The 62,818-nt window shown below is 44.8% G+C and overlaps 7 protein-coding genes, 1 long non-coding RNA gene and 2 pseudogenes across 30 annotated transcripts; all 10 read right to left on the bottom strand.

Annotated features, from left to right (window-relative positions):
* Positions 1-3,997: 3,997 nt before the first annotated feature.
* On the bottom strand, positions 3,998-9,095 carry LOC100843858. The gene is made up of 8 exons (XM_014898008.2): positions 8,884-9,095; positions 8,695-8,782; positions 8,524-8,595; positions 8,306-8,339; positions 6,651-8,109; positions 6,486-6,558; positions 6,318-6,407; positions 3,998-4,717 (listed from the first exon to the last, which is right to left on the bottom strand). Exons 2-7 carry the CDS (start codon positions 8,775-8,777, stop codon positions 6,362-6,364), a joined length of 1,767 nt encoding a protein of 588 aa, XP_014753494.1. The 5' UTR covers positions 8,778-8,782; positions 8,884-9,095; the 3' UTR covers positions 3,998-4,717; positions 6,318-6,361.
* Positions 9,096-10,392: 1,297 nt separating this feature from the next.
* Positions 10,393-13,466, bottom strand: LOC100833072 (50S ribosomal protein HLP, mitochondrial). Of its 9 annotated transcripts, none has more exons than XM_014898132.2 (5): positions 13,122-13,466; positions 12,637-12,740; positions 11,902-12,178; positions 11,338-11,392; positions 11,183-11,267 (listed from the first exon to the last, which is right to left on the bottom strand). In XM_014898132.2, exons 1-4 carry the CDS (start codon positions 13,153-13,155, stop codon positions 11,370-11,372), a joined length of 438 nt encoding a protein of 145 aa, XP_014753618.1. In that variant the 5' UTR covers positions 13,156-13,466; the 3' UTR covers positions 11,183-11,267; positions 11,338-11,369. The 9 variants fall into 9 exon arrangements, with proteins under 9 accessions (XP_024314470.1, XP_024314473.1, XP_024314472.1 ...); XM_014898133.2 differs by having other exon boundaries at positions 11,247-11,262; XM_010232150.3 differs by lacking the exon at positions 11,183-11,267 and having other exon boundaries at positions 11,334-11,392.
* Positions 13,467-13,884: 418 nt separating this feature from the next.
* LOC100830511 (probable ribosome biogenesis protein RLP24) lies at positions 13,885-15,863 on the bottom strand. The gene is made up of 4 exons (XM_003568560.4): positions 15,503-15,863; positions 14,642-14,755; positions 14,412-14,548; positions 13,885-14,334 (listed from the first exon to the last, which is right to left on the bottom strand). The coding sequence occupies exons 1-4, from the start codon at positions 15,581-15,583 to the stop codon at positions 14,187-14,189; spliced, it is 480 nt and encodes a 159-aa protein (XP_003568608.1). The 5' UTR covers positions 15,584-15,863; the 3' UTR covers positions 13,885-14,186.
* A 475-nt stretch (positions 15,864-16,338) lies between these two features.
* Positions 16,339-21,168, bottom strand: LOC104582492 (disease resistance protein RGA2). Of its 8 annotated transcripts, none has more exons than XM_014899459.2 (6): positions 21,009-21,168; positions 20,798-20,910; positions 20,655-20,681; positions 20,444-20,563; positions 16,776-19,944; positions 16,339-16,678 (listed from the first exon to the last, which is right to left on the bottom strand). In XM_014899459.2, the coding sequence occupies exon 5, from the start codon at positions 19,862-19,864 to the stop codon at positions 16,802-16,804; it is 3,063 nt and encodes a 1,020-aa protein (XP_014754945.1). In that variant the 5' UTR covers positions 19,865-19,944; positions 20,444-20,563; positions 20,655-20,681; positions 20,798-20,910; positions 21,009-21,168; the 3' UTR covers positions 16,339-16,678; positions 16,776-16,801. The 8 variants fall into 8 exon arrangements, with proteins under 8 accessions (XP_014754945.1, XP_024314462.1, XP_014754943.1 ...); XM_024458694.1 differs by having other exon boundaries at positions 20,798-20,866; positions 21,009-21,102; XM_014899457.2 differs by having other exon boundaries at positions 20,444-20,681.
* Positions 21,169-22,377: 1,209 nt separating this feature from the next.
* LOC100826345 lies at positions 22,378-23,680 on the bottom strand. Its single transcript, XR_730222.3, has 2 exons — positions 23,431-23,680; positions 22,378-22,782 (listed from the first exon to the last, which is right to left on the bottom strand). It is a non-coding gene; the product is annotated as an uncharacterized LOC100826345 (long non-coding RNA).
* A 2,419-nt stretch (positions 23,681-26,099) lies between these two features.
* LOC100827272 (putative disease resistance protein RGA3) lies at positions 26,100-29,972 on the bottom strand. 4 transcript variants are annotated; one of them, XM_014898332.2, is made up of 5 exons: positions 29,629-29,963; positions 29,057-29,538; positions 28,821-28,975; positions 26,911-28,079; positions 26,100-26,400 (listed from the first exon to the last, which is right to left on the bottom strand). In XM_014898332.2, the coding sequence occupies exons 3-5, from the start codon at positions 28,906-28,908 to the stop codon at positions 26,230-26,232; spliced, it is 1,428 nt and encodes a 475-aa protein (XP_014753818.2). In that variant the 5' UTR covers positions 28,909-28,975; positions 29,057-29,538; positions 29,629-29,963; the 3' UTR covers positions 26,100-26,229. The 4 variants fall into 4 exon arrangements, with proteins under 4 accessions (XP_014753818.2, XP_014753819.2, XP_024315505.1 ...); XM_024459738.1 differs by having other exon boundaries at positions 26,257-26,400; positions 27,210-28,079; positions 29,629-29,972; XM_014898333.2 differs by lacking the exons at positions 29,057-29,538; positions 29,629-29,963 and adding an exon at positions 28,559-28,729 and having other exon boundaries at positions 28,821-28,961.
* A 1,534-nt stretch (positions 29,973-31,506) lies between these two features.
* On the bottom strand, positions 31,507-36,173 carry LOC112268548 (annotated as a pseudogene).
* Positions 36,174-44,816: 8,643 nt separating this feature from the next.
* LOC100842748 lies at positions 44,817-49,574 on the bottom strand (annotated as a pseudogene). Its single transcript, XR_002963091.1, has 5 exons — positions 49,417-49,574; positions 49,176-49,313; positions 48,977-49,060; positions 45,429-48,597; positions 44,817-45,306 (listed from the first exon to the last, which is right to left on the bottom strand). The product of XR_002963091.1 is annotated as a disease resistance protein RGA2-like (transcript).
* Positions 49,575-50,492: 918 nt separating this feature from the next.
* On the bottom strand, positions 50,493-52,999 carry LOC100840728. Its single transcript, XM_003568507.2, has 2 exons — positions 52,718-52,999; positions 50,493-50,824 (listed from the first exon to the last, which is right to left on the bottom strand). Exons 1-2 carry the CDS (start codon positions 52,852-52,854, stop codon positions 50,686-50,688), a joined length of 276 nt encoding a protein of 91 aa, XP_003568555.1. The 5' UTR covers positions 52,855-52,999; the 3' UTR covers positions 50,493-50,685.
* A 373-nt stretch (positions 53,000-53,372) lies between these two features.
* On the bottom strand, positions 53,373-57,368 carry LOC112270630. 4 transcript variants are annotated; one of them, XR_002962954.1, is made up of 4 exons: positions 57,197-57,368; positions 56,874-57,026; positions 55,372-55,537; positions 54,947-55,252 (listed from the first exon to the last, which is right to left on the bottom strand). XR_002962954.1 is itself a non-coding variant. In XM_024458466.1 (4 exons), the coding sequence occupies exons 2-4, from the start codon at positions 56,682-56,684 to the stop codon at positions 55,052-55,054; spliced, it is 591 nt and encodes a 196-aa protein (XP_024314234.1). In that variant the 5' UTR covers positions 56,685-57,026; positions 57,197-57,368; the 3' UTR covers positions 54,947-55,051. The 4 variants fall into 4 exon arrangements, 2 of the variants coding, with proteins under 2 accessions (XP_024314235.1, XP_024314234.1); XM_024458466.1 differs by having other exon boundaries at positions 56,461-57,026; XM_024458467.1 differs by lacking the exons at positions 54,947-55,252; positions 56,874-57,026; positions 57,197-57,368 and adding exons at positions 53,373-53,680; positions 56,461-56,863.
* Between the last annotated feature and the right edge of the window lie 5,450 nt (positions 57,369-62,818).

The following is a 62,818-nucleotide window of genomic DNA, read 5'->3' as shown; positions in this document are numbered from 1 at the left end:
CTAAAGTGTCTAGATACATGTAAGTATTTGAATATATATATATAGGAATATGACGACTTTTTCGTACTACCGGGTGTAGTTACTCCCACGTACGTTTCACACAAATTTGGTAGAATATAGCGCAATCGGGAGAATGTAGAATGTAGAATGTAGAATGTAGTATATGGGTAGTATGTAGTATATAGAACATAGAATATATTCTACTTTTTAGGTAGAATATGCAGTTTTTTAACATACTCTATTGTATATACAAATATGAAAACATTTCTAAAACATAGTAAAAACTACGTGCCAACTTGCAATTTTTTCATGTAGTTCGCTTTGAAGTATCTTATAAATAGTATCTGAATTTATTAAAAGCGATAAAGTATAATATATTCTATCATATGGTAGAATATTCAACATGGGAGTAACTACACCTGGGAGTACTTTGTAATTTTTCCAGTTTGGTAAATTAGTACTGTATGAGTCATATATATTGTAGACACCAGACGAAGCAATGGTTTGTCCAAACTTAAAAAAAAATCTATTCTTTAATGTGTTTGTGAGAAAGCGTGAAAAGAGCCAAGAGACTTAAATTTTGGACTTCAGCAATCATAATTATACGAATTTAGAATTCGCCAATAAATTGGTTACCGTCTTTTCAATATAAATTATTGCAATATTCAAATTGCAATATCAATGAATTAGAAAAATTCATTTAAGTAAAAAAGAATACTATGCAATAACCTACTAAAAAAGGATATTCTGAAATAATAATAAGAAATTTGTATTCGATTTCTATTCATCTTACATATTAGAGATTATTATTGTATGTACTCCTTTGTTTAGAGTATTCTATGTCTAATTATTCAAGAAATTAGATTGATTGATACGAGTTGATTTCCCATTACGATGGATGGAAGAAAGAATGGATAGTCCAATAGCGGCTTCAGCAGCCGCAAGGGCTATAACAAAAATTGCGAAAATGTCTCCTTTTAATTGGCGACTATCAAATAGATCAGAAAATGTTACGAGATTTAGATTAATTGAATTCAGTATAAGTTCAAGACATATTAAAGCTCTAACCATGTTTCGGCTTGTGATCAATCCATAGATACCAATCGAAAATAAATAGACACTAAAAAAAAGTACATGCTCAAACATCATTAACGAACTCCTTATCAATCTCGATTCATTTCAATATGAGGACAAGAATTGAATCGATTCAATTAATTACAATAAAACAATTACACAACAAAAGAGAAAAGAAGGTATTTGTTGGCAGTAGATGGGTTTTACTAAATCAAAATTGTGATTCTTTAGTTATTTTTTTTAGATTTGTAATTCTTATAATTTTTACTCTTTCTAAGTTTTCTTATTGCCGAGCCATAGTAATAGCACCTATTAATAGTAATAGCACCTATTAAAGAAACTAGAAGAATTATGGAAATGAGTTCAAACGGAAGATAAAAATCGGTTGCTAAATGAATCCCAATTTGTTGAACATTATTTATAATTAAGCAATTGTTTCCTTTTAACAGCCTTTTCAAATCTCCAATCCACAATGGGGAGATCTATCGGACATACGCGAACACAAACTTCACAAGCAATACATTTATCAAATTCAAAGTGGATTCATCCCCGAAAACGCTCTGGTGTAATTGATTTTTCGTAAGGGTAGTGAATCGTTATAGGTAAACGATTTGTGTGGGATAAGGTAGTTATGAAACTTTGACCAATGTACCTTGTAGCACGTATTGTTTGTTGGCCATAACTCATGAACCCAGTTACCATAGGAAACATATTCTAAATATCTATGAAAAAGGTATGTTTCTTTCTCTTGTTTGAGAGAGCTTTTGTGTTGAAAATATTCTTACTGTTATTATATTATCTTATTTAGAGTGAAACAAGTTGGGAAGAGCTTGTTAATAAGAGATTACCCAGGGAAATAGGTAAAAGAAATTTCCATCCAGGATTTAATAACTGATCGATTTTCATCCTGGGTAAAGTCCATCTTATTGTGATAGAAATGAAGAGAAATAAATAAGCTTTAGTTAATGTAATAAAGATACCTATTGTCATTTCTAAAATCCCAACTGCTTTATTCATTTGGAAAAAATCAAAAAAGGATATATAGGGAATAGATAAATCCCACCTGCCTAAGTAGAGAACTGTTAAAAATAAAGAGGAAACTAATAAATTTAGGTAAGAAACAAGATAAAATAAACCATATTTTATACCGGAATATTCGGTTTGATAACCTGCTACTAATTCTTCTTTTGCTTCTGGTAAATCAAAAGGTAATCTTTCACATTCTGCCAAAGAAGAAATTAGAAAAACCAGAAAACCTATAGGCTGGCGCCAAATATTCCACCCAAAAAAACCATATATATACACCCGGTACGAAAAAGTCTACCAATAGTACTTGTGGAACTTAAATTAGGAGTAAAAATTGACTCCATTGGTCTTCTTATACACTAGTACCTCTGTTCCTAAATATAAAATGCTTTATTTTGATTCTAAGTGAAGTTATTTAAGTCTGATTTTGCCGGCTTCCGGTAGAGGAGCAGAATCAGCTTCCACTTTTGACATGCACGGTCGGTCATCGCATATTTGAAACGGGAGTACACTACGGAAGACATGCACGGTCGGTCATCGCATATTCGGATCGGGAGTGCCTTTGCATGAGTAGGTAATTTACTATCAGTGGCCCAGCGACTGGAGCATATATTCCACATTCAACCGTCCATTTTGTTGCACTTTTCCATCTTCCTTGGGCAAGTCCTGCTCTTTCAAGGCACTTGGAGTATTCCCTAAAAAAATGAGGCACTTGAAGTATATTCCAGATAATGTAGGTGGCCAATGTTACCTTTTTTTCGTCAAAAAGTAACCTCTCAGTGCTCCCTTGTGACTTTCAACCACCACTTGTTGATTGTTGTCGCCTCTGTAGCCCCAGCCCTCATTCGTTTTCCTTGGGAGAATAAAAACCAACGGGAAGGGTATAATCGATTTTTCTATTTCAATTGAAAAACAAAATAGTAAAATTCTGCTTTTTTCCGCCATCCCACCGCACGGGCACACGTCTGCTCCAGCACGCAGCCTACCTCCTCATCACAGCATCCGGCGCGGCTCTCCTCTGGAGCCTCCGCCGTGCTCCTGTTGGGTCTACAAAAGATGCGACGTTTGGCCGGAGCACCACCACTAGACCCAACAGAAGCCTGAGAGTAGTAATGCCGTGGGGGCTGGAATAAATGGACGGAATAAAGGGACGGAGGGAATACTTCCCCTTCTCGTTCTTCCACTCAATTATTATATCCAAACTATTGGTCAGCACCAAGGAATGCACCTTATCCCAGATTTTAATGAAGGAAACAAGCTGATCTTCAGAGTGAATTCGCTGCAGTTCAACCATCCACTTTCCTCCACGTATTTGCAAGGATACCATGCATCCAGATTCTCACACCTCACTGAGCAAGCCACACATTCCCAGGAACAAGACGCGCCCTGATATATCAATTTACAGATCCACTGACTATGTCTCCAAAATTTCACATTCTTCTTCAAATCCGGCCATTCCCCTGTGCGGCTGGACAAGCCTTTGGCGCCAGCTGTCCGCCGTCGTGTAGCTGGATTTCCGTTGGCTTCGTTTTTGTGTTTACCCACCGCCGGCGACTACTCCAGATATATAGCATGCAACACAACGTCCTTTTGTTTCTTCGCTGATACAACTACGGCGAAAAAACATTTTTTTATCGGTTTTTTTTATCGAAAAAAAACATTTTGTTACCATACAAAGGGCATTCAACATTCAGGAAGCACAGATCTCAGGAACTCCGGATCGAACGTCCCCTGATCGTACACGCATGGTGTGTTACTGCTACCTCCGTAACGGGCCGGATCAGCGGCTCTCTTTTAGTTAAACCCAGCCCAAAGAATTCTTTCAGGCCCACACCAACATGCACAAAAACAACAAAGTCTGAATTCCAGTATGTTTACTGTACTACATGCACATTAATTCCACCAGACCACGACCGTATATACGCATAAAAATTAATTGTGCTGCACTCCCAGTCCAGTGACAAGTATATACACATACATATATTACATTCGGCTCTAAACAACGTCAACAACTTGTATATTCTAGCCCTCAACGAACGCAAAACCTCCACCGGCGACGAACTGATGTTGTTGTTAGCGGCGGCGGAGGAGAAAGAGAGGCTTCTTCCTTCGATTCCTATTACTCAATAGAAACCAACATCCCGCAGTTCCAAACGCTGATGAACCCTCTTTCAAAAAAAAAACAAACGCTGATGAACAGCACAGAAGCAAAAGAAAAACAACTAACTGCAGCAAACGGAAAGACTCCATTTTCGGGGGTGTGATACTCTGATAGCATTGAGATAAATAAAAGCTTCCGTTTTCGAAAAAAAAAGAAAACGGAAAGACTCGACTGCTGCACCCGTTGCCGAACTCCGACAGAACACTAAAGTCGGAGTGTTCAAGAGTAATATACCCTGCTGAACAACTTCCCAGCCTGTTTCAACTCCCAGCAGCGAGCACCGAGCAGACTAGGAGCAGAAAGAAAGCAACACGAAACCAGTCCAGCCACTCTTTTGCAACTCTTATACGCCAATTCTCTATCTCAATTGTTCCATCCTCTAGCTGCTTCAAACTTGTGACTTGTTCCACCAGCTTTAGTTCCCCGCTATAGCAGGCTTCGACTTCTCTCGTTTGTCTGCAAAAGTGACCACACATATTCAGCCAATAACTAAGGAGTTTCATGACACCAAATGAATCAGTCAAACGAACACGTCTAAAGGAAGCATTGTTGCGGGTATTCCAAATCGCCAACAACACACCAGCAACACCTACAGACTACAGTAACCGGTTCTTTTGTTTCTCCCTCAAAGTTTAGCAACCAAGTAACCCAAATCTCAGCTACAGTTCCTGGCAGAGCAGGAATACTCGAGGCACAAGGTAACACATTCCATGCATCAAATCTAGCTAAGGAACAATGCAAAAATAAATGGTCGGTTGTTTCCTTCTGTCCACAAAACTGACAACTAGTATTTCCTTTTCTTTTCCATCCCCTGTGAGCCAGCACATCCATAGTAAGAATGCTTTTATGGACTATCAACCACATAAAAATACTGATTTTTAAGAGGGATTTTAATTTTCCACAAGAATTTTTGTGAGGAATCAATATTTTGCCACATCAACTTCTTATAAAAGGAGCTGAGATTAAATCGCCATTTGCATAGAATCCCCTACTGTATGTTTAATGCCCCTCAATCATTTATTACCAATATATTTGGAATATAACAGTTGCTGCCATAGGCCTGAACGTACTATTTTCCAGCTTCCAGATCCATTTCCCCAAAAGGGCTTGATTCATCACATCCAAATCTGAAATTCCCAAACCCTTCAGTAGCTCTTTAAATTGACAGATGGTTTTCCAAGCTACTAAATGATACTGTACGCTTTAATTCCCTCCTCTTGCAAAAGCATTCCAGCTCTGTAAAAATCTATTCTTTTCCTAACCCCCACTGGAAGCTCACAAAAGGACGTCATATACAATGCTGCTCAGACTAGAATTAATCAACACAGATATGCCCCCAATAGACTACAATAGATGACTAGATATAGCCTCAACAAATTCATATCTCGTGAGCCCATCAATGACTATCACAACTACAAGTAGCACATGATTGATATGCTCAAAGGTCTACTAATTTGTCAGTGAGTACCATTTACTATTGTACACATGAGTGAACTAAAATTCTATTATTAATGAAGTAATATCAGGATAAGTATCCCTGCAGGGTAGACAAAACAAATTGCACAAAAAGAAAATGGAATTGACGTATGAATATTACTATAACTAGCATGTTTTAGGAAGATCATTTGGGTTTTTGGAAAACAAGATTGTACTCCAGAATGCACACGCAAAACAAACCAAGGAGAAAAACCATGGACAGATCATCAGAATTCAAACTGGGAATCTGGTCCTGCCATATTGTTGCAGTTTATTCATCGTCACATGACCGAATGGAAGCCGACAAGGCAAAAGCAAGATCGATTGGGACTACATACGGCATCAGAGTTAAATAGTTTGGAAGCTCACCAAACCTTAACAAATTGAAGTGGTAAAGAAATTCTTAGATAAAGAAAGCGTGGTATCTTGTCAAAGCCAATCTAAAGCGTGCCATTTTGTCAAATCTAAACAGTACTATTCCATCTGATGAAATCAATGATACGTTGGCTTCAATTATCATTGCACTATCCAGAAGCAAAAACTCCTATCACGTAACTCGAAGATGTAAATGAAAACATACAAGTCATGAAGCCGATACACTGTGCCAGCACCTAGCAGATCTCCTCACTTGTCAGCACCATCAATTATCCTCCTAACCTTGTCCAAGGAGCTACATACAAGGCAACATACTATCAGATCGTTCATGTGCAAAATGGAGGAAGAGAAACAATGAAGCAAGCAGAAAAACCTTTCCGGCAGATTAGGTAAGACACTCTGGATAGCATACAACACAATGTCTTTTTGGTTCTTCGCTTCAACAACTACGGCCAAAAAACATTTTGTTACCATAGAAGAGCATTGTACACTGGAAACATAAAAACATAGAAAAGCTTTACCGGTGGTCACAATGTACCTTGAGGATTTTGAGAAATAGAACCTCGTGCAAGATAATTTCTAGTAAGTTCATCAACCCCCTTATCTTCAACCAGCATGTTATTCAAAATTTTCCCAATAAGTTTGTCTGCCACAATTGCAGTGTCATCACATGCCGCAGATAGATGATCGTCAGCGCATCCAGCCATCTTTGGATCATCCTTTATCGATTTAGGATCCTTCGTACTACAGGCAGCTTCACTGCCATCATAATGTCCAGCACCAGCAGTGTTGATCATAAAATTTGAATATACCTCATCCATCAGCTGTTGAGAACGGATATTGAAGTAGTTGCTATCGGTGAGTACAAAATCATTATCTTTGCTACAACCGCCAACCTCTAATCTAACTTCATCATCACTCAGACATTCTTCTGTGGCACCACGTGCCAAAGATCTGAGGCAACTGCTTAAATCCAAGACAGCCTCTACTTCCACTTCCTTTCTCTCTTCTGTGAGAATAACCTGCTGATGTTTAGGAGACATCCGGTCTATGAAAGAAATGGCTCGTTGCGCCTCAACCGGTAAATTACCATCATCACATTCAAACAAGCATTCTGTCAAGTACCTCCTCAGAGCTGCTCTGAATGATACCAACTGGACCTTAGAACTTTGATTCAGGATGGGACGTAGCAACTTCAGATTATCACGATGGAGTTCTGGAAGTGACCACAGAGCATTCAGGATATTGTTCTGCAACAACACAGTTCGACGTGGGAAGGGAAAGAACTCTGTCTGTGAAATATCCATACTCCTTAGTGTTAGTTTCCGATCTAGGTTCATCACTGCCAGTGCTTTTGCGACTCTATTTGGCAGATTCTTGCCTTCATACAGCTGTGATATCATGCTTCGACACCTATTCCACACCCTGTCAACGATAACACTTCTGCGGCGAGCTCGACAACCTCTATCGGTACTTACATTATCAACAATCAAGAACTTTGGGAAACATTCTTTCTCCCTGAGCTTTCTATTCATTGCAACAACAGCTTGCTCGGAATTTCCATCCAGCTTACTTAAAGCTTGTTTCATGGATGACAAAAGCATTGGTGAAACAGGTGTTGCAATGTTGATAGAACTGGATCGGTAGCTGCATGGATTTGTTAAAATTTCAGACAATGAAATCTTGCTATTTTCACTATCCAACTTGGCCAAATATTTCGGTAGGTGGTCCTTTACAATCTTTTGCAAGGTAGGCCTGGCTTTCCTGCAACTAGTGCCACCATGGGTCACAAGCTTAGCCACAGAATCAAGCGCTCCATTGCTTAATTTTTCAATTGTACAGTGCAAGATCTCCAAGCTTTCTGGACAGAGAGATCCATCTTTCTGTGTTTTCAACTTAAAAAGCTCAAGACCGTCCTGAACTACGTGGTGATTATAGCCATTGTACAGCAGACCAAAACTTTTCTCGACATGTAATCTTACTCCCTCAGTAGACACCTGGAATACACAATTGTAGATTTATAAGATGCGTAGTACAGTCATGATTATGCTACATATGAAAACTGATAATGTTCTCTCACTAATTGAAACACCAGAAATTAATAAGTGGCTACTCAGGCAAGGTAACAAGGGGAATACATGTCGAAACTGAAAACTGTAAAGTATAGATGTTGCGAAAGTAGAAACAACTTACTTCATCAGCCCTGACATCCGATTCAGCCAGGTAGCTGTAGAACAGAGAATTTATAGAGGGTTAGCAGAACATCAATGGCTAAAGCAACCTTACAGAGTAGAAACAGAACAATTAAAAGCTGTTAGTTTGCGCATTTACATCATACAAAACCACAGGCCCCAACCCCATGCTCAGGCTTAAAAGAGCGAGTTGGCAGAGATGGATGGATGAATACTCACACATCTTGGAGAAACTTTGGTTTCTTAGGTCTGTGGAAGACATCTAATTCGGAACCCAATGAGGCCAGCCATCTGCATGCATAGATAGACGGACACAAGTATGTATGTGAGGCAGTGGTAGTGAGAGGGCAAGCAAGCACATAGGAGAAGAGAGCAAGCACAGGGGCAGACCGCCGCTTCTTCTCGACGAGGCTTTCCTCCCGCAGAAGAAGGGATCTCAGGTTGTTGGCATCCTTGAAAGAGAAGTCATCCATCGCCTCTGGGTAAAAGCCAATTGGACCAAGATTTTCAGACCTAGGATTGCTGTTGCACGATGGAACTTAGAAAGGAAGATTTTCAGCCAAGTCATACTGCGATTACCTTATCGGCGGGGCGGGGGGAGGGGGTTCACCCTGTCGTCAGCGGCGGCGCAGCAGGAGATCCCAGCGGCGGCGACAGAAGGCGGTGGACGGGCTCCGCGACAGGAGATCCGGCGCACGGGGCGGGGCGGCGGTCCGTGGGAGGGGAGCGGCCACTGTTTGTTATTGGGCTTTTCTTTTCGAGGCCCGCTCCACGCTCGTTATCTTCTTTTTTTTCGGCCCAGAGAGCGTCACAAGGGGACATCGGGAGTATATATAATCGGGAGGGATTGTGATGAGGTCGGCGAGTGAGAGGCTAGGGCTGGCTGACCAGCACGCTCGGTTTGCTAAGAATTCCGTTCGTTAAAATCGTTATCATTAACGATTTAAGACCATTGTTCGGCTCGGTTCGTTAAGAGCTTGCGAGCGCTCGTTAAGTTCGTTAAAAACTCGTTAAGATAAATAGATAGCATGTTGATCTAAATTTTTGGACATTACCTATTTGCTTGGGATAAATTTTGACAGCAAACAAAATACATCAAAAGTTAAACAACGCTATAAAGATTGGAAATAACACAATAAAAGAGAAATAACAACACAATTCCAACAGCAAAATAAGTTCTAGTAGCCATTCACAAGTGACGTACGAGACGAGCTCGCTAACGAGCTTAACGAGCACCCGCCGAGCTCGCTCGTTAAGATCGTTAAACTTAACGATCTGAAAAGGAAGTCCCGTTTGGTTCTTTAGTTAACGAACCGAATCCTTAACAAACCGAGTTAGTGAGCGTTCAATAAGATTATCAAACTTCGATATTTTTGTCCAGGCCTAGAGCGGGCCCCAGCAGGTGAGAGGTGGCCGGCAGAGAGAGCACCTGAGAATTCGGATCCTAAATTATTGTTGTTGTTTTAGTTCAAATTCGACGACAATTTTTTATCGAAGTTCTATACTTTCTCAGATGATAAATTATTGTCGTTGTTTTAGTTCAAATTCGACAATAATTTGGAATCGGAGGGATTACGTAATATCATGGGGCGATTTTGCTTCATTTCCTGACAATAAAATTGTTCCACAAGGTTAAGCGTTGTTTTTCTGTGTAGTGTTACTTTTTTTTAGAAATGTACCATAGTCTTGCCTGATGACAAGCAAATCAAGAGGTACAAAATCTTTTTCGTTTCTCCCGTGGTGCAACCATCTTGTGCCCATTTTTCTGTTTCCCATTCCAATTGAGTCGAAGCATTTCTTTTTCTTGTCTTTTGCGAGTAGCGGGAAGTTTTGTTACTAGTTCAAGATAATGTGATTACAATCATTTGTAGAGAGCTCGATGAAAGCGAGATGCCTACATTATTACCCCCGTCTTATGTAATCGTCGAAATATTACATTTATCTAGACACTTTTTACGTATACATACATCCATATTTAAGCAAATTTGAGACAATGGAGTATTATTTTTCTAGGTTTGTAGAACAGTACGAATCAATGGCATTACAGATCTGTGTCTCGATGGTGAGGTGAGTATGAAACGCTGACTCTATATGGCATTTTATTATCTTATTCCTTCCCAAAATTACCGATAAAACGGAAACATGAAAGTCCTTTCCACAATGTTGAGCATTCTCTTTCATGCCTACTGTAGACGCTAGCTCTATGACATGTTCCAAGGACATAATTTAACAAGAATGCATACATGCTAGATGGATACACTGGCTAAACAAAATCCTTGACCACGTTTGCATCCAACAAGATCTAACAACAACAGTGACAATGGCAACAACAAATCAAACAAGATCTAGGTCCACATTTTGCTCTCAAAAAAAAAAAAAACTAGGTCCACATTCTTGTGAAGAAGGCGGCGACACGAGCGACGAAGGCGGCACAGAGCTCAGTAGAGTCGTGGACACAGCCCTGCAACGAGCATGCCCGCATCAACACCCTTCCACGTCCCCGGCGGCCTCCTCCGCCGCATCCGATATATTGCCAGAGGAGACGGTCGAGGCAGCAGATCCCCCATCCGCCTTCGCTTGCGCCGCCGCCGCCGCCTGGCCCCGCCGCCGCCACCACCACCGCCGACTGCAGGTACGCTGACGCCGCATGCTTCAAGAGCTGGTTCCGGATGCCGATGTTGGACGCGTCAAACGCCTCGTAGTCGCGCCAGCAGCTCCCCGCCCGGCCTCCTCCGCTGCCGCCGTGGCTGCCATGCCCGTGGTGGTGCTCGCCTGCCCCGCCGCCGCCCTCCGCGAGCATGTCACGAAGGCTCGTGTACTCGGTGCCGGCCCTTGAGCTCCCCGGGCTCCCGCCGCCGACGCCGCCGCTCTCGATGTTGCTGCTCCGGCCCACCGACCTCAACCGCCGCGCGCGAGGCGACGACACCTCCACCTCCATCGATCACCGGATTTTTTTTCCTAGACTGGCAAATGGCTTTAGGCTCTTTGCATGGAATCCATGGGTGAGGAGAGAAACAAGGTTGAGATTACCACCAGTGTGCTTCGTCTCCATCGGTTCTCCTTGGTTATAGGAGGAAAAAGCCATACCCTGACGAGCCAAAGTTGGAAAAAACTCTGTGAGATCTTCAGGCCCATGCAGATTCGGTTCTTTTAAGGTGTACAAATTACAATAAAGAAAAATAATTCCTGCCAAATTTGAATTCAAAATAGGAAAAAAAAATTGGAAGCAAGGTCAAGAGTGGTGAAAATGGAAGCGTTTTCTTTTCTTTTTCAATAACACGGTGGTCAAAATGGGAGTACATCGTCTGCAAGTCACAGGATTGAAATCATAGGAAACCATGTAAACGTACGAACTGAACATTTGTGAACAGAAAAATTTAGAGTACGTTCTTGTGCACAGAATGATGAAAATAAAAGGCAGAATACACTAACAACAAGAGGCAACCAAAACATCCCGACTCCAAGGAACTGACAGCGATATGACTAAGCAGGCAAGGACTCAAACTATGTGCTCAGCCAACGCCAAGATCTTCAGATGCTTCTTCTTCCTAAGCTCATGGGGAACAGGACCAAAGACACGAGTGCCGATCAGCTCACCTTTGTTGTTCACCAGGACTATGGCATTGTCATCGAACTGGATCTCACTGCCGTCATTGCGTCCTTTCTTCATGGCAGCACGGACAACAACCCCATAGACCACTTCACCTTTCTTGACCTTGCCACGAGGTTGTGCTTCCTTCACAGAACCAATTATCATGTCCCCAAGTCTCGCTCCTTTCTTCCCCCTCAAGGACTGTATGCACATAACCCGCTTGGCTCCAGAGTTGTCTACCACCTTGAGGTTGGTTCTCATCTGGATGAATGTTCTGATTTGCTGAAACCAGAATAAGAACACATGTAACATGTTGCAGCTTCACTTCATGGAAACATACATGCTTAGAGCAGAAACACTACAAGAGCTACATACTCTAGTAATAACCCCGAACTAACTTTTGAACCATATAGAAGGTCGCCCAGATTTCTTTTTTTCCTTTTTCAATTAAGTAATTTAGAACACTGAATCTCTGGCCCTATGCTGGTTCTAAAAACTGAAGTGTACCTAAAAGAATGACTTGCGAAAGGAAGGCCTGAAGCATGAAGTTCTGAGCCACGTATATCATTGAGGATACGAATGATGTGCACTTTTAAGTCACTAACACATTACAAGATACCAAATGTCTTACAACAGTAGTGTTGATTTTCTGACTAATGAATTTCATTTCGGAAGTTGCTCACGTTTTGAGGATGTGTTAAGGCCGACGAAACATTTCTGCTTGAACAAAGAAGTAATACCTGGCTGATAGCATCACAATGAGCTGGCCTTGTCACTGATTCAACAGACGAGTTAACACCCTCATACAGATTGTTTCCAAGGCTTCCCATCAGGGTACGCCCAACTGCATAGATCAATGAGCATTTACATTAAACAAATTAGCTAAGAATCACATTGCATTGCAGCAAAGTAAGCCAATAAATCAAGAACAAGGCATATTCGAAAGGAGTACAAGCAGGCAGCATAAGACTCAACTAGATACGGGCTCCCAAGTTATCATCTTCTTACATGGGTTGAATCAAACGCATATTTCGGAACAAGCTGTTATATTTCCGCAAGCATATAAGTGAGAGGGTTAGATCATAACCAGCACTAAAACCAGAACCTGACCAAGCTCGTATAGGGCACACAACACTTGGTTATCTCTTAGTATCAAGCAAACACAGAATCTGGATTGATCAGTGTTCAGGCTGGAGAAGGTCGAGAGTGGGGGGAAATGGTATACCTGACGAACACTTGGACCTCAGGAACGCCGCCATCTCCTGTCACACAGCTCTCGGGCTAGGCAAGCAGCTCAGGGACGGATCAATGAGCTACAGCACGGGCGGAGGATATATGAGCTACAGCAACCCCTACCTTGAGTTACGAATTGGGGAAGATTATGACGGGGAGCTAAAGGGTTCGTGGGGTGATGGGAGGTCGGGAGCGAGAGAATCGAAGGGGACTACGGTGGAAGAAGACGAGGCAGGGGTCTGCGGCGCCCGGCAGCGGGATGGGGAGGGAGGGGTGGCGGCGCTCGCGCGACGAGGAAGATGAGCGACGGAGCGAGGGGGGCTGGGCTTGGGCGCTCGGCAGTCGGCACCGGGATGGGCCAAACTATAGGTGGCCAACGGGCCTGGCCCGGCTCGCAACTAAAAGTACAGGCAAAACCGCAAAAGTAGAACCATCAACACAGATTGAGGTTCGCTCAAAAAAAAAAAATCAACACAGATTGAGGACACTCAATGAAAAGTGGAACCATCAACACAGATTAATGAAAGGTGGAGCAGCTAGGAGATGTGGATCATGCCTAATCTGAATACTGAATATCAGCTACAGCATTCGACACCCTGAACAAACTACAGAATAGTTTCAGAGTTCAAAGATACCTGGCCGTAAAAAAGATCGAAAGCATCTTAGATATAGGAAACACAGAAAGTGTTAATTCCATGGGACGACTTCGAGAGTTTATTCTTGCACCTGCAGAGGTAACTGTCGCAGCACAGACCTTGAAACTTATAACAACCATAGAATTTTGACACCGAGACAGCAAACAAAGATTCTACACAACTTCCAGACAAAGCTGGGATATTTTTTTACCAACACTAGCTGATACACCTCAACAGTGACTAAGTTAATTTCACGATCACAACAATAAGAAAACAACTTCGACCATCGTCTACATGATTATATAGCATGCGAAACTTTGCTTGCACTCTGTCTGAAAGCAGATTTTACATGATAAGTCTGACGAAACACAAAGTGCTGCAGGGAAAGGACCACATGAACACACAGGCAAAACGGTTCTGCCTTACTCCTCCATAAGATTGTCTTCGGTCTGCTGCTGAGAAACTTCGACCTTGAGCTTTGTTTCTTGAAGCTTCTTGGGAAGCATACCAATATCCTGCTCCACCTCCTTAGCATCCTTCTGCCGTTGCTTGCTCTTACCCTGTTTCTGCCTGTCACACAGCTCAGTTCATATTAGACAAGGAAATCGTTTAAAAAGTAGATGATGAATCGGTTTACAGGCACCAACCTATCCGTAATATGCGTCTTCTGCCGTTCATGTCTAATCTTTGTAATAAGCGGGATAGCCTTGAGAGTCTGTTCAGTGACATTGCGGTCGTAGCGTTCTGGTCTGTTCCTCTTCCTCTCGAACTCAAACGTGGAATCCTGGTTGATTCAAACAAATCATTCGATTGCGGCCGATACAGCACTGTCTACTCACAACTCAGGACATAGAAGATAAACAAGCACAATCATTACCTGTGTCATGTCCTTGCCACGTAAGCGCCTGTATGCTTTCGTCCATTTAACCTTGCGAGGATTCCTCTTCATCTTGAAATTCTTGTGGCATTTTGATCGGCAAAAGCGAAAGACCTAAGAAGCAGATAAAGAAATTCAGTTACAGGTCAGATGATGCTGACAAAATAATGAAATATAGAAGATAAATACAAACAAAACTGACTGAGGCCAGAGAAATTACTTCAGAGGTAAGGAAAACCTAACAAGCAGATGATTTTTTAGGGGAACTACTAACAAGCAGATGTATAACAACCGTTAAAAGGTCAGATGTCACCAACATTTAAAAAATATAGACGGAAGTCACAGAACTGACTGATGCAGATGTGGCATCCGGTAACAGGTCAGATGTCCCCAACAAAATGCAAATACAATCAGAACTGAGTGCTGCTAGATAAATTACTTCCAACTGGGGGTGCTGGAGCTATGACCCTGTGCTGATAAACCATTCAAACCCCCTTGCAGTTACGTGATTACAAGTGGTTTAGACAAGCCGTGATGTCAATTTGACATAAGAATTTATTTTCCCCTCTCAGTTTTTCCATAAGGTGTGCTTTTCCCCGTGTTAGATTCTCTATGACCGGCAATTGCATCAGCTAGAAAAGCAGAAACAAGGTAATAATAACAAGGATCAAGCATTAAAAAATCTAGAAAGAAAAAGGACATGCTTGGGCACTGGCCAGTTTGCAACAAGGATCTTAACACGAGCGGGACTAGCACCATAGCAAATTAGCAACATAGGAATAGGAGGGCCAATGGGGTCGGACGAGGCAAGGGCGCGAGGCTCTCGACAGGAACGAGGAATCGGGTATTGATAGATGATACCTTGGCGTCGTTGCGGACGAACTGGATGCCGTGGCCCGGGTAGACGGTGGAGGAGCAGAACCAGCACTTCTCCAACCTCATGGCGCCGCCTCAGCCTCGGTCGGCACACACACGCACGCACGCAGCGGCCGGCGGAGGAACCAGCAGGGCAAGGTATGATTTTTTGCCGTGGTTACGAATTTGGGGGGGATCAAGGAGATGAAACGGGGAGAAAAATCGGTTTGTGGGGTGATGGGAGGTTGGGAGCGAGAGAGACGGAGGGGAGATCAACCGGCGGCGGCGGCGCTTGCTTTACTCGAGTCAGTCGAGGAAGACGAGCGAGGGGGACGGGGCGCTCGGCGGCGGGTGGCTAGGTTTTTTACGCATTTACACGGAGGGGTCGGGGCAGGGGGCACTGGGCCCTTAAACATTGGTCCGGGTAACCGTATATGGGCAGAATTGCTTTGGCCCATAACCGGCCCAATTGCATCGGCATCCTGAGTTCGTTCGCCCTGCCCTTAATTCTCTGTGGAGACCAGAGTGAAGCCTGCTCTCGAGAGAGCCCATAACACGACTGCAACACAGATTATATATACAAAATGTAAAAAATGAAACAGAACTTCGTTACAAAATGTATACTAACTCCCTCCAACCCATATTAATTGTCTCAAATATGGATGTATCTATGCTTAGAAAGTGTCTAGATACCTGCAATATTTCGACAACAATTAAATGTATCGGACGAATAGTTAGTTACACAATGAGCATAATACGTGAACAAAATGTCAGTACATGAGTACAACAGCGGAAAACCACCAATTCAGCGTTAAGAGATCTACACCAAAAGTTCAGAGATATCTAGAAAACAAACTGAAATTCGTCGGTTCAATTCAGAGATCAAGATTCACGGGTTCAATACAGCAACCGTCCCCTGGTCACAGAATCACAGTTCAGAAAGAAACCGAAACGAAATTCGTCGGTTACATTCCAAGAAAGAAACCACGCCACAGAGGTTCAGTACAGCAAATTAGGTTCAGAAAGAAAAATTCGATACATTTCCAGGGCAGCAGCCTGGAGAAAAACAGGGCACTTTCTTCACCCAGCTCGATCGCTCACATCTTCAACAATGACGTGCTCTCTCGACTTGCCAGTCCAAGTGATCAGTATGCCTCATGCTTTGCCCGTCCAAGCGATGAGCTGCGTCGTTAATGTTAATTTAGAATTATGGTTCAGAGAGAGAATGAAGACACAAATTAAAATTTCCAACCAATATATATGCACGTGCTGTTCATACCTTGTGCTTCCGTTGCCATCCAACTGTTATTGTCCTCCAAAAGTGTACGTGAAGACATCCAGGTCTTCGCCATCATGCAGTTGTTGGTGCTGGTTTTGAAGCTCGGGTAACCAGCGGGAGGAGACCTCTTGCATGTCCTCGGCCAGCCCCAGCCGCTGCAGACTGCCCAAACCATCTACAAAGCGTAAGTTTCGACAGCCAAGGACATACAGTTCTGACACGAGAGGGAGGTTGGAGACCCTCTCCAGGCCTTCACAGTCCTCAATACAAAGAAACTCAGAGAGCAGTGGGAAGTCCTCCACGGCCTTCAAGTTGTTTGCTCCAATTAATGTGAGCTGCCTCAAACTGGCGGTGTCCTCTCCAAGCTGTCGCGGCAGAGCACTCAGCTTTGGGCAATAAAATAGTTGCAACTTCACCAAACGAGGCAGCAGTTGCAACCTTGCAGATTGGGCATCCTCTTTACAAATCTCAGCAGCTCCATCCTCTCCCCTTTCCGCATCAGCAGATTCGTCTTCCCCCAAAAAAGACCAGTCCTCCCAGTTGGGCATATCCGCGATGACCAAACATTCAAGTTTAGGGAAAGCAACAAACTCATTGCATGCGGAATCACCCTTCCTGCAACCAACAAATTCAGGTCCAACCTTGGTAACTGCATATAATCCCTCAATTCTCAGAAATTTCAAGTTGGGTAGCCGCCCAAGCGGTGGAAGATCCACACATGATCGTAGATCTTCGAGATCCAAGTGCATCAGTGAAGACAAACAGGTGGTACCAAACCAGGTGGGATAGCGCCGACCAAAGAATCCATGAATCCATAAGTTTTCCAGGTTGCCTGGAGGCCTTAGCTGTTCAAGGACATTCTCAGTATTGCTAACATCGTTTTCTGAATATGATCCCTCTCCAAGTTCAGTCCACTCTAGGATTAGACTCTTTAGATGTTTTTTGTCCGTCAGCACTGTATTGGGACTACAATGAGCAGCTCTTTCCAATTTAACCAGATGAAGATACCTAATCTGCGATACAGAAGACAACTCGTCCAACTTCCATCCATCCTGTACATCAGCATTATCACTTCCACCACCAACAGGAAATGCTACTATTTCATTCAGGAACATCAGTTTTCCTATTCCTTTTGGAACCTTACTTATTGCTGTACGAAGAAGCCAGAGGGATCTTAAATTGCAGAGTTGGGTCATCGTCAAAGGAAGACTGTGCAGATCCTTACAGAATCTCAAACTCAATACTTGAAGGTTCTTTAGGAAACCAATAGATTTGGGAACACAAGATATAGCAGTATAATCTAGATTAAGTAACCGTAGATGTATCAGTTTTCCTATATAATCTGGAATGCTCTGTACAAGTGAGTAGTTCAAAACCAGAACACGAAGAAGAAGAAATCTCTTGAACAATGTATCCTCAAGTCTCCATGGACCACGAACAGTTAGGAAAGTCCTCACCTTCACTTCCACCTTATCCATGCTAGGTAACACTAACATTTCCTTTTTAGTGACGGCAGTAACACGTCGCAGTTTTGACATACTTGCACCACTTAATGTCTCAACGTCACCAATAAAACATTCTTCTCTTGATATATTACAAGCAAGATGTCTTAGGAGATCATGCATTGTGCATTGAGCCTGGTTATAACATGTGTCACAGGGTTGGAGCAGATTCCGATGGATTAGCTCATAGTAGTACTCTTCTGCTATGTCTTCTAGTACTTGGCCTTGTTGCTCCACGACAAAGCCTTCAGCAATCCATAACTTAGTAACAATACGAAGTTCAATGATAGAATCTTCAGTGTACAAAGCACAATAAAGGAAACACTGCTTCAGATGATGTGGTAATTCATCGTAGCTTAGATACAGAGCTGCTTCTGTTTCATCAGAGAGAATGCTCTGGGAGTATTTGCCCAAAAACCTTTTCCACTCATTCTCTGTGAGATCTCTGCAAGTCAAAGCACTAGCATTAACCTTGATAGCAAGAGGGAGGCGACCGCATTTACGAACGATCTCATTCCCTATGTTTCTTAAATGCTGCACTTCTTTCTCGTCATCGATGTTCATACTCTTCCAAAGTAGCTCCCATCCCACCTCTACTGACATGAGATCAACTCGATGGATATCCTCTACACCTATTCTCATTGCAATTTGATCATCTCGTGTGGTGACCAATATTACCCCGGCAGTTGTTGCATGTAATGGAGTTCTTAGCAAATCCGTCCATACATTGGACTGCCACACATCATCCAGAATGAGAAAGAAACTCTTTCCTTCAATTGTTCCTGCAAGCTTTCTTTGCAGCTCTCCGATGGTTTCACCTTGCTCATGATGCACACCAATATTTCTGAGAACCTCTTTCAGAAGACTAACTTCATTGTAGTCTTGTGAAACACAAACAAATGCACGTATATTGAAGCTTCCTATTATTTTTTGGTCATTGTATATTTTCTGGGCCAGTGTTGTCTTGCCAACTCCTCCGGTTCCAACAATAGCAAGCTTGTAGGACATATTTTCCTTGTTTGCAAGCACCAAGTTCACCAACTTCCTGTTGGAATGTCTGATCTCCTTTCCCACAAGGTTGGGCTCAATAAGGTTGGAACTTCTTATCAGTTTGGATGTTGGACCATTTCCAGTAGGTTGTGTACTATTGCTGAATGTCAAAAATATCTTGTCCTTTGAAATGTTCTCTATCTTCTTGTTGAGGCTTCTAATCCGTACAGCAACGTCACGTCGTGGCCTGATGTTACAAAAGCAAGAGGAAACTGAAAGGCCTTTACATGCAGCTGATTTGCTTGATGATGATGAAGTATGGTCGGGCAGTAGCTTGCTTCCTTTACATCTAGCTACGTCCAAGAGCTCATCAACATCATATATAACATCTCTGAGTTGGCCAAGCCAACTGTTTACTGCTAGATCTTTTGTCCTCCTTTTCTCAGCATCAGCAATGCAACACTGTATCAGTTCTACTCTTCGCAGCACTTCTGCGAGCTCTTCTTCCACCCCAAGGATTAGTATGGCCTCATCTGTAAGGATTTCTTGCAGCTTCTTGGCACATGATCCAAGCAAAGATTCTAGTATGGCTGCCATCGATCAGACAAACTCAGCTAGCGCCACAGATCCCCCCACAGCACCAGGGTGACTTTTTTCAGAGTGGCAAAACCTGAAGTCTGAAAATGAATGCACAAGGTATGTTAACATGCTTTCAAAATGAAACAACTCTCACTAGATTTATGATTGATGATAGTAGAACAAAGTAACAGGCATCACTACTGAGTTGTTATTAACATATGAATAAATTAGCCTAGCGCGACCAGGCGCGGCAACATAAAGATTCAGCAGTAGGCCCAAGCCAAGTATTTAGTCTATTGACATCTACATTTACCCGTGCTTTAGTGTTGTATGATAAAATGATTTACTGGTTTGTTTTGCTCAGTTGAGGGGCCATCAAATGGATGCTGCATAGCAGCCTAGACAGTAGACACCGAACCACAGAAAATGTTGGATTGAGTTACAACATACAGAGTAATCATCCAGCCATATGTTTTCGCTTCTACATATTACCCCAAATGGTAGGCTAGAAATAATGATAATTTACTCGATCCATTGTACTCATAAAATTAAGGTCACAAGCTCTGAAGTAAACCGATTAATTTCAAGTCTTTTTACCTTACAAATCTTACTATTCAGTTTGCTATCCAGTCTTACAACATAAAATCCAGTCTTCCAACGAGTAAACAGGTTCAATAGTGATCATCTTGAAGACGCAGTTTGCTATGATAGTCACCCCTGCCCATCCTTACTATTCAGATCTCGCAAGGCCGAGTTAAAGCTAGAATCGAAATAGATAATAACTAGAAGATTATCGGTGGTTAATCACCAGGAGAAAATCATGCTGCTGCTACACCTGCAATAGAATAGATGATGCAAGATTATCCACCAACTAGCTAGTGAACCAAAAGGAGAATCACTGCGTTATAGATCCAGAAGTACTGTAGTAGAACATTGAGATCAAACATATACCTGAATACAGGCCAGTAACTGAACTGACAGAAGTGCTGCAAGAGGAGATCTGACTGAGTTTAGCACCAACTGCGGAACGACGAACACAAGCGGCCACCAAGATTAAACTTTCTCTGGGTGGGATAGAGTATTAACTTACTGGAGAAGAAGAATGTAACAGACAAAACCTTGAGATTTCTAATACGGAGTAGTAGATTTCCTGATGCCTTACCATATCCAATAGCAGCAGCATGTATACTTGAGCCAGTCAAGAAGAGCAGATAAGGAGGACTGATTGGATACCCAAACAAAGCTGCTCTGAAAAATAATGCACGTTTAACTCATCAACAGCTGGCCATTATCTTTCGTCTTGGCATGTCACCATCAGTAGCTACTGGGCCCATCCACTAGCTGTACCTTTTATTTTCAGCCACTCACACAAAAGTTTATAACATAAGCTTTACTTGTGCAGGCATAAGATCCCACCAATTACTGTTCTTGTCGTGGTGGTGTCACGGCAGATGTTATAGGATGGCTTAACTTGGGGCCGATGGACGAAGGAGGAACCGGAGGAGGGAGGACGTGAAGGGAAACACGCACAAGTTACACAAGCACACACAGATTTATCCAGATTCGGATCCCTCTTGTCGAGGTAAGACTTCTACTCCTGCTTTGTTGTATTAGCCGAGATAGGCAAATTCTACAATGACGCTCCTTGAGCTGTATTCTTGAGGAAGAAGAAGAAGAAGGGGAAACCCTAGATGCCTAAGTGCTCCATCCCTCTCTACAGAAGGGTAAGGTTCTATTTATAGGCCGCCCATGTCACACTGACATGCGGGCTGAGTCTAACGTCATCTTTTTTGGGCCTCGCTGGGCACGCGGCTTGGTTCCCTCCAGGTAGCACCGTAGGGGACAAGACAACTTTACTTTTCCCTGGCACCCTGCAACGGGTACAGCTATCCTCTGCCGGCTTCCGTCAGAGATTCTCTTTCGGTGCTTCTTTTGTGCAGTCACCTGACACCGATACGTAAGCGCTGACTGCTTTTTTGAGATGATGATGGCGCTGTTTTACTCTGCATCGCGTGGTCAGGATTAGACCGTCGAGAGATCTCGGCTATCGCCGAGATCAAGGTGCTCGTCCTTATCCTGCAAACTCATAAGACAAGATAGTCATGCCGGCATACGTCCGGGATGCCGGTTTAGTGTTAGTTTGACTTTACGATGCCGGCATGCATAACCATGCCGGCTTTGTCTCCGTTATCTCGGCTAGAGTTGTGTCGTCATGACCCTACCCGGGGTCATTCCCCCGACAACTCTGCATTTGCATAACCAAGAACCCTAAATATAGTAGAGCTAGTAGTTTATTCCACACCATGTCAGGATGTCAAAGTTTTTTTGTGTTGTAAAAAGTTCAAACCTGAAATTAGCCCAACACATTTTTTATAGTTGAGCATTGCAAACACATACTAAGACGGCTTTGATAAAGTTTAATTAGCAAACACATACTGAACCCATGTAAAATTGTTTTGCAGGTAAAGTTTTATGTACTCATTTTACGGAACATCACGCCAAGTTTCTTCTCTAGGATGAATGTCTCCGTGTCGAAAAACAAATACAAATTATATTTATAAATCAACCAGGGAAGACTCAAAATGGCACCATAGATTACGATAGCGAGAGATGCAAGGCAGAATCTGCACCTACCACAAGTGCCAGTACAGATCACCTAAAAGGGGTGGTGCACATACAGCTGGAAAACCACTAGCTTGTATTCATCACAGTTAATCCAAAGCAACCTACAAGGTTTCAACTTGGGGATAGAGAGTAACCATTTGTGAACAAAAAATAAGAGATTGCAGTTATGTGGCCAGTTATCGTCATTAATTCTCTTGAGCAGCCTAGCAGCCCACCGGCGCAGCCTTCTCTTCAGAGTGAAGCCCACCGCGACGCCAACCACGAAGCTGGTGTCGCTGACCTTTGTGCGAGTCGACAGAGACACAACACGACTGCAATACAGATAACCAAACATATGTTAGTTAAAAGGAGCACAATACGCATTGAGTTTGTCATCACAGGTTTATATGAATAAAAATGTTACAATTGCAGCCTAAATATAGAAAAGAAGAATGGAAATTTGATGCCAAAGGTGGATAACATGGTAGAATTTTACTCCTTAACACAGGTACACGAGTCTGACATATGCAGCTTTGCGCAGCAGATGCAGACCACCCTCCACATTGCCTATGTTTCTTCCCCAGTTTTCATACTTGACATTTTAACTTTTCAAATAGGAAAATTTTAATGAAACTTTTAACTCAAATCTGTAACAAAAACCCCAACAGAAACCAAACTTGCATCCATGTTGATCCACCTTTCACCTAGCAACATCAGTTAAGTTCCAATCAACTAGGAGCCAAACAAAAAAATTTGAACCAGATTAGGTTTCAACAGATTTTGGGGGCTCATTTTGCCTGGGGAGCTGTGTCTTTCAATCCCCTGTAAAGCCACCGTGGATGTGGCAGGGGCTAACATGAATAGGGGTTCACTTTGGAAAGGCAAGCAAATGGAAAATCAGAGGCTGCAATGGTAAAAGAGGATAGGGATCATAGTGGCAGATTGGCGCAAACAGGAGGCCTGGACGAGAGAGGGCGTACCCTGAACCCCAGATGCCCTGGGCATGAGGACTTGGTCGGAGAAGGCGGCGGCGAAGCCGAAGCGCGAGGAGGAGCTGGTGGAATCGGCCATGTCCTTCCGCGACCGAACCACGGCGTGAGGAGCAGGTGTGTCCGCGGACCACGTATGCACTCGACGCCGCCGGCTAGTCGGTGTTGGGGGCTAGGGCACAGCGGAAGAGAGGAACGCCGTTCCTTTGCGGGAAGCGAAAGTGTGACGAACGCAATAAGAGACGGCTCGGGGCAGGCAGGTAGGGCCGCCCGGTCAGAGTTTTTATGTTTTCATAACTCTTTATTATGCTTAAGAAAAAGCTTAAATTTCTGTTACACGATCGATCAACACGTACTCCATTACAAGATACGACAAAAGCGAGCAAAAACGGGCTAGAGCTGCCAAAAAGCAACAAGCCAACACGCTCATAATCATAACGGTTAAGTCTTTAATTTAATTTCGCACCGACATAATTCTTGAGAAAAAAGACAAAGACAAGGGACAAATAGGGTATCAGTTCCAAATTACAATCCATATATAGCTGATCAGAAATCTGAAAAAACGCAAATTTCACTGAGAATAGCTCAGAGTACTAGTGTATGTGCCAACGACCCAGGTTTTGGATTTCCTCCGTACATACGTAGTAGTACTACTCTGAGGAGTAGAACCACGATCGAAAGTTCCATAATTGAAAGGTGTTGTAATTAATTAAGCAAGCAGTTACCGACTGTGAACAGAGACTAGCTGGTCTGCTAGCATAAGTAGTTAAGCACTTCCTCCTGTCCTAAATTCTAAATTCTTGTCGTGGTTTTATGATCGGAGGGAGTACTCGCTAGCCATGTATAGGCGTCGTGTTTGGCCACCGGCAGCGTGCACGCGTATTCGAGATCGATTTTGGTCAGGGTCAGGCTGCCCCCTTGACTGTGAGAGCGAAACCACCGACGGCCATGACGACGAGAAGAAGCACGCCGACGAAGAGCAGGAGACCCTTGGCGAAGGTGAGCACAATAATGCGCCGGCGGCCGTGGGACGACTGTTGCAGGCAGTAGGCGGTGGCCATTTCAAGGGCGACGACGGCGAGAATGACGGCGAGGATGCCGTAGTAAGCGGCGCCGTGATCGGCGAAGACGGGTCCCTTGGGAGGCTGGTAGAGCATGGTGCTCACGTCCGACACCAGCGTGAGAGAGCTCACTGCCCACAGCGACCGCGCGATTATTTGTTGTTGGATGGTGGTAGCATCATCGTTGTCATCATCGTCGGCGTTAATGTCGCCGCCGGCTTGGAGCTCGAAGGTGGTGGACGACGACATTGCTCGATGGATTAGTTCTTCAGTCGATGACGGTTACCACTAATTTATATACTGCCGGGCAGGGCGGCAGCCTGCAGGGAATGTGACTATACTCAAACAATTAAAAGATTATAAACTCGAAATTTGTAACTCCTTGCGTGCGCACAAGGCGCGAACGAAGGACGAATGTCATTAAACTAGCCTAGGTGCAACCGAAGTCTGAATTGTCCCTTACTGGGGGCGATCCGGCGAGGCCACAAGAAGTTTATACATAACACCACCAAAAAGACAGACAGACACTGTCAAAACAGGGAGTTTACCGGGCCGGGCGATGCCAGAGAAACACGTATAGATAACACCAGCACAACTGTCGTCATTGACAGCGCGGGGGGGACGAGTGACGCGAGCCCACGCCGTACGTCTCTTGTCGTATGTACGTACGCCTATACCGTATGTATGTATGATTTGTCAACAACAACGCAGCGTGCCAAAGTACCTCGACAACACTTTAGAGAATAATACGCTAGCTAGTGGGAAAATACGGCAGCTAATACGTCATCGCCTTTGATTCTCTTAGCGTACGTCTCCTCATCGGCTCACCGCAGCAACGACCACGAAGTTGTTCTGGAAATTACGTTGTGTTTTCGAGGTCAACTTTCGGACACAAGGAAGAGAAGAGAGAGAGATTTAACTAGAGCGTTCGCGTCAGCGTGAAGCCCATCATAACGCTAAACCGTCCAGTTAATGCCGCCGGCAGCCCATTTGTTTTGCAAGTCGACATGGGCCGGGCCCATTTTCCTATGCACTTTGATGCGACCTTCCCGGCCGGCCAGGCCCTCCCAGTCGGAGATCTTGAGCTTCCTGTCACTCACAATGGGAAATCCCAGCCAAGCTTCCAATTGAGCATGCACGAGCAATGAATCGAAAATCCCAGAGACCTGTGTTGATCGATGGCAATTCGTCCATGAGTGCAAACCGTTAAGTTTTACTCCCCCCGATACCCAAAACACAAGACATGCAGCATGTTTCGAAAAGATTGTACCGCTACTAATGGTAATCGTCTCTGGAGCAGCCCCCGCCGGCGCAGGGCAGCCTTCTCCTTCAGTTCAGAGTGAATGTGAAGCCAACCACGAAGCAACATGATAGCCCCCTGTTCTTCATACCGACGTGTTTATGCTACTAATCCACCGAAAGGCAAAAACTTTGCAACTGAATAGTATTACGAGTTAGTGACATGAATCTATGACTGCTTGCAAAGGCCTCCAGCCCAAGGTTGGGAAAGAAACAGCAGGAAATTCTTTGGTTACATTGGAACAAGGAAACCGTGCAACCCAGGCTTATAATAAAGAAAAAGCGTTCTGGCCCAAGTTCAGAAAGAAATTAAACGGAATTCGTCGGTTCAATTCAAAGAACAAGACCGTGCCACACAGTTAGTAGAGCAAAAGGCTGAATGGCCTCCAGCTCAAGTTCAGCAAGCAACAAAACGTAATTCGATGCAAATTCAGGGCATCAATCTGTCCAAAATAAAAATAAAACAGGACACTTCCTTCACCAGCTCGATCGCTACACATAAAGGACGTACTTGCACATCTTCAACCCTGACAAGCTTCCTCAACTTGGAACGTCTCACGATTTGCCCCTCGAAGCGATGAATTGCACCGTTAGTCCTGGCCTGCCACCATTTTGTCCAGCATATAAAATGAATTAGGAAACCAGTCGTACTAAAAAATAGTTACGACAAGCATATAACGTGGTTACACTAGCATAAGGCTGAGGCATCGATCGCATAAAAATGTTTTCCTCGGTTTTTAGTTTTTTTTATGCGGGTGAAGCAAGGATGAAGTCAAAAACAAGTTGCTATAAGTATACGTGGCTGCACAGGCCTGAGTATAGGTATAGCTACAATTTTGTAGTCTTGCACAACTGGGGTATTGTTTGTCTCACTAAGAGATCCAGGCCTCAACAAGTATTACTACTAATATCTGTTGTCGAAGCACACAAGTCAATAAAATAGGTTTAGATCCTGCCGATGTTATGGACTCTTAAGACGATAATTATGAGAATCTAAGCAACAATGTGCTGCTTCTGTTTCATCAGAGAGAATGCTCTGGGAGTATTTGCCCAAAAACCTTTTCCACTCATTCTCTGTGAGATCTCTGCAAGTCAAAGCACTAGCATTAACCTTGATAGCAAGAGGGAGGCGACCGCATTTACGAACGATCTCATTCCCTATGTTTCTTAAATGCTGCACTTCTTTCTCGTCATCGATGTTCATACTCTTCCAAAGTAGCTCCCATCCCACCTCTACTGACATGAGATCAACTCGATGGATATCCTCTACACCTATTATCATTGCAATTTTATCATCTCTTGTTGTTGCCAATACTAGTCCCGCAGATGTAGAATGTAACGGAGTTCTTAGCAAATCCGTCCATACATTGGACTGCCACACATCATCCAGAACAAGAAAGAAACTCTTGCCTTCAATTGTTTCTGCAAGCTTTCTTTGCAGCTCTCCGATGGTTTCACCTTCCTCATGATGCACATTAATATTTCTGAGAATCTCTTTCAGAAGAGTAACTTCATTGCAGTCTTGTGAAACACAAACCCATGCACGCATGTTGAAGCTTCCTTTTATTTTTTGGTCATTGTAAATTTTCTGAGCAAGTGTTGTCTTGCCAACTCCTCCTGTTCCAACAATAGCGATCTTGTAAGACTTACTTTCCTTGTGTGCAAGCACTAAGTCCACCAACTTCCTGCTCGAATGTCTGATCTCCTTTCCCACAAGGTTGGGCTCAACAAGGTTGGAACTTCTTATCAGTTTGGATGTTGAACCATTTCCAGTAGGTTGTGTACTACTCCTGTTGAATGTTAAAAATATCTTGTCCTTTGAAATGTTCTCTATCTTCTTGTTGAGGCTTCTAATCCGAACAGCAACATTACGACGTGGCCCGATGTTACAAAAGCAAGAGAAAACTGAAGGGCCTTTACATGCAGCTGATTTGCTTGATGATGATGAAGTATGGTCAGGCAGTAGCTTGCTTCCTTTACATATAGCCACGTCCAAGAGCTCATCAACATCGTAGATAATATCACTTAGTTGACCAAGCCAATTGTTTACTGCTAGATCTTTTGTCCTCCTTTTCTCAGCATCAGCAATACAGCACCGTATTAGTTCTACTCGTCGCAGCACTTCTGCGAGCTCTTTTTCCACCCGTAGGATTAGTATGGCCTCATTAGTAATGATATCTTGCAACTTATTGGCACATGATCTAAGCAAAGAATCTAGTATGGTTGCCATCGACCAGACAAACTCTGACCCAGAGATCCAGAGTGGCAAAAAACTGAAGGCTGAAAATGAATGCACAAGGTATGTTAACATGCCTTCAAAATGAGACAAGTCTCACTAAATTTATATTTATATAGAAGAAAATAACAGATATCACTACAGAGTAACTATTTACATTTTAATAATTCTTTAGTTCACCATGTCCTTTAAAAGAATTGTTGTAAATTTACATGTGCTTTAGTTTTGTATGTTAGAATGATTCAATGGTCTGTTTTACTCAGCTGAAGGGCCATCAAATGGTAGTTGCATAGCACTTACATGTTGTTTGAGCCAACTAAAATGTTGCATTGAGTTATATTTCTATCTATTACAACATACATATTAGTCATCCAGCTATGGTTCTGTTTGTATGATCCATCTCTGAATGAACAACCACAATCACACTCCCAAATGCTAGCCTAGAAGTCATGATAGCTAATTTACTCCATCATAGTAATGAAAGTAAAGTCGATCACAAATCTTTGCCTTACAAAACACTTACCCAACTAGGAAAAAGGCGTCCAAAATACGAATCAATAGTGATGAAGTTTGGACCGATGATTAGGCAATCGCTACTTTTAATACCTCGTAAGATTGAGCACAAGCAAAAACAAGAATAGAGAATAGAAGATTATCAGTCAATCACCAAGACTAAACCATGCTGCTGCCATACCTGCAATAGATAGTAGTAGATTATCGACTAACTAGTTAACCAAAAAGAGTTGTAGATCCAGAAGTGCAGAACATTGAGATCGAACAAATACCTGAATACGGGCAGGTAATTAAGCTGATAAGCCACTGATGAGAGCACAGCAAGGGGAGAGCAGCGCGGTGTGCATTAGCACGAACCATTTTCTGTCTCCACACTTGATAAGTTCAATCAGCGATCAGTGGACCAACAGGAAAGGACTGACGAATACTGACAACCAAGACGAAACTTCCTCAGCATGGAGTAGAGGCAAACACTGATTAACTGGAGAGAATAGAACGAACAAAATACCTTCAAATTCTATTCTTGATTTCCTGGTACCCTACCAGACCCAATAGCAGCATATCTACTGGAGTCAAGCAAGAAGAGCAAATACGGACTGGTTTCGTTGGACACCAATTACAAACAATACTAGCTACTAAAGCCACCCCCTCCTCCATGATTGAGTAAAAAAAATGCAGGATATGGTTGGTTGCACAGCATAGTCTACAAAGGCGGCCAGCTGCGATGGTCTTGTGAAAGAGATTGGCGAGCTGCCCGTTGGGTGCTTATTGTCATTGCTCGTTTAATTAACTAGTAGCATCCGTAGGTGCCAACTGCCGACGAATAGATTAAGCAAAAGTAGTGGCACTTGAGCGAGTCCCAGTGGGAGTATCTAAAATTGCTGTACACACCCGAATGTTGTCTCCCACCTCATATGTATCCGCAGCTGTGTATCCGAGAAGTCGGAAATGATTTCAGCTAAGTTGATGTGCCTCGTTGAATATAGAGGCCTGAAAATTTGAGCAGATGCATTAAATTTTCATATCTGGAAAGCAAGGAGTAGAATTGAAAATAACGGAAAGGCTTGGAAAAAAATCGACCTCTTCGATAATCTCGCAACGCGTAAATATGACGGGTATGTGAGCACAGGGAGGAGGAGCCACCGCGAGCGGCAGCGTCGTCGACGGACGCCATTAATCGGGGCCCTCGGAGAGCACGGGGAGGAGGATGCTGGTCAGAAGAAGGGCCCGAGTCGTTGCGGATGGCTGAGGAAGGACTGGGCACTCGGCGGCTTCGGTTGTCGACAGAGGCGGTCGGAATCCACCACCGTTGAGGGGTCCGCCATTGTTTGGATTGTGGCAGAGGACGGCATTGGGATTTGGGGGAGAGGCGCCGGAGGTAGTCGGCGCCGGCGCGAGAAACATGGCGACGCAGCGGCCGGCGGAGTCTCCCCGGAATTGGGCCGGACGGAATTTAGGGATTTGTGGGGAAGGATGGCCAATACCAGTTAATCCAAACAAAACAGAGCTTCAACTTGGGCCTAGATTCCGGAGCACTGCACTAGTTATCGCCCTGCCGTCAATTCAATTGAGACCAGAGTGAAGCCCACTCTCGAGAGAGCCAGCCCATAACACGACTGCAACACAGATTACAAAATGTAAAAAAATAAAATAAACTGAACTTCATGACAAAATGTTTAGAGCTGATACAGTCAAAAAAAAATGTTTAGAGCTGACAGAACCAAAAACCAAAAACGGGTTTAGAGCTGACAGAACGCAAGGTAACAAGCTCCATCGTCGTAATAAGCATTGTACTCCACACGGCTGCAAGAAAACTAATCAGCGACACACAGATTCCATGTGAACAGTACCAGTGTACCACAGCCCAGCCCGGCCAGGTTTAGATTGGATTTGGTCGTAAATTCACAGTTTTATTTACTGGAGTAATTCGAAACTGAACATAAAGTAATAAAAACGAGCCGGCCCAAGGTTTTATTCTTGTGTGTTTTGTATTGGTGATGATATATATAAGGAGCACTTGGGTCTGGGCCTCTGGGGAGTTGTTCCGAGTTCGTTCCCCTCTGCTGTGGAAGGGAAGAGCGCGCTTGGAAGCTGTTTTGTCAGGGCGCCTTGACGGCGGTGAGAGCGAAACCCCCGACGGCCAGGACGAGCAGCAGAAGCAAGCCGGCGAAGCACAGGAGGCCCCTCGCGAAAGCAAGAAAGCGCCGCCCATGGCCATGGCTGCTGCCGGAACGGGACAGGCGGCAGGCGGTGGCCATTTCGAGGGCGAGAACGGCGGCGAGGATGCCGTAGTAAGCGGCGCCGTGGTTGGCGAAGACGGGCCCCTTGGGCGGCTGGTAGAGCACCGTGCTCGCGTCCGCGACCAGGGTCAGAGAGCCCACGGCGAACAAGGAACGCGCGAGCTTGAGGTTTGCCACCGCCGGTGATGGCTGCTGCTCGATTTGGTGCTCGCTTATTACGTCGACGACCATGGTGGCTGCTGCTGCTGCTGCGTCGACTTGGAACGCGGCGGTGGACATCCTCGGTCGATTAGTGTACTGTTGGCAGTAGTATCATGGGTTCTCATGAGTAGCTATAGTCTGGTCATGAGTAGCTACAGCCTGTCCCTGGCTAAAACTTGTCCATAAGCACAAAAGTTTAAGAGCAATCCATAAGCTTGTGGGTAGCCCATAAGACAAAAATATTACTTTTTAATAGTTTATGTACACATGGACGCTTACCACTTGCCAATTTTTTGTCGTTGGTCCATCTTAAAGACAAGTTTAGTCATAAACTTGTGAAATTTTTAGGTAGCTACAAGACTGGTACAAGAGTCCCACCTTATTGCAAATGTGACCTTATACATTGGTGATGCTCTTAGCGGTAAAAACGAAGACGAATTTGTCCCGTTGCGGAGAGACTTCAAGAACGGAAGGGAGCGCGTCAGGTGTGGGCCACCGGCCAATTACCAAAGAAATCAAAAACGTAGTTTGTCGGTTACATTCGAAGATCGAAACAAACCACGACACGCAGGTTCAGCACAGCAAATTAGGCCTCTGGCCCAATTTCAGAAAGAAACAGAACGAAAAATTCGATACATCTCCAGCCCCGGGCAACAGCCTGGAGAGTAAAAAAGACACTTCCTTCACCAGCTCGATCGCTAAACATCAAGTTACTTGCACATCTTCAACCTTGACAAGCTCCCTCGACTTGCCCGTGCAAGTGATCAGGATGCCTCATGCTTTTCCTGTCCAAGTGATGAGCTGCCACGTCAATGTTAATTTAGAGAAGGAACGCATCAGCAACATAGAGTTATGGTTCAGAGAGAGAATCAAGCTTTCGTTGCAATCCAACTGTTATTGTCCTCCTACAGTTTCCGCGAAACCACGAAGACATCCAGGTCTTCGCCTTCATGCAGTTGTTGGTGCTGGTTTTGAAGCTCGGGTAACCAGCGGGAAGAGACCTCTTGCATGTCCTCACCCATCATCAGTTTCTGCAAACTGCCCAACCCCTCTACGCACCCTAAGTTTGGACAGCGAAATACACGCAGTTCTGACACGAGAGGGAGGTTGGAGACCCTCTCCAGGCCTTCACAGTTCTTAATAAAAATATACTCAGAGAGCAGGGGGAAGTCCTCCACTGCCTTCAAGTTGTTTGCTCCAACTAATGTGAGCTCCTTCAAGCTGGCCGTGCCCTCTCCGAGCTGTCGCGGCAGAGCCCTCAGCTTTGGGCAAGCTACGAGGTACAACTTCACCAAACGAGGCAGCAGTTGCAACCTTGCAGATTGGGCATCCTCTCTACGAATCTCAGCAGCTCCATCCTCTCCCCTTCCAACATCAGCAGATTCGTCTTCCCCCAAAAAAGACCAGTCCTCCCAGTTGGGCATATCGATGATGACCAAGTATTCAAGTCTAGGGAAAGCAACAAACTCATTGCATGCGGAATCACCCTTCCTGCAACCAACAAATTCAGGTCCAACCTTGGTAACTGCATATAATCCCTCAATTCTCAGAAATTTCAAGTTGGGTATCTGCCCAAGCGGTGGAAGATCCACACATGATCGTAGATCTCTGAGGGTCAAGTGCAGCAGTGAAGACAAACAGGTGGTACCAAAACAGGTGGGATAGCGGCGACCAAAGAATCCCTGAATCCGTAGGCTTTCCAGGTTGCCTGGAGGCCTTAGCTGTTCAAGGACATTCTCAGTATTGCTAACATCGTTTTCTGAATATGATCCCTCTCCAAGTTCAGTCCACTCTAGGATTAGACTCTTTAGATGCTTTTTGTCCGTCAGCACTGTATTGGGACTACAATGAGCAGCTCTTTCCAATTTAACCAGATGAAGATTCCTCATCTGCGATACAGAAGACAATTCGTCCAACTTCCATCCATCCTGTACATCAGCATTATCACTTCCACCACCAACAGGAAATGCTACTATTTCATTGAGGAACTTCAGTTTTCCTATTCCTTTTGGAACCTTACTTATTGCTGTACCAAGAAGCCAGAGGGATCTTAAATTGCACAGTTGGGTCATCGTCAAAGGAAGACACTGCAGATCCTTACAGAATCTCAAACTCAATACTTGAAGGTTCTTTAGGAAACCAATGGATTTGGGAAGACAAGATATAGCAGTATAATCTAGATTAAGTAATCGTAGATGTATCAGTTTTCCTATATAATCTGGAATGCTCTGTACTAGTGAGTAGTTCAAAACCAGAACACGAAGAAGAAGAAATCTCTTGAACAATGTATCCTCAAGTCTCCATGGACCACGAACAGTTAGGAAAGTCCTCACCTTCACTTCCACCTTATCCATGCTAGGTAACACTAACATTTCCTTTTTAGTGACGGCAGTAACACGTCGCAGTTTTGACATACTTGCACCACTTAATGTTTCAACGTCACCAATAAAACATTCTTCTCTTGATATATTACAAGCAAGCTGTCTTAGGAGGTCATGCATTGTGCATTCAGCCTGGCTATAAGACGTGCCACAGGGTTGGAGCAGATTCCGATGGATTAGCTCATAGTAGTACTCTTCTGCTATGTCTTCTAGTACTTGGCCTTGTTGCTCCACGACAAAGCCTTCAGCAATCCATAACTTAGCAACAATACGAAGTTCAATGATAGAATCTTCAGTGTACAAAGCACAATAAAGGAAACACTGCTTCAGATGATGTGGTAATTCATCGTAGCTTAGATACAGAGCTGCTTCTGTTTCATCAGAGAGAATGCTCCGGGAGTATTTGTCCAAAAACCTTTTCCACACATTCTCTGTGAGATCTCTGCAAGTCAAAGCACTAGCAGTAACCTTGATAGCAAGAGGGAGGCGACCGCATGTACGAACGATCTCATTCCCTATGTTTCTTAAATGCTGCACTTCTTCTCGTCATCGATGTTCATACTCTTCCAAAGTAGCTCCCATCCCACCTCTACTGACATGAGATCAACTCGATGGATATCCTCTACACCTATTCTCATTGCAATTTGATCATCTCGTGTGGTGACCAATATTACCCCGGCAGTTGTTGCATGTAATGGAGTTCTTAGCAAATCCGTCCATACATTGGACTGCCACACATCATCCAGAATGAGAAAGAAACTCTTTCCTTCAATTGTTCCTGCAAGCTTTCTTTGCAGCTCTCCGATAGTTTCACCTTGCTCATGATGCACACCAATATTTCTGAGAACCTCTTTCAGAAGACTAACTTCATTGTAGTCTTGTGAAACACAGACAAATGCACGTATATTGAAGCTTCCTATTATTTTTTGGTCATTGTATATTTTCTGGGCTAGTGTTGTCTTGCCAACTCCTCCGGTTCCAACAATAGCAAGCTTGTAGGACTTATTTTCCTTGTTTGCAAGCACCAAGTTCACCAACTTCCTGCTGGAATGTCTGATCTCCTTTCCCACAAGGTTGGGCTCAATAAGGTTGGAACTTCTTATCAGTTTGGATGTTGGACCATTTCCAGTAGGTTGTGTACTATTGTTGAATGTCAAAAATATCTTGTCCTTTGAAATGTTCTCTATCTTCTTGTTGAGGCTTCTAATCCGTACAGCAACGTCACGACGTGGCCCGATGTTACAAAAGCAAGAGGAAACTGATGTGCTTGATGATGATGAAGTATGGTCAGGCAGTAGCTTGCTTCCTTTACATCTAGCTACGTCCAAGAGCTCATCAACATCATATATAACATCTCTGAGTTGGCCAAGCCAGCTGTTTACTGCTAGATCTTTTGTCCTCCTTTTCTCAGCATCAGCAATGCAACGCTGTATCAGTTCTACTCGTCGCAGCACTTCTGCGAGCTCTTCTTCCGCCCCAAGGATTAGTATGGCCTCATCTGTAAGGATTTCTTGCAGCTTCTTGGCACATGATCCAAGCAAAGATTCTAGTATGGCTGCCATCGATCAGACAAACTTAGAGCCAGAGATCCGCGAAAAACACCAATAAGGTGACTAGTTTCGGGGAATGGGAAGAAAACTGAAGGCTGAAAATGAATGAATACACACGGTGTGTTAACACATTGTCAAAATGAGACAAGTCTCGTTGAATTTATACAAATATAGAAGATATTAAGACATGGTAGCACTCAGTTGCTATTCTATTTAATTAAACTCTGACTAAATTTAGTATAATGGAGCTATGTGTGCAATATATATAGATTCAACAGTAGCACGGAGTATTCCTGCATTGGCATTCTATCCTTTTTTTTTTCTTGTTTTTGCAAATTTACATTTGCTTCAGTTCTATATGTTAAAGTGATTTTTTAGGTTTGCTTTGCCCAGTTGAAGGGCTATACAAGAATGGCAGCTGCATAGAAGCCTAGATATCGAACCACAGGAAATGCATTGCGTACAACATACAGGTTAATCATCCAGCTACAATATTTTTGTTGTCTGATCCATCTCAACCCTATTGGTTCCCAAATGGTAGCCTATAAATGATGATAATTTATTCCATTGTAGTCTTGAAAGTAATATGGCGAGCTCTGAAGCATGATTTCAAGTCTTACCTTGCAGACAGTAGTCTCCCAACATGGAAAAAAACCCGTCCAGAATAAGAATCAATAAAAATCATGCATCTTAAAGAAGCAGTTTACTCGATCAGCCCGTGGCGAAGTACTTTTAAGATCTCACAAGACTGAGCCCAAGCGAGAATAAAAATTGAATAGAAGATTTATCGGTCAATCACCAAGAGAAAACCATGCTGCTATACCTGCAATAGATAATAGAAGATTATCGATCTACTAGTGAGCAAAATAAGTAGCACTATGTTAGATCGAGATGCAGATCTAAATGAACAACACTGACAATATATAAACCTGAATACGGGTAATTAAACTGCTGATGGGAGTGCTGCAAGAGGAGAGCAGGTGGTCTCTCACACTCCACAGGATCACTTTGCTCTGCATACAGTAGAGGGATCGATGATTAACTGGAGAGAATACATCGAGCAAAATCTTCAAAATTCTTGATTTCATGATGCCTTACCAGATCCAGTAGCAGCATACTGGAGCCAAGAAAGAGCAAAGAACTTGTTTGGAAACAACACTAGCTAGCATAAAGTCCCCCCATCCCCTTTCCTGTAAAAAAACCCCTCTCCTCTGCTTTGCTTGCTAAAGTGCTCTGCTTCCTTGCTTAAACAATGCAGGCCCACTTTAGACAGCACAGTCTACAAAGGCGGCCAGCTGAGCTAGTGTCTCGAGTCTTGTGAAAGAAATTACAAGCTGCTTATTGTCATTGATGCCTAATTAAATCTAGTGGCACTCAGCAGTACTATAGCACTCGTCCGTACGAGTGAAAAAGATTAACTAGCTTTCTCGATCAGTCCAAACTAGTATTGTACTCCTATTTACCTTGAGATTCCACAAGGACATGTGATACCTGCAAATGGTTTTGTTTCCACCTATACCACCAGATTAGGTCTGTTCACGAAGACTACTACACTATGAGGCACATACATGCATGTTCTGTATTGAGCTCGAGAGTGACACGCGTAGTTAAAAAAAACCACCCCTCCCCTACTGTTTTCCTGTCAAAAAATAGTGACATGATTTCGAACAAAATAGCTATGCCCAGTCGTGACGTGTTAGCAGCTTAGCATAAACCCATGGAGAATTGATTACAAGGAGAGACAGGTATGTGCACGTAGATCAAGAGAGGTTAGTCGGACGTGCATATATGGTTATAATGAAAGAGGAATATGCTCACAAACCACAACCTTGTGTCGATTGCAATTCATCCAAGTATATACTGGCCTGCCACGGGTCCTGCACTTTGGGCCACAAGATACGCTGCGCTACAGAGCGAGGCAGAGGCCGGGGTTTATCCTCCTTTTCGAAAAGAAAAAAAAAGTGCAAAAACATAAGACTGCAAACTGTCTTTTATTCTCTTGATCGTGAAACCCACCATGACACCGACTGCTCGAAGCCGATGGCGCTGAGCTTTACACCAGTCCATTGACACACAACTGAACCGCAGCACAGAGATGAGAGGGTACATAATTAGGACAGGCATGAGGCATGATAATTGTTGAAGTATAAGTAAAATTGCAACCCACTTTCGGTTCACGTTTAGGCCAGAGAGCGGCTCGCGTGAGGAGGAGTGTTGAAGTATAAGTGGATTGCCTATCCTCTTTCATTAGATCGGTCTTTGGGTTGCGTTAGCTAGCGCATGAAGCTCTTCAAACCAGGGGTTTACAATGGAGCACATGTTTACATTAACAGAATGGCACAATTGCCATGTACATATGGACCAGATTAGCCTAAATCTAAGTTACTGACAGAGACATCATCATGTGTTAGTGTTACATCAATCATGCTTGGGTTTGCGGTAGGCGTGTGGCAAAGACATCTAAACTTCTCAGTGGAGTAATAACTAATAACTCTTCTCTTGCCAGGTTTGGTGCTGACTGCCGAGGCCAATTTAGCATACATAAAACTGATTTATATATGCACATCACAGATCAATGCAATCGATCCAAGAGTCTTTTTTTTTTTTAAAAAAGCATTGAATCGAGTTAGTAGAGAGAGCTAGCGGCGCCACCGCGCACATACCCTGAAGCCTGAGGAGTTGGCCGTAGTACCGCCCGAAGCCCATCAATCTCCGCCGTCGCTGTATCAAGTTGCATCGATCACAACTGGTCCAACAGACTCTCAGTTTCAGCTCAGTGGAAATGCTCTGGCCAAATTGTCCTATTTACCCCCCCGTTCAGTTCTCAAAAACTACATCGAAATTTTCTACTGTCGAAGATATATACAGAGACGAGAGGAGAGAGCTTAGCTCTACTAGCTGGATGAACACATTCAAACTCCTTTCTTCAGGCTTCTGCTCACGCCACGGTCTCGTCGTGCTCACTCCACCGCCGGCGGACTTGGCGTTCACGTTGACATTGAGACTGAAGGACTGCCGGCGAACGTGTGGTGTCTTCCGGCGGCTGAGACGATCCTGTCCCCGTCAGGGTGGGTGGAGCGCCTCGCTCCTGTGACCCGCACTCGCGCCGATATGGCCATCTTCCGGATGACGGCGTGGTGCTCGGACCCATCCTCCATCCCTTGCGCCCTGGACTTCCACCTTGTTGAACCAGATGAGGCTCCGCCGCCGCAGGACATGGCTGCTCCGGTCGACTTGGTGGTGCCACCTCGTGTGAAGACGCGAGTTTACCCCTGCTGCTCCACGTGACAAGGACGGTGGACTATCGCCGACGCCCTACGCTCCTTGACTCTGCGTCCAACCCCTGCTTGGCCGCCACGCGGCGCTACGACTAGAACCCGGGCGTCCCGGATTCCGTTCCCCTCGACTGCGTTCAGTTTCGCTTGGGCTGGGGCGCTCTCGTTCCTCGCCTGGACACACAATCCCCATTGCTGCGTCGTTTCGCCTTGCCACCGATCCATTACGAGAGGACGCGCGTTGCCTCGTTGCATGCTGACGGGCCACATCCCCGCAACCTTGGGGGGTTCCTGGCGGCGGCCAAGGCTCGCTCTGATGCGGTGCTGCAGACGCCCCCGGCTCGAGGTCGACAGCGCCCGTTGGTCTTCCAGCCTCGACGCAGCTCCAGAATTGCGAAGCAAGCGGTGGGGCTGAACTCCGAGCAGCGAGCGCAACGTATCCTGTTGAGCTCGGCTTGGTCAAAGAAAATGAAGCTCCTTCGGCGGAGGCCATTGACGCATACCACAGGCTGTTTGAGGTGCCTCTTGGCGATGACATGATTGCGGCCATTGCGGACCTCTTTGGGTGGAACACCTCGACCAACCAGGGCACCGGCCATACTGCCATGCCATGGTCAGGGTCGACAGACGGTCGCCTCGTGGTTAACTTGCGTGTATGGACCTCAGGGGAACGTGGATAAAACGCTTTCCTCGATCAGTTGCGAGATGTGCGTGCCTCCCGTCCGGGCCCTGGGTTGTTTGCGGTGACTTTAACCTCATTTACCACGACGAAGACAAAAACAATAACAATCTTCATCGCCGCATGATGGGAAGATTCCGCCGCTTCCTAAAAGACTACGAGTTGAAGCAGATATATTTACATGGTCGTCGTTACACGTGGTCGAATGAGCAGGAAACCCCTACTGTCGTTCGGCTTGACCGGATCTTTTGCACGATTGATTGGGAGGACTTAAACCCGGACTGCTCGTTGCGTTGTCTTTCCTCTGCGATCTCGGATCACTGTCCGCTCTTCTTGGATTGCTCGCCGCAGCTCTCCTCTGGTCGACGCTTCCAATTCGAGAGCTTTTGGGTTAAGCTCGACGGATTCGCCCAGGTGGAGCCTGACGCCTGGACCACCCATGGTTCCGAGCTTGACCCATTCTTGCGGTTGACTTCTCGTATGAAGCTTACTGCGAGGCGATTGATGAGCTGGAGCGACAAGCATGTTGGTTGCGTCAAACTACAGCTGTTGGTGGCACGCGAGGTCATTTTTCGGCTTGATGTTGCCATGGAGTCCCGGCTGCTTTCGGTGGCTGAACGCGAGTTGCGCGCCCGTCTCAAGCACGCTTACTTGGGACTTGCCTCCCTAGAACGCACCATTGCTCGTTAACGTTCCAAGGTTGCTTGGCTCAAAGAGGGAGATGCCAACACTGCTTTTTTCCACCAACACGCTTCTTTTCGAAGACAACGGAACACCATCCATAATCTCACGGTTGGTGAGACGGTGCTCTCCAACCATGGTGCCAAGGCCGAAGCGGCTTTTGACCCCTTCTCTTCCCTTCTAGGGGTAGCTGAGAACGGTGAGTTCTCGCTCAACCTAGATTTCTTGGGCACGGGTAGGGCTAACCTGACCGAGCTCGATGCTCCCTTCTCGGAACATGAGGTGTGGGATGCCATCCGGTTGCTGCCCTTTGGGAAGTCCTCGGGCCCCGACGGCTTCACCGCGGAATTCTTCCAGGCTTGTTGGGCTACTGTCAAGACTGACGTCATGGCTGCCTTTCACAAGTTCCACTCATTGTGTGGTCGTGGCTTTCAAGGTCTGAATCAGGCACTGTTGGTGCTGATCCCGAAGAAGACTGATGCCACCACCCTGAGAGAGTTTAGACCAATCGGTCTAATCCACTCATTTGCCAAACTTGTGGCTAAGGCTCTTGCGCTTCGGCTGTCTCCTAGGCTGGGTTCCTTGGTTGGTGAGAACCAATGTGCCTTCATCAAGAAGCGGTGCATTCATGACAACTTCATGATGGTACAACAAACGGCCCGATTTCTCCACCGACAGAAGGAGCCCCGCGCGATGTTAAAGTTGGACATTGCGCATGCATTCGATTCGGTGTCCTGGGCCCTCCTCTTTGCGGTGTTGCGACATGCAGGATTTGGACCTCGGTTTCGCGAGTGGATTGCCATCCTTCTATCTACTGCTAGCACCCACATTTTGCTTAACGGTGAGCCGGGCCCGCAATTTTGGCATCGGAAGGGGCTGAGACAAGGGGACCCCCTCTCGCCCATGTTGTTCGTGTTGGTGATCGACACGCTCAACCGGCTCTTCTCTAGGGCAGCCGAGATGGGCATCCTCAAGCGCCTCGCTGCTCATGCGCTATCGACTAGTGTGTCCCTTTATGCAGACGATGTTATCATTTTCTGTTACCCGGACCGCTCCGAGCTCCTTACGGTTCGCTGCCTCCTCGCCTTTTTTGGGCATGCATCAGGATTGCACACTAACTTCGCCAAATGCTCGGTGTCCCCAATTTGTTCTGCCGAGGATGTGGCTGCGGACGCGGCGGACACGATGGGTTGTGTGTTGGCTCCTTTCTCGGTAAAATACCTCGGGATTCCACTGGCACTCCGAAAGCCTTCTGCGGAAGCATTTGGCCCCCTCATTGACAAGATCGTTGATCGCCTCCTGACTTGAAAGGCCGGCATGATGTCTAAGGCCGGTCGCCTGACCCTGATTAAGTCTGTCTTGTCGGCCATCCCCCTTCACCAAATCCTGGTCTTGGGTATTTACCGAAAAATCCAAAAACGGGTGGAGAAGATCTTACGAGGTTTCCTCTGGACTGGACGGAATGAGGCAAGGGGAGGACACTGCCACATCAATTGGTCCAAGGTTTGCAGACCACTTTGCTTCGGTGGTCTAGGCATCCCGGACTTTTCTAGGTTGGCCATCAGCCTTCGCGTCCGTTGGTTGTGGCGTATGAGAACCGATCCCCTCCGCCCTTGGCATGGACTGGACTTGCAATTCTCTTAGATGGAGAGAAGTGTGTTTTTCGCGTCCACCAAGATGATTATTGGCAATGGCGACTCTACTTTTTTCTGGGAGGATAGATGGTTGGATGGTCGGGCCATCTCGGAGTTGGCCCCGAACCTCACGTTGCTTGTGCCTAAGCGCATCCGGAAAAAACACACAGTTCGCGAGGCTCTTGTTGACAGACGTTGGATCCGCGACATCCAGGGTTCTTTGGATCCACTTGCTCTGTGGCAGTACATCCAGATATTGGGGAGGGTCCGCACAGTGCAGTTTTCGGATGCGGCTGTCACCCTTTGTTGGAGGTGGACTTCCGGCGGCCAATACTCTTCCAAGTCTTGCTATCGCAAACTCTTCTGCGATGGGATCACCTCTGACACTTGGAAGCTGAACTGGAAAGCTTGGGCTCCCCCACGGGTCAAGTTTTTCATCTGGTTAGCTTGCCAGGACCGTTGCTGGACCGCTGAGAGAAGAGCACGCCATGGTTTGGCTCACGCCCCAAGATGCTTATTGTACGATCAGTCCTTGGAGACCATCAATCATCTCCTGGTCGATTGTCCCTTCTCCCGCACCCTCTGGCACGAGTTGCTCTCCTGGATTCGATCTACGTGTGCCCCACCGATCGTTGGCATCCCGTTCGCCGATTGGTGGCAGACATCTGTCTACTCCGCCCCTTCCACGGCTAGAAAGGGCACTGCATCGATCATCATGCTTACGGCCTGGTGGATTTGGAAGCATCGCAACGCGGCCGTCTTCGACAATGCGACTCTCAATATCGCCTTCCTCGCTGATCAGATCAAGACTGAAGCTCGGATCTGGGCTCGGGCCGGGGCAGTTGGGCTTGGAGCGTTGCTCCCGGCAGATCCCTAGTTGTGTGGCGTTGTAATTTCGTGGTGTTGTCCTCTTGGACATGTACATAACTCTCTTTCTTATTCAATGCATCGAGACGCAAAGCTTTTGCGTTTTCTCGAAAAAGAAAAAAAAGCTCTACTAGCACCCCAGCGCAACACGTGCGGGCAAGTGGCGGACCCCAGTTTTCAAAATTGGGTGAAAAAAAACAGTGTATTTTAACATTGGGTGGGGCAATACAGTACTACAATTCTATAATTTTTCCTAATTTTTTTTATATTTTTTACTTATGATAAAAGGATTTTCAAATTTATTGGGTGGGGCGGATCCCACCCAATCACCCGGCTGGGTCCGCCCGGCATGCCGCAGATTCCGCGCCAAATCGAAGGAAGGAAAGCCGAGCATTGGAACATAAAAAGGAGGTCTGCCCGAGAGTGGCCGTGCCCTGAATCCAGATTCCCTAGGAATGAGGACTTGGCCGGAGAAGGCGGCGGAGAAGCCGAAGAGCGAGGAGGAAGTGGTGGAGTTGGCCATGTCCTCCGCCACGGCGTGAGGATGAGGTGGTGAAGGAGGAGCTGGCCATGTCTCGCCACGGCGTGAGGAGGAGGAGGAGGAGGGGGGGGAGCTCCCCAGCCCGGATCCCGTATGAACCCCATGTCGGCGGCTAGTCGGGGCCGGGGCCTAGGGTTCAAAGCGGCGAACGGCGGAGACGAACACAGGGCCCCTGCAAGCACGGCTGGTCTTGTATTGCGGGAATCGAAAGGTCGACGAAGGCAAGGCAAGAGACGGCTGCTGGAGCCAGGCAAGTGGGGCCGCCCGGTCGGAGTTTTATTTTAATCATGAAATCGATCAACACGTATGGTGCTCGCCATAAAGATATGACAAAACCGAAGACGGGCCTATTAGAGCTGCCAAAACACACAGATTTCATTATGCTCTGAAATTCAATCCACACGGCTGCAAGAAACTAATTAATGGAAAACACACAGATTTCATTGTGAACAGTACCACAGCCCGGCCCGGCCAGGCTTAGATTGGATTTTTGTCGTACTATTAATTCGAAGTTGAACTTAAACTAATTAAAACCAACCGGCCCAAGGTTTTATTCTTCTGTATTTATTTTTGCCGTTATTTTATATAACTGGTCATGATATTTATGGAGCACCCATGTCTTGGGACTTGGGGGCAGTACGAGTTCCCCTCTGTTCTGGAAGGAACAGTTTGAAATTTTTTTTTGCCAGTCAGCGCACCTTGAGGGCGGTGAGAGCGAAACCCCCAACGGCCAAGAGGAAAAGCAGCAGCAAGCCGGCGAAGAGCAGCAGGCCCTTGGCGAAAGCGAGAAAGCGCCGCCCATAGCCATGGCTGCTGCTGGAACGGGACAGGCGGTAGGCGGTGGCCATTTTGAGGGCGACGACTGCGAGCATGGCGTAGTAAGCGGCGCCGTGGTCGGCGAAGACGGGCCCCTTGGGCGGCAGGTAGAGCATGGTACTCGCGTCCGCGACCAGGGTCAGAGAGCCCACGGCGAACAAGGAGCGCGCGAGCTTGAGGTTTGATGCCGTCGTCGATGATGGTTGCTGCTCGATTTGGTGCTCGCTTATTACGTCGACGACCATGGTGGCTGCTGCTGCTGCGTCGACTTGGAACACGACAGCGGTGGACATCCTCGGCCGATTAGTGTACTGCTGGTAGTAGTATCATGGGTACTCATGCATGATAGCAGCGGACATATCGGCAGCAAAGGAGCAGGAGAGAATAGGAGGGAGAAGAGGAGAGGGCTAGTGTAGCACGGGCTCCTAGTAACCATGTGAGAATGCAGTGTTGGCCATATATTGATAAAATAGTATAATCTTATAGCCAACTATTATACATGCTAGCTATTGCACAAACTATTGATGACATGGCAGCAACTTAGAGCATCCTCAACAAGGGGTGCTATACGGGTACCAAAAAATTAGTGGCCAACGTGGGGGAGAGAGAAATGTCACAACCAAGTAATGGTTACTTGAAGAAGTAACAGATACTACACGGATACCAAGACAGAAAAAAGATGACATGTGGGTCCATCAAGAAAAAGAAATGAATAAGAAAAAATGAAACATATTGAAAAAAGGAGAGAAATTTTTCAATACCACTACTAGCTGGTACCTCGTTGGAAATTGACTGTTGGCTAAACTAATCTTGCTCGGTAAAAACGAAGGCGAATTGTGCCGTTGCGGAGAGACTTGAAGAACGGAAGGGAGCGCGTCAGGTGTGGGCGACCGGCCAATCTCTGCCGTTGATTCCAGCCAAGGAAAGTCTCGGCCATCGAACGGTTTGCATCGGTAGAACCGACGGGAGTATATAATGAGCGGAGCAGGCAATCGCAGTCCCCGTGCCCGCGCGACACAAAAGCCTGGCCATCTCAGCAGTACTGCGACATGTACAGATTATTACGTCGATTACAAGCAGCACACGATAACAATGAGCATGTTTGGTACGAGTGCTCCATTTTTCAGTACAGCAACAGCCTCCAGACCTAGTTCAGAAAGAAACGGAAGCATGTTTGGTACATTTCCAAGATAAAAACAGGACACGTCCCTTCACCAGCTTTACACCGCTACACAATCGAGGATCGACTTGCAGGTAGCTTCCTCAACTTGCTTTTGCCCTTCGAACTGCACCATTAGACCTAAGCCTGCAAACATTTTCTTAGTCCAGCATATAATATGAGCTAGAAAAACAAGCAGTTATGCTACTGCTTGCAATTGAACTCAGCCCCAAGTTCAGAGATCTAGAAAACAAACTGAAATTCGTCGGTTCAATTCCAAGGAAAAGGTTCGGTACAGCAAAAAGTCCGCCGGTCCAAGTTTACCAAAGAAATCAAAAACGTAGTTTGTCGGTTACATTCGAAGATCGAAACAAACCACGACACCCAGGTTCAGCACAGCAAATTAGGCCTCTGGCCCAATTTCAGAAAGAAACTGAATGAAAAATTCGATGCATCTCCTGGGCAGCTGCCTGGAGAAAAACAGGACACTTCCGTCACCAGCTCGATCGCTAAACATAAAGTTACTTGCGCATCTTCAACCTTCTCAGGCTCCCTCGACTTGCCCGTCCTCGAGCTTGTGTTCTATAGGACAGGTGCTTAATTAGGCACCTCTAGTATAGAAATAAGCACTGGTGCTTGAGAATAAACCGGTTTAATTTTATAGCACTGCCTTAAGCATCTTGCATTGGACATGCTCTTAGTATGCCTCGTGCTTTGCCCGTCCAAGTGATGAGCTGCGTCATCGATGTTAAGTTAGAGAAGGAACGCATCAGCAACTTAGAATTATGGTTCAGAGAGAGAATCAAAGACACAAAATAAAATTTCCAACCAATATATATGCACGTGTTGTTCATACCTTGTGATTTCGTTGCCATCCAACTGTCCTGCAGTTTCCGTGGAACCACGAAGACATCCAGGTCTTCCCCGTCATGAAGTTGTTGGTGCTGGTTTTGAAGCTCGGGCAACCAGCGGGAAGAGACCTCGTGCATGTCCTCGCCCAGCACCAGCCGCTGCAAACTGCCCAACCCCTCTACGCACCCTAAGTTTGGACAGTGAAATACACGCACTTCTGACACGAGAGGGAGGTTGGAGACCCTCTCCAGGCCTTCACAGTTCTGAATATAAAGCAACTCAGAGAGCAGTGGGAAGTCCTCCACGGCCTTCAAGTTGTTTGCTCCAACTAATGCGAGCTCCTTCAAGGTGGCCGTGCCCTCTCCAAGCTGTCGCGGCAGAGCACTCAGCTTTGGGCAATATAATAGTTCCAACACCACCAAACGAGGCAGAAGTTGCAACCTTGCAGATTGGGCATCCTCTTTACAAATCTCAGCAGCTCCATCCTCTCCCCTTTCCGCATCAGCAGATTCGTCTTCCCCCAAAAAAGACCAGTCCTCCCAGTTGGGCATATCCACGATGACCAAAATTTCAAGTTTAGGTAAAGCAAGTAACTCATTGCATGCGGAATCACCCTTCCTGCAACCAACAAATTCAGGTCCAACCTTGGTGACTGCGTATGCTCCCTCAATTCTCAGAAATTTCAAGTTGGGTATCTGCCCAAGCGGTGGAAGATCCACACATGATCGTAGATCACTGAGGATCAAGTGCATCAGTGAAGACAAAAAGGTGGTACCAAACCAGGTGGGATAGCGCCGACCAAAGAATCCATGAATCCATAGGTTTTCCAGGTTGCCTGGAGGCCTTAGCTGTTCAAGGACATTCTCAGTATTGCTAACATCGTTTTCTGAATATGATCCCTCTCCAAGTTCAGTCCACTCTAGGATTAGAATCTTTAGATGCTTTTTGTCCGTCAGCACTGTATTGGGACTACAATGAGCAGCTCTTTCCAATTTAACCAGATGAAGATACCTAATCTGCGATACAGAAGACAACTCTTCCAACTTCCATCCATCTTGTAAATCAGCATTATCACATCCAACACCAACAGGAAATGCTTCTATTTCATTGAGGAACTTCAGTTTTGCTATTCCTTTTGGAACCTTACTTATTGCTGTACCAAGAAGCAAAAGGGATCTTAAATTGCAGAGTTGGGTCATCGTCAAAGGAAGACTGTGCAGATCCTTACAGAATCTCAAACTCAATACTTGAAGGTTCTTTAGGAAACCAATAGATTTGGGAAGACAAGATATAGCAGTATAATCTAGATTAAGTAATCGTAGATGTATCAGTTTTCCTATATAATCTGGAATGCTCTGTACAAGTGAGTAGTTCAAAACCAGAACACGAAGAAGAAGAAATCTCTTGAACAATGTATCCTCAAGTCTCCATGGACCATGAACAGTTAGGAAAGTCCTCACCTTCACTTCCACCTTATCTATGCTAGGTAACACTAACATTTCCTTTTTAGTGACGGCAGTAACATGTCGCAGTTTTGACATACTTGCACCACTTAATGTTTCAACGTCACCAATAAAACATTCTTCTCTTGATATATTAGAAGCAAGCTGTCTTAGGAGGTCATGCATTGTGCATTTAGCCTGGCTATAAGATTTGCCACAGGGTTGGAGCAGATTCCGATGGATTAGCTCATAGTAGTACTCTTCTGCTATGTCTTCTAGTACTTGGCCTTGTTGCTCCACGACAAAGCCTTCAGCAATCCATAACTTAGCAACAATACGAAGTTCAATGATAGAATCTTCAGTGTACAAAGCACAATAAAGGAAACACTGCTTCAGATGATGTGGCAATTCATCGTAGCTTAGATACAGAGCTGCTTCTGTTCCATCAGAGAGAATGCTCTGGGAGTATTTGCCCAAAAACCTTTTCCACTCATTCTCTGTGAGATCTCTGCAAGTCAAAGCACTAGCAGTAACCTTGATAGCAAGAGGGAGGCGACCGCATTTACGAACGATCTCATTCCCTATGTTTCTTAAATGCTGCACTTCTTTCTCGTCATCGATGTTCAACTCTTCCAAAGTAGCTCCCATCCCACCTCTACTGACATGAGATTAACTCGATGGGTATCTTCTATGCCTATTCTCATTGCAATTTGATCATCTCGTGTGGTGATCAATATTACCCCAGCAGTTGTTGCATGTAATGGAGATGTTAGCAAATCTATCCATACATTGGACTGCCACACATCATCCAGAACGAGAAAGAAACTCTTGCCTTCAATTGTTTCTGCAAGCTTTCTTTGCAGCTCTCCAATGGTTTCACCTTGCTCATGATGCACACCAATATTTCTAAGAACCTCTTTTAGAAGAGAAACTTCATTGTAATCTTGTGAAACACAAACCCATGCTTGTATGTTGAAGCTTCCTTTTATTTTTTGGTCATTGTATATTTTCTGAGCTAGTGTTGTCTTGCCAACTCCTCCGGTTCCAACAATAGCGATTTTGTAAGACTTGTTTTCCTTGTGTGCAAGCACTAAGTCTATTAACTTCCTGCTGGAATGTTTGATCTCTTTTCCCACAAGGTTGGGCTTAACAAGGTTGGAACTTCTTATCAGTTTGGATGTTGGACCATTTCCGGTAAGATGTGTACTATTGCTGAATGTTAAAAATATCTTATCCTTTGAAATGTTCTCTATCTTCTTGTTGATGCTTCTAATGCGAACAGCAACGTCATGACGTTGCCCGATGTTACAAAAGCAAGAGGAAACTGAAAGGGCTTTACATGCAGCTGATCTGCTTGATGATGATGAAGTATGGTCAGGCAGTAGCTTGCTTCCTTTACATCTAGCCACGTCCAAGAGCTCATCAACATCATAGATAATATCTCTCAGTTGATCAAGCCAACTGTTTACTGCCAGATCTTTTGTCCTCCTTTTCTCAGCATCAGCAATACAACACCGTATTAATTCTACTCGCCGCAGCACGTCTGCGAGCTCTTCTTCGACCCCTAGGATTAGTATGGCCTCATTAGTAATGATTTCTTGCAACTTACTGGCACATGAGCCAAGCAAAGATTCTAGTATGGTTCCCATCGATCAGACAAACTCAGCTAGCGCCACAGATCCCCCCAAAACACCAGGTTGACTTGTTTCAGGGAATGGCGAACACCGAAGACTGAAAATGAATGAACAAGGTGTGTTAACATGCAGTCAAAATGAGACAAGTCTCATTGAATTTATACATACATAGAAAATATTAACTCACGTCACTACAGACTTGCTATTTTATATTTTTGAACAATCTAGCATAGTAAAGCTATGCGGCATACAGATTCAGCAGTAGGGTCATAAAACTATGCAGCTAGCATACATACAAACCACACAAAATTTGTCGCATTGAGTTACAACATACAAATTAATCATCCAGCTATGTTTCTGTTTATCCATATTAATCCTAATAGGTTTTCCACATGGTAGCTAGCCTAGAAAATCATGTCAGTTTATTCATGAAAGTGAAGTCTCAAGCTCGGACTACGATTGACTGCAAGTCTTACCTCACAAGTTAACCAGTCTTCCAGTCAATAATGATAATCTTGGAGGCCCAGTTTGCTCCGACTCTCATCCATTTTCCATCCCTACTACTTTCAAGACCGGACCAAAAGATTATCGGTCAGTCACCAGGATAAAATAGATATTACCGACCAACTGGCAACTAGTGAGCAAAAGGAGATCCGCCACTGATCAAACACATACCTGAATATTCAGGGCCACTGATCTATGAGAGTGCTGCAAGAGGAGATCTGCACCTCGCACGGACCGTATCCACACTGATTAGCTCAAGAGGAGATCTAGGAGAGGTGCTTGAAGAGGATATCTGCGTTTATCAGTTATCTGTGGACCAACACCGGCGACCGAGAAGAGGCATATAAACGCTGATTAGCTCAAGAAGAAGAATGGAACGAACAAAAATCTTGAGATTTCATGTTTTCCTTACCAGATCCAGTAGAAGCAGCATGTATACTGGAGGCTGGAGCAAAGCAAGAACCGCTCAATAATAGAGCTGCTCAAGCCGTCCCCTGGCCCCCTCCCTGGTCTGAATAGCTCAGGGCATTAACTGATGGCCATTATTTTCGTCCCATCACTTGCCTGGAAACATGCATCCGCTGGGCCCCACAACAATACACAAGATCAATTGTGGAGGACGTTTGCTGGTTGGGCTAATTTGGAAAGATGCTGCACTGTTTCACGTGCTGGATGGGCACAAATAATCCTACATGCAACTGCACAATGCAACTGATTAAATAGTTTTAAAATAACTAGTATCAAAGCAAAGTAACCGTTCGAGCAATTTTTTGCAGGTATAAAATATTCCAACTACTCTCTTCTAGTACCGGCTTAGGTACCGGACCGTTGATGATGCTTTCGTCCGGTGGCACCGTCAGGCCATTCCCAGCGCGCGTCGCTTGAGGATCGTCTACTGCCACGTCAACTCGACGGGACGCATGCCCAGTGCGTCGTCTCTTCTTTTCCTCAACCGAAGTAATAAATTACAGTTGGGATTTTCTGCATCTCTTTCCGGTGGGCTTCCACCCACGCCTCCACCTTTCTCTGCCTCTCTTCCTCACAACTGAAGCAAACTTTCTTTCCAGATCTAGCATCTATGGGAACAATAGAATTCGGGAAAGGCAAAAATCAAAGTAGCTACTGCATCAGTCGACTAGCTACACCGTCTGGTTCAACTGCTTGGCCCCATGAACTCGTGATTGTCAGCAATGCAAAGTTTAAAACGTAAGGTAACCAAGGATTCTACAACCACTCCTATTTGTTAACAAAGCCTAGCTGTAGCTCATTTTTCATAGCTGAGCATTACAAGCATATGCTAAGACTGCTTTGATCAAATTTAATCAGCAAATACATAACTGAACCCATATAAAATTAAATTAGTTTACAGGTAAAGTTTAATAAACTTGTATTATGGATTATCTCGTCATGAATGAATGTCTCCGTAACAACAAAAAACACAGTATAATTATGTATATCAAGCACTCCGTGATGATGTCAGCTAAGGGAGGACGCAAAACGGCACCATAGATCACGCTGCACATAGCATAATTGCCAATATATGACCCCTACAAGAGTTGTGCGATACACATGAGATGATGAGAGCACATAATCATCACAGTTAATCCAAGCATCTACAATGTTCAACTTGGGGCTAAAGAGTGGGCATTGGTGAACAAAACTTTAGATTGCAGTTACATAGCTAGTTATCGTCCTTAATTCTCTTGAGCAGCCTAGCAGCCCATTGGCGCAGCCTTCTCTTCAGTGTGAAGCCAACTGCAATGCCAACCACGAAGCTGATGGCACCAACCTTGGTGCAAGTCGACAGAGACACAACCCGACTGCAACGCAGATCACAAATGTTTGTTAGTTGAGTCTTACAGGTTTAAATGAACAAAATATTAAAATTGCAGCCTAATTTTAGAAATAGGAATAGAGTTTATGCCGCATGAGCAAACCACGGCAGAATTCAACTCTTCAAGACTTCAACAGGTATACACGAGAATATTTGGTACGCAGCTCAGCAGATGCAGACCACCATCCACATTGCCTCTTGTCCTTCCCCAGATTTCAACTAGATGGTTAAACTATCCATTGAGCTAGTCATGAACTTTAACTAGGGAATTTCAATAAAAACTTCAAACTAGGTCAAATCAATACTTTCAACTAAGCGGGCCAAAACTTTTAACTCAGTTGATCCGACTTTCAAATAGGAGGATCAAGCAACTTTCAGTAAAAAGAAGCCTTACCAATAGATCAAACTTTCAATCATGATACAAAAAACTTTCAGCTAGCTCAGGTTTCCACAGATTTTGATCGCTAATTTCACCCAGGGAGCAGTGTCTTTCAACCCCCTGCATGCAAGTTGAGAATAGCAATCTCACCATCCTGATAGAACCAGGACTTGTGCCTCACTATAAGGTGCACATTGTACCGTGGTATCACGGCGGGGTGCAGGAGGATGAGCGTGAGCAGCAGCAGCACAGCGGGTGTGGACGTGCCTGGAAACCTATGGTCTTGCCACTTGCTTGGGAAGGCAAAGGAAAACTGGAAGCTACAATGGTAAAAGTGGAATAGCGAAAAAAATGCAGGAATCATGAAGCAGACAGGAGCATCAAGACCTAACACGAATTAGGCAGCTCCTGCAATCACCTAAAGCCTCATGGCTAAGTGTGTGCATTGGCAACAAATTGGTGAATATCTGCCATTTAGATGTTCCACAGATACATGTACAACCGACCACAGGTTTAAGATACAAAAAACTGTACAGGATCACATGGAATAGGAGATATCATAGACACCCTAGATATTCAACACAATGATAAACAAAAGCAGAAAATTTTGCTTCTGCTACCATACAGATTGCATTGAAACACCCAGTTTAGCCCTGTCAAATCTTCATTACAGATTACATCACTAACAGCCCGTTTGGTAACCATCCTTTCATTTCATTTGGTAGAAATGAAATGAAATCCAATTCTTGATAGGATTTCATTTGGTTGAATTTGATTTCATTGTTCAAAAATCATGTTTGTCTACCACATGGATTTTGAGAGACAATTCCAGAGAAATGATGGCTTTTGGAGAGGAATTGGAATTAGTTATAGTACAATTCCATGGAATTTGAGATTGAATTCCCGTGGCCAATTCCGTGCCAACCAAACAAGTTCGTTTCTGGAATTCGAAATGAATTCCTGAATTCTAAGCTCAAATGATGGGTACCAAACGAGCTGTAACTCTTTTTCGTCAAGGTTCCAGTTCCGGTGATAGATGTGGAGGTATCATAAATGTGCGCATCAGCTACTACTACTGGCAAGCAATTTGGCAAATACCTGCTGTTTAGAGTAGATAGATGTTGCAGTATACATAGTACATTGCTCAGTCCAATTCTTGTTTTCAGGTTTACAGACGACAACAGGTTAAGGTACAGAAAACTGTGCAGCATCATACAGAGCAAGACATATCATAAACACCCTGATATTCAACATAAAAACATAAACAGAAGTGATTTTTTTTTATTGTACTCCACATACACATTTACTGAAAACAGTGAGCTCTATTGACCCTGCCAACATCTTAATCCTAGTGTAAGCCTGATACCCCCAAACAACACGAGCAGCACATGACAAAAATCCGCCCCGAATCAAGCGACCTTACCCGATGAGCGAGCTCAAACAGTAGGCCCGCGAAAGCTTGGGCCGAATTAGAGGAGGGGCTCAGGCAGTCAGACGTACCCTGACGCTCTGGACACGATGACTTGGTCGGAGAAGGCGGAGCACGAAGAGGAAGAAGAGGAGGAGTTGGCCGCGTCCTTCGCCGCCGCCTGCAGCTTCTCCACCGCCGACGAAACCGCCGCCGCCGCCGAAGCCATCTCCGCCAGACACCGTCTAGTCTTCTCTCCCGCCGCGCCGGCTGGTTAAGGGTCGGAAGGGGTTGGAGCCAGCTAGGGTTTAGCGGCGAACGGGTCGAGACGAGAGAGCAGAGGATTTTGTCTTTTTTTTTTTCTTTCTTGTAGAAGAAGAAGAAGCCGGACGGAGAAGGAAGGAAAGGCGAGATCGATTTGGGAGATGAGCTGGGCCTTTGAACATGGGCTTAGGATGGGCCATTAGATCTGGGCTTTAGTTACAGCCCGTGTCAAATTGTTTAGGCCTTTAGATCTTTTCTCACAGCGACGGCCCAAACAGTAGTCCCCCCTACCTGGCAATTCTCTTATTAAAAAATCGGTTTTGCTGCTGAGAACTCGTTTGTATATTAACTGCATAGAGATCAGTCGACGTGTTTGGCTGTCGGATCTTAGTCTAACAATAGCACATGAACGATTTAATATATTTTTTTCTTAAAAAACAGATGACTAAGAAATAGCCACATAAAAGAAAAACCTACGGGACATTTCTCATGATGTTTTATTTTCTTTCAAACCTAACAAGCCCTCGAACAAACAGATGGTGCTACTGGGATCAAATCAAATTCGGTTCCAGCCAGCATTAATTCAAGAATTTACGAGGAGTTAGGGGAAGAAGAGTTTGGATGGCAGCAGCATTCAGAAATCCCCGTGGGTTCAACGACGCCGGCCCCTTGTTGACGGTTGGAATTAGGCGGCTCCGCCATGTAGCAGTACGGGGTCCAGCCGTCGCCGCACCGTTCCCGGCACTTTTTGTAGTCGCAGTCCGGCATCGGGGTAGGCTCGAAACATCTATCTGCAAACCGAATTAGAACAACATCGGTCATATACTCTCCCAGTCCATATTAAAATACAGACGTATCTACGTATTAAAATACGTCAAGATACATGTAACATTTCGGCACTTAATATGAACGGAGGAAGCAGTGCATGTCGTTAATTGATCGTTGCCGGGCCTCAAATTGAAGACAGACATGAAAAGCGTATGATATGTCGAAATTGATTAACAAACCTTGCTGGCCTGCGGCGTGGCTGCCGGAGGAGATGAGAAGAAGGACGACGGCCATGGCGGCGAGCGTCAGAGCCGCCATGGGCAGGCTCGTCTTCTTCTTCTTGAGCAAGATCGCCATGAGGTAGGACGATGATGACGATATGTTGTGTTTATATATAGAGAGAGAGAGGCCGATGTTATATATATGGCCGCTAGCTAATTCATTGCGGCCGATCGATACGTACGCGCGCTGTTTTATGGCGGGTTTATTAGTAGTAAACGAAATCAGATCACCAGTACAAATAACGTATCAAAATGCATATGACAGACAATGAAGACCGGCCGGCCGGGCTGCATGGTTAATTAAAAGATACACACATGGACTAATTTGGAGAAAGACATGAAAGTCATCAAGATTCGGCCATAACGAATCAACGATCGAGCTGCTATATAACGAGTATACGATCCTATTCATAGTATACGATTTTCACTGATGTCCACGTGAAATGCTAAACTGGAGCAGACGGCTAGATTAGCCATGGATGGTACCGGCGTCCTGCAAGCAAGTGTCGTACGTACGCAAAGTCACTACATGCTTTCGCAGTATAAAAAAGAGTGTCTGTTTGTTTCTTAGTCGATGTAGAAATATAGCACGAAGTAGTTATTTTTCAGGCGACAATCGTAACCATCCAATTAAATTTTTTTATCATCTATATTTTCACGGATCTCAATGATCGATTGGATGAGACGGTTGTTGCCGTCGACTTAGAAACAGCCGATTAAATAAATAATTTAGTTACGTACTTACTCCCTGGACAGGTAGCAGTGTAGAAATGGTCATCAGTTTGAAATCGTATACATGTGGTCACTCAATTGGCAAACCCGGATACTCTTGCTCTCTCTCCCGATTTTGAACAGTTTTAACTCGTATGTGGCGTGGTTTTCTTTCTGATTTTTTTATATTCGATAGACACGGTTGCTTCGGGCTCCTCCTAGATATGATCATCGGACTCGAAATTTCATACATTTGGTCACTAATTGTGCATCGTGCATCATTCGACATGGAAAAAGTCCAAGGAAAAAACCATAATTAATTAAATTTTTATGCCAAACGAGACAACAGCTAAACCATATAACATCTCCAATTAATTATCTCCCTAGCTCCCTCATTCTGTTTCAGCTATAGCTGCTTTTCTTTTTAGAAACAGGGCAGCAGCAGGAATTTGGGTCGTCGCAGTGGGCTCCAGGCTCCGGCCTGCCGTCGCCGCCGCAGAAAGCCTGGCACCGGCGGTCGGTGCAGTTTGGGTATTCGTTGGCGTAGCACGACGCCGGCACGGCGGTGTGATAAGGAGCAGCAGCCGCCGCCGCCGCATCATACTATATTAGGCCAAATCATTAATTATTGTTAATTACAATATGCATGGTAGAGAAAATCTGCCAAAAAAAACGTGCAAAAATTAATAGAGATCGGTGCTGCAAATAAAAATCATTATCACCTCTTTATACGCGTGGCAACACGAGGAGAGGATGGCAGCCATGGCCGCGAGAGCCACCAAGCATAGAGCGCTCGTGCTCTTCGCCATGAGGAGAATACTTGTTGTTCTTCGATCTGGATATATTGTTCTGTTGTTATATATAGACCCCGGCCATATATCTGCATGCCTAGGAGTATATCAATGATTAATTAATGAGTTAATTGTGTCATAAGTACAATAGATATCTTACTAAATATTGCCCTTCCAAGTATACAAGCTAGCTAGGCTAGCTAGTTAGTAGTAGAACGGAATTATTTCATGCCAAACTTTAACCAACAAATAGAAAAATAATATTCGGCATGTGTGTATAAACGTACATGGCAATATTAGAAATATTTTTCAATACGAATCAAATTATATCACTGTTGCTCAAAACAGAAGGATACATTATACCAGTTGATGCGTCATCGCTGACAAGGTCTAGACCCGGCCATCAATAATAAAACTTAAAGCCAAGGAACCATCAGTGTGGCGACTCCAATAGATGATCAAGTTTTAACAAAAGAAATATCACCACTGAGGAACACAGAATCAAATATACTCGAGTAATAACAAGAAAAACGCTTCACTAGTGGTTACCACTCACGGGCCGAAATATTAGGCATGTGAGAGATTTTCTTTTCTTTTTTAGTGTAAGGCATGTGAGAGATGTTCTCCACACTTTTCATGGGCTTAGTTTGGACCAGTTAGGCCCTGTTTGGTATTAGAGTTTTTTGGGTGTTTTCTAGGATATAAACCATTTCAAATTGAAAAACATTACAAAACTCAAATAGTTGTTTGGTAGGAAGAATTTGGAGGGGATTATCCTTAATTTCCCCAACAAAACACTCCATTTTTGTACCAAATTAAAACATTTCTCAAACTAGTATTTTTTTTAAAACACTAGTGTTTTGGATTTTTGAGGATTTTGAATGAACACTCAGAACTCTCAAATATTAAAACACTGGTGACTAAAAAATACACTAACCAAACAAGGCCTTAGTGGTAATATTTGGTCGAAGTCCAGCCAACTTCCCCCCACCAAGTATAAGCCCATCCCCCATTCCTCACCTGCTGCGGCCCATCCCCTCCCCCTTGGCTGTGACGTGACATCTCCTGAATCTCACAGCCTCCTTACCCTCCAGCTGCGAGTGGGTCATGCCTCCAGGTTTGTTCTTTGTGGGCTTCACACTCGAGAGAGAGCCGCAACAGAGTTTTTCGACCTTTACAAGTTTGGCCCAGATGCCCATGGAAAAAAAAGAGAGAGAGTGGCCTAGGTTGAACCCTTCGCGCATAACTTCGATCACTTTGTGGCTCGAAAGAGATAAAGTATGGCCGGTGGTGTTTCTTACGAGTTCTCCCGTTTGCACGCGGATGATCGATGCAGATATGGTGGTGTTGGCGGATGCCAATCGTATGAGCACACCACGAGAAATGAAATGAACTCTGATTCTAGCGGTAATGTATAAGATCGAAAATCGTACCAGGTTGCCTTAAAAAAAAAAGAAGGAAAATCGTACTACGGGGCTTGATTGTGGATAGTTCAGGGGTATGTATCATGCGTTGATGCCCGAGGAGGACATTAATTCTTCTCTGGGACGAACAATCTCTGTTCTTTCGTTGCGTTCACCTTGCAACTGCAAACAACAAAAATCCCTCTTGACGCAGCAAACAAGTGCATATTTATATGCAACTAGTTAAGAAAAATCTGGAAAACGGTTTGCAACATGGATCCAGAACAGCGCGTGTTTTTCTCGCAGAAGGACAAAAACGAAACAAGAGATGGCAAAGTGCATACGTATTTTACCTTCGCAAGCGGGCGTGGGCAGTGATGATTTCGGGTCCATTCGGCCGAGATGACAAAGTAGAAGTGGCAAGCAACGTCGAGAGAGAAGATTGATTCCTGCCGGGTGATTAATTTCTCCATTCGGCAGATATGCGCATGCATGCATCCCCTTCTCGTAACCGGGCAGATATCACTGCGATGAACGGGGACGTGGCTTCATATGCATGGCTAAATAATGGGTTATATATTCCTCGGCCGGTGGGCGGTGCGGCGTGTACACGTACGGATTCGACACGTTAGGCCGACATGTATACGTGCTCACTCGCCACAGGTCCGACGGTGCACGGGCCAGATAATTAAGGTCGGTGATCTCTCGGTCGGTGCGTGTACGGACCGACCTAATAATATACTCGTAATTGACTCTCTCGAATATATATGATCGATCAGACGTCGTACTTAAGAAAGAAGGAATTGGACATAGCCAAGTCAAGTACACAACCAGGGAAGCGGCCCGGGGGCTTCGATCGGTCAATGACTGGATGTCGAAACAATTAATGACCCATTGATCAGGTATTGACTTGAAAGATCGAGTTGAAGATAAAATAATCAAAAACAAACTTTGAAAGCTAAGCTAGCCTATATGAGTAGTGAAACTTAGCCATCAGACTGCATGCAATGATCACATCTTGTCGATCAAATTAAGCTGGAGACCGGATCATCAAAAGTCCCTTCGCGATCGAGACTTTTTCTCGCGGAATCTGTAAAGCTACACGTACGTGGAGCGCGCCACGTTACAAGGACGGAGGGAAAACACCTACGCGCTACGTACAAAATCCGGAATCTCTCTCGAGTACTCCACAAAGCTAGGCCTAGTGTTTGCCTTGAGTTTACGCCTTATATAATTTTGCCGAATGTGCCTCTCGTCTGTTGTGTTGACGGCCATTACATTTGTCCATCTTCTTCAACTAGAAACAGTAACCGGCGCCGTCGCAGGGCGTGGTCCGTGGAGCTCCCAAGTGTCGTCTCCGGCGGCGCCCATCGTGGCAAAGAAACAACAACACGCCGGTGTTGACAGCTAGCCGTCACGTTGTCGCCTCCGAAAAGAGCCAAAGCCAAGAAATCTTATCTTAAACCAAAATAATATAAATGTCCAAAACAATAGACGTGCGCGAATAGATGGAAGAGTTGAGCCGCTGCCCCCACCCCCCAACACGAATATGGAGTAAATAAAATGCTATAATCGTACAGTGCACACAATTAATTAGAATATCACAGACTCGATCAGTCCTCCTCAGAGACAATTTCTTTTTGTTTGTTATTAACAGGCAACTAACCCAAGACCGCTTCTCCTATTAAGTGACTTAAATAAATATAAACGTATGTGTGCCTAAATATCGTTTTTGGTTGGCACCCCAGGGAATATGCATCGGGGCAGAACCATTTGGCACTCAGACTTCCCCGGCCTCCTTGTGGAATGGTTCTATGCATCGATCTATTTCACGTAAACAAGCTTTTCTTTTTTTGCCTTCCGCGGTAAGTCATAGATGCACGCAACCATGAGAAATTGCACAAAGGCCTCGCTTCCAATATGTATGCACCACCTTAGCGTTGTATCTGAACTGTTATTTTTGAAGAGCACCACCGATCAATTCAGTACGTACAAAAAGTTCTAAAAACAATAATAATTACAAATAGGTTTTGGACCACCTGGCGACGGCAACAAACCAGCCACCGTCCTTGCACCTCCATCGCCGGAGTCAGACATAGAGCTTGCCAAAAGAGGGCATGTGGTAGTAGACGGTGGGGTATGTACCTAGTCACCGTGTTAAGGCCCCAAAGAACCAGGACAGCAACCCATCTCGCCAAATATGAGAACCATAGATTGGAAGAGTCAGACCTGAAACCACAGGGACAAACACGAAAGCCAACTGAAACCCAAGGAATTCGTCGAAAAGCCGGTCGGATCCCAAGAGATTCGTCAAGTAAACAGCTCCACTCGCCCTCTGTTGGTGCAAGATGCACCGGCGATGTGAGGACAGGGCGGGAAGGACCATATTTTGGCTGCAAGATGTGGCCACCGTCTCACCATCTCGAAGAAGACGCTGAAAAGACCTAAAACAAAAAACGAAAGATCCTTCCGCCGCGGCCTCCAACACCCAAGAAGGAGGCAGGACGGCTGGCGGCAGCACCTGCGGAGTGTTTGGGAGCCCAACTGCCAAGGTCTACTGGAGAGATCGCCTAGATCCTAATTCCTCCTGTGTTGTTACGGGATGTGCGGCTTACATCGTCGTACCTACTGATCAAATGTTCCTCCGATCCTAAAATCTTGTCGTGGTTTTAGTTCAAATTTGAACTAAATCGGCGACAAAAATTTAGAATCGAAGGGGGTACATCATCTACGGGAACCAAGTTTTGATCAATGATACTCCCTCTTTTTTGTATAGGTTGGGGTTGTCTCAAGTTAAATTTTATCGTTTTGACCGAATATTGATAAGAAAGAAATCAAAGCGTATGCAACACCAAACAAATGCAACATACGTGACACTGGTATATATATATTGGTGTTTTTTATAAACTCGGTCAAAAGTTTTAATTGATCAGGATAAAACCGTAAACACAGATGCCGATCGAGTCCATAACAAGAGGTTATCGTCTGTTTTGAAAATGTCTTATCGCTCTCACCGATATAAAATATTGAAAATCAACTCCGTAAAGCTACTAACGCGCGCTTGAAAGTTACCGCCCATCTGCTACCCAGTCCCTACCAAATCCGGGAACACGTACGTACGCATGAGCTAATTTCTACAGCATAATCCATATAAAAGTACCCTCCCTCCCTCGATGCACCGCTCTCTCTCTTCCCCCGTTCCCCGGTCCATTCCTTATCTCAGCACGTACGGCCCTTCAGCTCTTCCCGACGGCGGCCGGAGCGGGGAGCGAGACAGGCCGCATGAGCAACCTCGAGTAATAATACATATATACATACATAAGCACCCCAACTCAACAGCTCCACATACATATAATTAATTAACGTGTTCCTGATGGATCGATTTGTTTGTTTTGCCTGCAGGGCCCCCTCGCCGGAGCCCGGAAACGTCGACACTGTGGTCACATGCATGGCGTCCCAGCTGCCAACCATCGTGTCTGCCTCTACCTGTGGCAGCGTCGTCCAGGTAAATTGTGAACGAGAGCATACTTGCGTTTCTAGCTCGATCTCCTGGAGTCATTTACTACTAGAGACCACCACTCCACTGCCTTTATTAAATTTTGCTCGTCTTTCCCGTGCATGGTACGCGCATGTGTGGCGATAGCTTGTCGACATGGTGGCCACTGGGTTGACCAGCGGTCTCAACATCATCAGCAACGACGACAGCAACAACCAGACGCATCAGGTGATCGAGTGTGGACTTGGATCCAGGCGGAGTTTTTTTTCTTTTCTTTTTTTGATAGGGAGGCGAAGTTTTCTTCCTGCGAAATGATTGGTCAATCGTTTCCCTGTGCTACTGCTACTAGCAAGGCCTGGAAGAAAAATCAGGAACGCTCGGTTCTTGGGAGTGTACAAGACTTTTTTTACACCGAAAAGTTTCGGTCCTAACGGAAAATAACCGAAATAATTCAAATGAACAGATATCAAATATGAACAGAAAATATGGATAACTTTGAGCAACAAAACATCACAGATGAGCAAACGATCGAAATTAATTCTGAGTTCAAAAAAGAAAAAAACGATCGAAATTCGGGCTCGGGAGACGAAAAAGAGGCGGAGAGAATAGACGTCTTCCCACATGGCCGGGACGTGGTGCGCGTTGGGACTAGGGTTAGCATTTATTTATTTATTTGAGTGGAAGGTTTTTTTTTTTTGAGCGAGAGTGGAAGGTTAGCAGATTTGGCAGATTTCGGGAAGCCTTTCTTTACGGGCTGGTTAGTGAGCTGGTATAGAGGATGGCCTGGGCTAATGGGCTGACACTGAGGGTTAATCTCCATACTAGTTTTGTTGGGTCCAAACCGAATTCAATCCTGCTCCAATCTCTATTTATCTCCACCTTGTCCCACCCAATAGAATGGAAATATTAAAATTATTTGGTTTGGACAATTAAACAAAACTATTTATATAGCAATGAATAATTAGATAAATGATCATTATAGTATAATTAGTTATATTTAATCATTTTGTATATAGTGATGTTTATTTTTTCTCCAGGCTTTAGAAGTCCAGTAGCTATTAATTTTGGAGAAATACTGGAATACGTCAGTACATAGATCAATGTTTCAGTATCACTCCAGTACATATATACGTCCAGTAGCTATTAATTTTGGAGTAATACTGGAATACGTCAGTACATAGATCAATGTTCCAGTATCACTCCGGTACATATATACGTCCAGGAGCTATTAATTTTGGTCTAGTGTGCTCCCTCCATTTGTTCAAACTAGATGATGTCCCGCATGTTATTGCAGAAATTTAGTTAACACAAAGAGTATTCAAAATTGAAAGATATAATGAAATTTTCACTTAGTGGGGATAGCTTGATGGATGTGGCATGCTTGCATATTTAGAGAAATCTAATAGTGAGTTACTTCTATTTAATTACAGAAGATTAACAGCTAGTACTCCCTCCGTTATACTTATGATTGCGACTTTGTTTCACGTAAACAACAATAGTACGAAGTGTGTGTTGATCAAAGTACTAATCTTAACCAATTAAAATGTACCCTATAATTAAAATGTGTGTGGCTTTGATTGTATTTGTATGGCGGCAACCTCGACATGGGCCTCGAGATAGGGCCTGCAGCTGCCACTAACGGGGGTCATGATCAGCCTGAAGGAGCACCACCTCCTACTGTGCCTGCAAATGAAATGCAGCTTCTTGCCCGTGCGTTGTGGGCAGTGGCCTTGCTCACCATGATCATCGTCGTGGGCACGGCGCTCTACAAGCCCGCCAAGGGAGTGGTCTTCGGCCGCAACCACCTCGCCTACTACCTCACCCTCGTCGCGATTTTTGTCGCAGGTCTTGGGGAAGCCTTCACGGCATGGTGGATATCACGCTCTTACGACGTGTACCGACACCGTTCCTTGGCTGGGAAGATCGTTCTCCTTGCCTCCATTGGGCCATTCGTGGGCGCCCTCAGTATTGGGGGTTTTGCTTTCACCCAAGGATAGGCCAGGTCAATGAAGACATATATACCGATATCACGTTGTTAAGTCTCTGCCAGGAAATAAGTTTGCCAAATAGCATCGAACTAACTTTTGTAAGGAGGGTTGTCATTATTGTGTACTCTCTCTTTCTTAATTTGGAATTTGGTTTTGTTTGAACAATTTTGTTTTTTTCATTGTTGCGCATACCCCGTCTGATCGAATTACGTATGACTAAGTCAGAGTGGCCAAGGCCCATATGGTCGACTGATGTTTAAATTTTCTTGCATCAACAGAGCTCAGTAAAGTCGTTTTTTTTAGATGAAAGGCATTTTATTGCCCCGCTCCATTCCGAAAACGAAATGAAGCCCAAAAAGTCTGTTAAGCTCCGGATTACAACCAACTGTAATAAGAGAGTAAAGTCGCTTTGTCCTCCCCCTTGAAAAAAAAGTTTATTTATCCTTCAGGCCCTGCGTAATTCCTCCTTTGTGCACTTTTCTCTACTCAGT

The sequence above is a fragment of the Brachypodium distachyon genome, chromosome 2 (assembly GCF_000005505.3).
Source record: "Brachypodium distachyon strain Bd21 chromosome 2, Brachypodium_distachyon_v3.0, whole genome shotgun sequence".
In the NCBI taxonomy this organism is placed as follows: domain Eukaryota; kingdom Viridiplantae; phylum Streptophyta; class Magnoliopsida; order Poales; family Poaceae; genus Brachypodium; species Brachypodium distachyon.
The sequence above is the reverse complement of the archived record's forward strand: the minus strand, read 5'-3'. Positions and strand labels throughout refer to the sequence as shown.

Coding starts and splice junctions, on each gene's coding strand:
- LOC100833072 (XM_024458702.1), bottom strand. CDS start 11,242: ATGGAGGTGGAGGTGTCGTCGCCTCGCGCGCGGCGGTTGAGGTCGGTG.
- LOC100843858 (XM_014898008.2), bottom strand. CDS start 8,777: ATGGATGACTTCTCTTTCAAGGATGCCAACAACCTGAGATCCCTTCTT. Junction 8,596..8,694: donor CTCGTCGAGAAGAAGCGGCG/GTCTGCCCCTGT, acceptor CTATGCATGCAG/ATGGCTGGCCTCATTGGGTT. Junction 6,408..6,485: donor TTACCTAATCTGCCGGAAAG/GTTTTTCTGCTT, acceptor CCTTGTATGTAG/CTCCTTGGACAAGGTTAGGA.
- LOC112270630 (XM_024458467.1), bottom strand. CDS start 56,684: ATGCGCGAAGGGTTCAACCTAGGCCACTCTCTCTCTTTTTTTTCCATG. Junction 55,538..56,460: donor GAGGGGATGGGCCGCAGCAG/GTGAGGAATGGG, acceptor ATATACTCCTAG/GCATGCAGATATATGGCCGG. Junction 53,681..55,371: donor GTTGCCACGCGTATAAAGAG/GTGATAATGATT, acceptor TTCGGTTTGCAG/ATAGATGTTTCGAGCCTACC.
- LOC100840728 (XM_003568507.2), bottom strand. CDS start 52,854: ATGGCTTCGGCGGCGGCGGCGGTTTCGTCGGCGGTGGAGAAGCTGCAG. Junction 50,825..52,717: donor ATCGTGTCCAGAGCGTCAGG/GTACGTCTGACT, acceptor TCTGCGTTGCAG/TCGGGTTGTGTCTCTGTCGA.
- LOC100827272 (XM_014898332.2), bottom strand. CDS start 28,908: ATGGTTCGTGCTAATGCACACCGCGCTGCTCTCCCCTTGCTGTGCTCT. Junction 28,080..28,820: donor AATTACCTGCCCGTATTCAG/GTATTTGTTCGA, acceptor ATTCATTTTCAG/CCTTCAGTTTTTTGCCACTC. Junction 26,401..26,910: donor GCCTCCCTCTTGCTATCAAG/GTTAATGCTAGT, acceptor AAATGGTGGCAG/GCCAGGACTAACGGTGCAAT.
- LOC104582492 (XM_014899457.2), bottom strand. CDS start 19,864: ATGGCAGCCATACTAGAATCTTTGCTTGGATCATGTGCCAAGAAGCTG.
- LOC100830511 (XM_003568560.4), bottom strand. CDS start 15,583: ATGAGGTTGGAGAAGTGCTGGTTCTGCTCCTCCACCGTCTACCCGGGC. Junction 14,549..14,641: donor GTGGCAAGGACATGACACAG/GTAATGATTGTG, acceptor TGAATCAACCAG/GATTCCACGTTTGAGTTCGA. Junction 14,335..14,411: donor AAGACGCATATTACGGATAG/GTTGGTGCCTGT, acceptor GCTGTGTGACAG/GCAGAAACAGGGTAAGAGCA.